The 72089-nt window shown below is 32.9% G+C and overlaps 1 protein-coding gene and 1 long non-coding RNA gene across 2 annotated transcripts; both read right to left on the bottom strand.

Annotated features, from left to right (window-relative positions):
* Positions 1-44302: 44302 nt before the first annotated feature.
* Positions 44303-51685, bottom strand: LOC123542884 (uncharacterized). Its single transcript, XR_008368713.1, has 3 exons — positions 51551-51685; positions 50539-50634; positions 44303-45647 (listed from the first exon to the last, which is right to left on the bottom strand). It is a non-coding gene; the product is annotated as an uncharacterized LOC123542884 (long non-coding RNA).
* A 16557-nt stretch (positions 51686-68242) lies between these two features.
* On the bottom strand, positions 68243-70561 carry LOC123541991 (CD209 antigen-like protein E). The gene is made up of 3 exons (XM_053531281.1): positions 70541-70561; positions 69771-69855; positions 68243-68475 (listed from the first exon to the last, which is right to left on the bottom strand). The coding sequence occupies exons 1-3, from the start codon at positions 70559-70561 to the stop codon at positions 68243-68245; spliced, it is 339 nt and encodes a 112-aa protein (XP_053387256.1).
* Between the last annotated feature and the right edge of the window lie 1528 nt (positions 70562-72089).

The raw sequence follows: 72089 nt of genomic DNA, 5'->3' as shown, positions 1-72089 counted from the left end.
TAATTTCTTGTTAAGATAATTTCCTTTATCTAACTAATGCAATCAGTTTGATCATACAGATGCTTCTCAGTTTAAATGTCACAAATATATGTCAAAGGTCGCAGTAAGTGCTATGAAATATAAATAAACATGATCATATTGCCTACTGAAATGATACATAACCTTGCATATAAAAGGGTATTGTGTATCAACTACAAAAATGCTTACTTTTATTGATAAACCATTTAATCACGTTAATCTTTGAAAGAACAGAAAAAATGCCAATGAATTGTTCCTTTCTGTTTTCAGAAGAGTAATGTATATTATTTCATTCTATAATTAAAAATCGTCATGTATCCGAATAAGGCTTTAACACAAATAAACGCATACTCAAGATTCAGGATATAGGCTTGTTTATTTATGTAAGCTATATAAACTTGAATTTCAATGTACAATTTGTTGTCTAACCTTCTATTGCATTTACCGGAAGATATTTCGAAGAAAGTGGCACGTACAAAATCGTTCACTGGCAAGAGCTTTGTTGGCTTAATATAAAAAAGGGTATAAACTGGTATAGACAGTTTCCTGCACATTGTATCTCTACTTATCATGTGCAATCAAATGTCAACTTGATACCTTGAATAATTTTTCACTTATGTTCAGGACAAGCATAATTTAATATGATTAAAGAATGTGGTTTGTTGGTGTACAAGTCCTTAAATTGTTCTCTTAAGAAACAATTCCTTAAACCATTTCTTGGAAAATCGTTTAAAATGTATTAAAAGGGGGTCATTTAAAAGTGACAAACTATAGACCTATAAGAGTTATGTTTTCTTTTTCAGTAAGTGTATCTATCCCTGTATGCAGTTTATACAAACTTCTTTTCCAATTTTTAATGTTCATGACAAATAAATTTGATAAAGGGAGATAATTGGAAAAAGTATACTCGGTGGCAACACTTCTTCTCAACGTACCTTGTAATAATGTGAAAAAGTTCCACAAAATCCCTTAGATATTTTTGGAGTTATCATAACACAAATATCAATTAAGGGTAGGCTATTTTAAAGAAAGCAATGATAAGTTATGGTTCTTGTACACAAGAACGTCTCTTAATGTCTGATTGAATCAAATCTCTTCAGCACTTTAAGAGCTATAGACTGGGCAACTCAATTAGATGAAATAAGATAAGTCGAAAAGGTTCTTGTACACAGCAATTTCCCTTACTTTCACCCATGTCTTTGTATGCAGTTTCCTTCGCACGTTTACACCAAATGCCACTAAGGATGATCAAAGTAGATGGTTGGTAAAATCAAATAATATATTGTTACCAATGTTATCCGTCTAGGGGCATTTTTCACCAACCGCATGCTAATACAGCATTTTCTTTTCAATGTAGCTGTGTGGGCCATATGTATATAAATTATAACTATATATATGAAATAATTCATGTAAAGGTATGTGCTTTGCTTTAGATTTCTCTGGAAATCTGTAATTGCTAAATTCTTTCAAATGTTAATATCTGCATTTTAAAGAACGAATGTAATTTTATTTTCATATTGGTAAGAAAAATGAAATAAAAATGTGATTAAATGATATTATAATAATATCATATTTAAGGATAGTAATTAATAAACAAATGAAATGCAAGATATTTATATAGTACTAACGAATAAAACAACAGTGTAAGTTAATAACAGTGTTGGTCAATGCAGATCTACACTGCATATTAACGTATTGCAATCATAACAACGCTGTGTTACCTATATATACAATAAAGTTGTGACTTGCGTCTGTGTTCATATTCTGAAAATGTAATATTGTTAATAGCTTTATATATATATATATGTTCGTAAGCTGATGAAAAACACATTTATTATACTATATGATATAAAAGGGAAGTAATTACATCTACAAACAAAAAGGAAACTTAATTTGGGTGCATGTGACCTTGACCTTTACACATGTCATATTGTTTATAATGGTGAATATTTAAGTGGCGTCGGTGGAATATACCAACAAAAATTGTAAGCAAATATATGTAATATGTAAGGGTGATGTCGGCTGTATGTGAGAGTCGCTAAAACATGTACAATGTACTTGTAAACTCATGATTACAGAACAGTATTTAGTATTGTCAAATGATTCGTTTATGTGAAGTTAGCAGAATAGCAGCATAGGGCAATGAGTTCATATAAAATTTCGGAACTATTTAACTGCGTTCCTATATAAAAACACATCTAGGTTATCGGTATATAACACAACAGTTACTTGTTTTGATATAAAAGTTTTAAAAAAGGTAAAGTTTCTTGTTTAAAGTGGGTAGTGGACAAAGGTCCCCACCTGTAATGGTTGGAACAAGTCTAGGCCGATAGTGTTGGTGGAAAAAGTATCAGTACTGAAAGTTAGACTGGCTCCAGTCCCTATGTTTGTTCTTATTTACATATATAGGCCTATATATAAGTTTATTCATTAAGAGGGAAGTAACTCCTGTAGGTTGTTTCTACATTGACATTTTTTATTGCCCCTGGCTCCGAACATAGGGACTGGTGAAAGTTGGCTTACAGTGTCTCACAAATTTGTGAGACAAATTCCCATTAATTTCTTTTAGTGATAGTCAGTTGCTATCACTGTGACATGTTATCTAAGGGTTTCATGTGCTAACCATCATTTAATGAGCCGCAGCTAATTTACCGATTTATGGCAGCCCTCAGTTTGTAATGGCTTATCAGACAACAGGAATGTGCTTTCAAACAAAAGAGATACATATTTATCAGAGGATTTTTTAAATAGATCATTATAAACTAAACTTTAAATGGAGAAATGGGTTTAAAATATGAACAAATAAGCCCAAACTATGAACCTGTTGTAAAAGGATATTTAAAAGTAAATGAGTTTTTATTTTGGCAGTGGCAAAAGCTTAACTATTTGCATTTGATCTGTTTCCATAATGACAGCACACAATTGGTACCATTATTGTTGTGTCACCTCTTGTGGCTCTTATGAAAAGCCAAGAAGTGACTTAAAAAACGGTGTATTTACTGGATATATACGAAGGAAAAGTGAAATACAATATAACAGTTAAATGAAGGCAAATCCGATATAATTTTTATTAGTCCAGAGTCATTGCTTGGTGAACACAGATCTTTGCTAATTAATATTTCAAAGAACAGGGCCCTGAAAGCAATCAGCACACTTCATAAAGAAGTAGTAAGTGCAAGACTTGAATGAAATTATTTATATCATTTAGTCATGGTTTTTTTTCAAGAGAAAGTTTAGCTAAATTGAATAATTAATAGGAAAAGGATAGTCAGAAAGAAACATCAAAGAACATTTTAATTGTACTCTCTAGTAACTAGTACAATATGAATTGACAGCAGTAAATTAAAACAATTTAATGATTTAAGCAAATGGGTCTTACATGTAAACAGAGTATAATCATAATAGTTATCTTGTTAAATACTTTTACAACAAGAGTTTTCCGTAAGACAGCCAATGCTCGACTATTCGAATCGTTGTCACAGAAGCAGGAATATTAATCTTATGTTGAAATAACAATAAAGTTTCAACCAAAACTTTAACCAGAAGTTTTCTAAGACCAAAAATGGGCATAATTTTCCCAAAATACAAGTCAGAGTTATGGGACTCAATGCAATCAACTAGTTTTATAACCCCGAAGACACATGTGAAGATTCAATTTGATATCTGCATTTGTTTTGCAGACGCAAAACTTTAACCAGTATTTTTCTAAGTCCAAAAGGGGGCATAATTTGCCAAAAACGCATGTCAAAGTTATTCGACTTGACCCAGTGAGGTTGGTAATTGATCTAGAAAAAGAAAAAAAAATAAATTTCAAATCTTTATGCCTTTAAGTAATATAGCTATATATTTCCACATGTATGTACTTGCATGCAAAACTTTAACCAGGATTTTCTAAGTCCAAAATGGGGCATAATTTGGCCAAAATTCAAGTCAGAGTTATTAGACGTGATTCTATCAACTAGTTTTATAACCGCGAAGACATATGTGAAGTTTCATTTTAGTATCCTTCTGCATTAGTTGTGGTGATAGTAACTTGCTTGCAAAACTTTAACCAGAATTTACTTAAACCAGAATTTTCTGAGTTCAAAAAGGGGCATGATTTGCCAGAAATACATGTCAGAGTTATGGGACTTGACCTAGTGAGGTTGGTAATTGACCAAGAAAAGAAAAAATAAGTTTCAAAGTTATGTGTTTTTTAAGTCCAAGAGGAAGCATAATTTGGCCAAATTTGCATGTCAGTGTTATGGGACTTGATGTTATCACCTAGTAACCCTGAAGACAACCTTCACTTTCTGGATATAACTTTAGTACAATATAAGATAAAGACTTGAAACTTAATTGTATCTTTATCATCATCATCTGCATGTGTGGTAGCCATAACTCAGATTTGTATTTTTGACCTTTGACAAACTTCGTTTCCTGGACACAACTTTGGCACTATATAGAATAATGACTTGAAACTCAAAATATATCTTTAAACTCAAATCTGTGTTCTTGACAGAATTATGCCCCTAAGTGTATCTTCCTTTTAGAGTAGGGGTCTCTTATTGAGACATATTTTACTGTCAAATCGCCGAATAGTGGAGCATGCTGTCAAATACGGACAGCTCTTGTTATTTCCATTATTTGTTTAGTTAAATATCTTCTGAACTTTCCAATGTATGCCCCATATAAATGTACATTTAAAAAAAAAATATATGCACGTAGTCGAGTCATACGTAGCGATTTAACTGTGGTGTAAAGCTTTTTAGCACAATTTCTACAGCAAATTTCGCTGTGGTCATCTTCCGAAATATTAATACCCAAACTTGCTCAATTATGTACCACAAGTCTGTTTTTTCTTGACCATGAAACAAGCGCTGTCTTTCTTTTCTGTTTCTTTTCATTTCTGCACATAGTATACATTTGAACTTTTTTGATGCAAGGGTTAATTTTACCATAACACTTTCTTTAGGTGGAGTTTCCAGTTAACAATTAATAAAACCTAAAATTCATAAGAAAAATATTGAGTTTATGTTAATTCTAATTAATTATCCATATACAATATTTACTATTAAACTGTCGAATCATGAATGGGCTCAATATCATACATTTCCAGAAAGTAAAAACATCTTGGATGTTTTCTCAAATGACCCTTATCAAATTGGTAAGGAGAACTTGTCATTAGGTAGGATAGTTAATTGCCTTGCAATTGACAGGGTTCTCAGTAGTTAACAGTTTACAGGGGTAATCTTGGGTTACATTGGCCAACTTTCACCAGGCTGTATGGTTCAGCCATCAGATAAAATGTGCTATTTTAGAGGCTTAAGATTTTCTTATTTTGCCTGCAGTATTTATATAAAAAATTACCATGCAGCCAGGGAGCCAGGCTACTGAACAGTAGTCAGGATATCAGCCGCGACCTTGAATCGAACCCGGACCGCTTGAATTGTAATCCAGCCTGCTAACCACTGCGCCACTCATTCTACATCAATAGGGAGTTTTAACGAACAAAGGACATAATCAAATTAAGTAACGTATGTACAAATAAGCTGCGTGTGGCGAAAGAATGCACTTTAAAGCAATTTACATAACGAATTATTAAAAAATCATTTAGAGATGCTTGTTAACTAAGCACTGAAACTTAATGCTCATTGTGCAACTTTGAAAAGTTTGTCAATCTTAAGTTTTATAATGTAACGTAGATTTTGGTGAAATAAATGGTACGCTAAACAAAACATGATATACTAATACTCAGTGGTAGACAATCATTGCTCAAAGTGTAATAAATTGTGGGAGGGAGCATTTTATTCATTAAAATTATATAAAAGCGACTTGTTATAAGAAGTAATAAATATAAAAAGAAATCGAATTATACCTGTGTTATGCAGTACTTTTTTTTCAAAAGTTAATAGTAGTATCGGTACATACGTCATCATGAAAACATGCTAAAATAAAACAAGAGCACCGCCTTGCGGGCGCAGATGTTCATTTGTGTTTTGTCTCTGTGTAATAGAAATATTGTCATAGCTATGATAGTTTAAATCCAAAAGGGGTCGTAATTCTTGCAAAAAGATCCAAAAAAACAATGTATAGTTACTGTACTTGCTGAATAACTACTCCAAGTTTTTACCGTTAATGAGAAAAGTTGACCTAAACACAAAATTTAAGCAAGAAATCTGATATTTTCTAAGTCCAAAAGGGGTCATAATTCTTGCAAAAAGCAGAATGGAGTTATGTTTCTTGCTTTACGGAGTCAGCTTTTGCTGGTTAATAAGTGTTGCAAATTTTGGAGCAATAGCTTTGATAGTTTAGGAGAAAAGCTGACCTAAAAACAAAACTAAACCAAAAAATCTGATATTTTCTAAGTCCAAAAGGGGCCATAATTCTTGCAAAAAGCAGGATAGGTTTATGTTTTTCATTTTACAGAGTCAGCTTTTGGTGGTTAACAAGTGCTGCAAGTTTTAAAGTTATAGCTTTGATAGTTAAGGAGAGAAACTGACCTACACACAAAACTAAACCAAAAAATCTAATATTTTCTAAGTCCAAAAGGGGCCATAATTCTTGCAAAAAGCAGGATAGGTTTATGTTTTTCACTTTACAGAGTCAGCTTTTTGGTGGTTAACAAGTGCTGCAAGTTTTAAAGTTATAGCTTTGATAGTTAAGGAGAGAAACTGACCTACACACAAAACTTCGACAAGAAATCAGATATTTTCTATGTCCAAAAGGGGCCATAATTCTTGCAAAAATGTAGAATGGAGTTATGTTTCTTGTTATACAGTGTCAGCTTTTAATGGTTAACAAGTGCTGCAAGTTTTAAAGTTAAAGCTTTGATAGTTAAGGAGAGAAACTGACCTACACACAAAACTTCGACAAGAAATCAGATATTTTCTATGTCCAAAAGGGGCCATAATTCTTGCAAAAATGTAGAATGGAGTTATGTTTCTTGTTATACAGTGTCAGCTTTTAATGGTTAACAAGTTTTACAAGTTTTAAAGCAATAGCTTTGATAGTTTAGGGAAATATTGACTTAAATATTAAACTTAAATAAGAAACCTGATATTTTTTAGTTCAAAAGGGGCCATAATTCTTGCAAAAAGCAGAATGGAGTTATGTTTCTTTCTGTATAGAGTCAGCTATTGATGGTGAACAAGTTTTGCAAGTTTTAAAGTAATAGTGTTTATAGTTTAGGAGAAAAGTTGACCTAAACATAAAGCTTTACCAGGCAACGATGACGCCGACGCCGATGACGACCAAGTGATAACAATAATTTTCAAAAAAAAAAAAAAAAAAAAAAAAAAATACGAGCGAAAAAGGAACCCCATACTCTATAACAATGCTTATGATATCTGTGTTAAATTATATAAAAATATGCAGAGAAAGGGAATATACAACTGTCAAAGATCATATATTGCGCTGTACATGATATATATTGATGATGACGTTTGTCAATGAGCTGAGATGTGCTTTAGCAAGTACATAATACGGTAAATATTAATCTTTATGTCTATTGATTGTGACCATCCGCTTTTCTATATACTTAAACAATTACTTAAGCAAGTAGGGTACCACAGCCTTTTGACAAAAGTTTTGTAACGATCAACTGATGCCAGTAACGTAAGTACTATTTAGACCACTGAATAGAAAGTAATGTCATTTAGTGCAACGATATGGTTCAGACAACTAAATTCTATAAAGGGAGATAATTAAAAAAAACTAGCGAAATATACTCATGATTTTATACACTTCAGTTTGTTTTAATGGTCTTTATCGTTGTGTGAAATTTCAACAAAAATGATATGTTAAATTTAGAGTTATTCTTTGGAAAAGAAATGTTATATTTTAGTTTAATAAAGGGAGATAATTTCAAAAGTAAGCTAGGTAAGTTTATTGAACTTATACAAGGCACTTTTCCTAAATGTCCTTAATGTTTGTATGAAGTTTGAATAAATTCCATTCATCACTTTTGGATAACATATTAATAGTGTCTATAGATGACATTGTCTCAACGTAAATAGATACAGTGCATGACCTTTGATCCTAATTTCAGACACTGTTTCTATTTGTCATGTTCTGTTTTAGCTTTGCATCAATTCTAAATTACTAGAAAATATTTTCGTAATATATTTAGAGTACAATTTTCCAGAAAAATTGCCAGTACATAGTCATTGAAATAAAAGCTACACAAAGAAACTGCAAATTCAGAAATTCATAGCATGACCTTTTGACCCCTCTAATTTACATAAAACATGTTATAGTTTTTGGAGACAGCTATCGAAGTAACCAGTAAGGTTCAATCTTCAACAAATATGTTGTCCTCGGGCATTAACATGCCGGCCCTCATAAAATGATTTCCAGAGCACTTTTGCCAATAAAACCACCTGACTAATTATTATTATCTAAAAAAACTAGGGCTTCTGAGCACAACTATTTACGTTATTATGTCTATAAGATTAGTACTATTATATCCTTGAAATATTCGTATATGTATATGCATAAAGAGACAAACAATGAAAAATTGTGTTAAGTACCCGAAAAAAGCTACGCACACTTCATAACGACTAAATCTGAATCTAAAAAATATATAGATAAACAGGAAACTAAATGTAAATACACTTAAAAGAAATTCATCATAATACATGCCAAAGTCACCAAATAACCGCCGGGATAAAAAAAATAAAATAGCGAAAATTAAATGGGAACAATGTGGGATGCTGCTGTAGCAACAGAAAATGACATGTAGATGAATTTACACCTTACATGTTCCATAGTAACGGAAATAAAATTTCGGGCATGCGTACTCTACAACTGGCAAAACGCGCATGCATACTTTACAAAAAGTTGACAAAAGCACACGTCGCATTAAGCTTACATGATGATATCATTCAAAGTTCAAATTTAGAAATGTTATTTTGAGATCTGTGTAATGCTATAACAAGAAGAATTTTCAAGCTAGTCTTTTATCAATTGTCTGGCCTCCTGTAATTGTAAGAGAAAATGTGAATGATGCATGGAACATGTTTAAACAGTTGTTTTATCTGTGATAGACAGTATTGCACCTGTGAAGCAAACTAGAATCAAGCAAAGAGCAAGCAATAAATGAAAGAGATTACAGAAGCATTTCATATATATAAATGTGAGGAAATTTTTTAACTCTTTTAAGATCTTAAACAATAAAGTACATCATCTAGTTCACAATGCTAACAATGATTATTTTACAAATAGTATTGAACATAAAAAAAGGATTCTAAATCTTTATGGATAAATCTTAAAAGTCTTGGTTTGCCTTCTAAGGAAGGATCTCCTGATTCCAGTTCAAACATACTATAAGTATTGATGACAACGTTTGGGTTGAAAAGAAACTAACTGCTGAATCTTTCAGTAGTCTGTATACTACTGAAGCATGTGACTTTGTTGAACAGCTTCTCAAATGTGTACACAAGTATGGCTGTAATTTTGTTTACAATTTCTATGAAAAGAAAGGAGAGTTTTCTCATAGTTATTCTTTCCTTTTTTCTTCTTGAATATTTAAACTCTCTGAATACACACAAAGTAACTGACTTAGATGGTATACCTTCTCGCTTTATTAAAGATGGGTCACTTATTAATGTTTTCCTCTAACTCATATTATAAATCTGTCACTTATTTAGGGTATTTTGCCAGACGATCTCAAGTCTGCTAGAGTTGTTCCCCTTTTTAAAATGAATGATTAAGTGTCAGTTGGCAACTACAGATCGGTTTCTGTTTTAAATATTGTGTCCAAAATTCTTGGTCTATGACTAAGTTGAAACTTATTTCAAAGACAACGACTTGCTGTATACATTTCAATTTGGGGTGATAAATGTCTAATCCACCTTATGAACTACGCACGCATACACGCACACACACGCACACGCGCACGCACGCACGCGGGACATTAATTAAATTCGCATAAGCTTAAGATTTCCCGTGTGCACGTCTCGTCATTCCATTCCCATTTTCCATTCTCGTTGAATAAATCGACACAGTCTTGGTTATTATAGTTATTCGGCTGGCCTGGGCCCCAATAGGTAAATGTGTTAGAAAAAGTAGGTCCATCTATCCAGACAAATGTATTTTCCGCCATGGTATCTGATGCTCCAATCCATACACGCATATCTCCAATGTCAGCTGAAAGGCGATTAGGATACAATTTAAGGTATTTAAACTGCACGGACATGATATCTTATTATTTAAGCAATAAGGAAACAATTGCAGACATTTTAGCATATTTTCCAAATCATGTACAATATACCCATATTCATTAAAATCATTTTTAAAACATAGGGTGCATATAGTTTCATACAATATTTCTTTAGACAATTATGATAAAGTATGTCTAAATTTATAAATGTTGCCATAGCAATCGTCTAACAAAATACAATGGCATGTATATTCTTCATATTGCCATCATAATATACCTATCAAAAGTTCCAACACATTCTGGTACGGTGTTCCGGCAGGACAGCGCTTGCTCTCTATGAACCTAAGTGCGAATGTACCACAGTACGATTGCGAAGTGTGACACTATGATGGTAACACTACGAATGATGTAGCGCAACAAGGTGACACTACGATGGTGGAGCGCAACAGAATGATGGCAAAGACAGATAGTACGATGGATAGTCACAATCGTACTGTCATGTTTCGCCATTACACTGACGTATTATCGCCGCTGTACTCTCGCACTTCGCCATCACACTGTCGCACATCTCAATCGTACCTTTTCGCTTCGTGTTCATATGAAGCAGGCGCTGGCACTAACGGAACACTGTACTCTGGATGTTGTTGACAATCTTATATAACTCTATAGTACATTTATCAAATGTCCTACACGTTTAGAATATATCTTGTTGATATAACATTAAAAATTCAACAACATCTAGTATTGCAAAGACATCATTTCATTTATCGTACGATCTATACTTATTTGTAAATTATAAGAGAAATAAACGTACTTGTAATGATTTTATAAAACGCGCAAAATCATTAATAAGATACAAAGATGATGATATTGACTTTTACTGGTAAATGGTCAAATAACAAACAAGATTTATATATGTTTCCAATAAATGACAGGATAAAGAGTTAATTTTGTTTTTGTCATGGTTTTTTTTGTCTTGTCTTATAGACGGATTTACAACGCTATTGGTTGCCATGATAATTTACCAGATGTTTTATCTTAATGCGCAAGCGCTCTTTAAGTGAATTTATATTGTTTTTGTTTTTGTCAAATTTTCCTGTCTTATAACGAAAGCCGGTCGTTTCTAAATTCTAGAGATGTTTAGTGAAAAACAGTAGAACAGATAATTTAAAAATGAAACATAGCATCATTCGATTTTGTTGAATTCATAATAATAGTGTTTACAGCATATTATTCTATTCTAAGATTTCAAAAAGGAACCTTAGTAGTTCAAAAAAGAAACAAATATTGTGCTTTAAGTATCGCACGATCTTTTGTGTTCGGCGGAGAAAGTAAAGACAAAATGAAATGCTAAACACATTGCCTTCTATTAATGTACCAGGTTTTAGGAAAATATCCAATGTACTTCTAAAGTTATCACATGAAACGCCCTTTGAAACTACCGGACAGACAAACAAACAAACGATCGGTCGCACAAATTAAAATAACATGCATATTCTCCAAATTGCTTTCTCTCTATATACATGGTTTGTTGTAAAAATCTAAAACGTTTAAAGTCATCGCAGGATCCGCGTTTTGTACGTTATTTCGGCCCGTCCCGACGGATCAGTATTACAATAATATTCTTGTTTAAAGTAATGAAATAGGCCGTAGCTTTCGAATCACATGGAGGCTGGTTTCACCTGTCATTGCAAATGCACAAGCAATCTGAGAACCAGCGTTTACAATATATAAACCAAAAGGAACGTTTCCTAAAGGAATGTTTTTTTCCCCGTTTGCGACTTTTCTCGATGGTATACTCAGATAACGCAAAGTTGACTTCAGTGAGTATACACTGGTTATTAATGAAGCTGATGAATTTAGGACAATTTACTTTGACCAGATAGCGGTAATGCATGTTTGCTCCCTATTATCATTCGGGATAGGTTGGTTTCCTCGGCCTTCTGTGTTGCAAAATGCCAGTGACCATCTGACCACTCGCAAACAAAGATTTACTTACTTTGCAAGTACTGTCTTCTATGGTTTTGTTATGTACACAAAAATGTGTACATACAAACAACCTTGACAGAATTATATTGAAACTATCAAAATAAAAATACTGATAAACGTACCTTGATTAAGGAGTTCGTACACAAACATTTGTTCATGAAGAGATTTGATCGTAGCAAGTTGTCCTCCGAGTACAGTGCAATGATCCTGTGGAATAAAAAAATCTGATTTATTTTCTTAATCTATATATCGATCTACCTGTTGATCTGCCTTTCCGTCCGTCCGTCATTATCTAAATATAAATGTTTTCGCAGAGCATAAGTAACCCTGATCTTTGGTCCGCTTGAAACAGAACTAAATTCTTAACGTTCTAGTACATGTGTAGTATTTGTCCTCTCAAAGTGTATAAGACTCTCCTTCCAACACTGTTATGAACATATTAGGCCGATGCAATGTTAACCTTTACCCTGCTTAATTTCTAAAATTGAGGGGTGAATCATTCAGTTTTGGCAGTATTATTAAAGAAGTGTTCACTGAAAATTTACTGCCTGAGTAGCAACCAGTGCAGAAAATGATCAGTCTGTACGGCTGATCTTTACTTGCACTGATCGCAAAGCCAAAATCACTTTCTGCAAGACTAAAGGTTAACTGAAACGAGAATATTATAACTAACATTTTGGGACCATTCAAACTGGCCAAAATCACTATCTGCAAACAGACTTAAGGTTAACTGAAACGAAAATATTATAACTTACATTTTGGGACCATTTAGACTGAGTTCCAAATCATTATTTATTTTTTGCTTGGCTGCCTTATATACAAAAGATGTTGCTACAGATTTTATCGTAATATCAATACAAGTCTCAAATAAAAAGCGAACACAAATTACCTTAGCCTCGTTCCAGTTCATTGTTTCTTCTATTAAATGGTACTCTGAAAATGAAAAGTAGCAACACGATGAAAAGCATACAGAATAGTATAAAATCTCTATGGATCGCTGCGAGAAAAGTATTGATAAATGCAAGTACAGAAAGCTTAACAAAATTAAAAAGTGAGAAAGATAAACCAAATTGAAAAAGTTAGAAACCTAACAAGGAAGTCTCGAATTCGCCACAGTACAGAGCAATGATATATAAAATTAGAGAGCTAAACCAAACGGAAGAAATGAATGTCTCGAATCCGCGACAGGACAGAGCTATAAGTACAGAAAGCTAAACCAATCTGTAACTATGAGAATTTTACCAAATCAGGATATACCGAATTCGTGACAAGACAGAGCTATGATATATAAGTATAGAAAGCTAACCTAGACGGAAAATATGAGAAAACTAATCAGGATGTCCCGAATTCGCGAAAAGGCATATCTATGACATATAAGTATAGAAAGCTAAACCAAACTGAAAAAGTGAAAACCGAATTCGCGACAGGATAGATCTATGATGCATAGAAAGATAAACCAAACTGAAAAAGTGTAAATCTTCTCAGGATGTCTCGAATTTGCGACAGGACAGAGCTTAGACGTCGCTTGTGTGGCGTATGGCATGGAATAAAGATAAAAAAAGATGCAGAAATAATACTGTGCGTATATGTCTTATTATTATCAGTTGTTGTTGTTATTTCAGTGTTATCTCTTGTAGTCCTACACAGGCAGAAATATAAAGTCCTGATAGTCACGCACACAGATATCTAAGGTCCTCATAGTATTTCGCAGGCAGACATGTAAGGTCTTTTATCGCCCAAGACAGGCAGGCGTGTAAAGTACTTATAGTCTTACATAGGCAGGCGTGTCATGTCCTTATAATCCTACACAGACAGACATGTGCGGTACTTATAGTCCTACACAGACGGACCTGGAGGACCTTTTAATCCTACACAGGCAGACATGTTCGGTTCTTATAGTCCTACACAAACAGACATGTGAGGTACTTATAGTCATACTTAGGCAGACATGTGAGGTCCTTATAGTCCTACACAAACAGACATGTGAGGTACTTATAGTCTTACACAGGCAGGCACGTAGTTTTCAGTATTTGTATAAATATCTCAACAGCGTCAGACATTAGGATTTCTTTCTTTCTCGTATCTTGTTTTGACTTCCTTCGGTCGTAATAGAAAATCTTTTTCCATGATAACAACCGGAAAATGCCGAAATTGAATACGAAGAATACGTAATCGAAATGAAAATTCCTGATAAAAATGCATATTGTTACCATTGTTAATAGTTGCAATGGAAATTATTAAGCTAAACTGTACTTTAAAAATACTGTCATGTATTCTCTCTTAAGAAATAGGTCAAATGGAAGTATTTACGTTTTGTATTATCGAAAGCATCAACATAACAGGAAATTTTCTTTTAAGGATTATAATTTGACAGCAAATATGCAAGAGTGTTTTCGTTAATTGTAAAAGTTGTCACTCGGGGTTATTAGTCAAACCGTCCACTTGTGAAATTTCAGAAAGTATCAAATTAATCTCATTAATATTGTATAACATCAGAATATTGACGCCAACTATTTCACTATATCATACGATTTTAGATAGCTCACAGTATTTAATTCTAATTTCAGATTTACAGCTTGGTACGTGCATTACAAAAAGTGCGACAAATGTGAATATATTTTGGACTCATCGGTTTTCAGATACCATTGTACATGTATATGATTTTGTGCTTAAAGGTATTATTATATGTAACAATTTATATTTCAGAAAAAAACTTGCTATATTGCTATTCTCATGATCACCAAATTTATTTTGCTTTCTAAATTGAGTAAAAATGCTAGGTAGGCCGGAGGGTGTCGCTGGTCTCGAGCCTTGGGCCCCCTCCCCTCCAACGACGGAGCATGCTTTATGCCCCGCTCGTAGCACACCTGACTTTGGCTTCTTTTAAGAAATATTCTATATCGAAAATTTTTCACTTTTCTTTTAACAATACGTCTTTCTTGTAAAAATAGTATAAATGATATTAATTTTGAAACAACATACACATAACACGTACAACAAGATTTTACAGTATTTAGTTTAGTTTAGTTTGAACATATTTTATTTCAGTAATACATGAAACATTTACAAACATTAATTAAGGAATTGGACAGGAAGCTTTGTCAGCTTATGGTTGTCCTCTCCTTAATTTTACCGTATTTTATACACGAATTGGAAAACAAGCTAGTAGGTAGCTTATATAAACTCCTTTCAAAAATGCAAATTACAAATCTATTTCATGAAGATCTTATTTGTATTGATTAAAAATTCAATTATAAAAGATTTGATTAACGAGAAGATGTGTTTTATTTCGGGGAAAATGTACGTAAAAAGAATGTAAACAAATATTCTTTAAATGACAAGTCTAAAAATAAAAGTTTGAAACTTGTCGTTCCTTCGACGAACATACTCTAGTAATTCTTAGAGTATTAACAATCGAAACTGCTATTTGGTCTATCTATCATACCAGACGTTCAAAGGCGCTTTGCATAGTAAAGCAAAATAACAAAATACACATTGAGGGGTGAATGCGAAATAGTTCTAAGTGCATATAAATAAAGAAGCCTGACATTTTTAAACGTCGCAGTAAGATAAAGGAATTTTACACTGGATTGGTATAAATAGTAGATATTTTGATTTTGTACGCCGTATACCAGTATTAATAGCCGCCAGTTTCTTTTTGCCACGCCGGTATTTGGCAAATTCAGCCCATATTTATACGCGCTTTACAAAAATGAAAATTGCCTTAAATTGTCACATTAACATCTACATCTACATCTTTCACCCAACCGTCGATTTCCGACTATCACTGGGCGGCGCTGTCAGAGAAACAGTTGTTTAAGAAATGATATGTTACAATGTTAAAAGAAAAAAAGCTAAAAAAGACAGTATGCTACAGTTAAAATGGGACAGTGTCAACAGAATTATATACTGACCACCGCCAGCCTCTCTCTAAAGATACTGAGACTGGGGCTAGATTTAACATAAGTAGGTAGGGAGTTCCAGAGTCGGATGGTCCTTGGGAAGTAGGAGTTAGAAAAGTTCTGAGTGTGAGACATGGGGATTAAGTAATTTAGGTTTCTAGTTGGAATAAGATGAGATTGGTCGACTGCAACTGTCTGGGTCCTTATTTTATAAAACATTACTAATGAATTGTGTAACCTTCTATATTGGAGTGTATTCCATTCTAAAGTTTTCAGCATTTGTGTAACACTACTGGTGTAACTGTAGTCGTACATGACGTACCTAGCAGCTGATCTTTGGACATTTTCAACTTTGCTAGTGAGGGTTTTTTGCCAAGGATGCCAGACGCTTGAACAGTACTCAAGTTGAGGGCGGACATAGGTGTTATAGGCAGCAATTTGGACCTTTTTATTGACAGTTTTGACATTTCGTTGTATGAAGCGAAGAGTGGAAGTTGCTTTAGCCCACCTATTTTAAAGTTAGTATGTTTTGATATAATATCATTACTAGTTTTTTGTAAATAAGTACGAGAAAATTGAATTTGCCATGGCATTTACTTTTTCATTTTTATTAAAAAAAGATTTTAACTATTTCCAAACGTATGTATAGGTAGAAATATGATGTTCCACTTTAATTTCTTAGTTTTTTTAATTTTGCCATGGTAAGATTTTGCCATGGCAATTTTATCCAATAGTAATTACTTTCCTAAATGTTACTATGTTGAAGACGTTTGATAATGTAAGCTATTATAAATTGAGTATTTATGGATTGTAATAAGCTATAATAGCAATAGGAAGTAAGAAACTACTCCTTGCCACTGAAAATCAATAAGCAATCTATAAAGCAAGATTTTGCGCTTGTCAATTTAAATGTGTCCTTGTATTTCATAATCACTAAAATTAAAAAACTTCCTTTAAAAAATTCGGAAAAGAAAATTGCCATGGCAAAATTGCTATAGGAATTTTGCCATGGCAAAATTGACATGGCAGAATCTTGCCATGGCAAAATAAAAAACACCAAGAAATTAATATGGAACATCATATTTCTACCTATACATACGTTTGGAAATAGTTAAAATCATTTTTTAAGAAAAATGAAAAAAAAATTGCCATGGCAAAATGAAGAATTTTCTTGCCATGGCAAATATTTTGCCATGGCAAAGGACAGTTTAGCCATGACAAAATCGGTTTAGCCATGGCAAATTCAATTTTCTCGTGCTTATTTACAAAAAAATAGTAATGATATTATATCAAAACATACAAACTTTAAAAAAGGTGGTTTAATGTAACAATTTAAGGCAATTTTCATTTTTGTAAAGCGCGTATAAATATGGGCTGAATTTGCCAAATACCGGCGTGGCAAAAAGAAACCGGCGGCTATTTATTACAATTTTAATCTTTTCGTAAATGAAAAAAGGCATAATACGTTATGGATTCTGTATTAGAAATGGCAAGAGACAATCTAACCTTAATAAAACTGTTCAAATAAATTAAAAATGCTGCAGTTAGAAATATCAAAGGTCTCACCCTTGCGTCTGTAAAATGTAGTACCATTACGTGCGGGTGCGCTGACGTTCGTGTAGAATGCACAGCCGATGCATCTCTTTTCCATTTGATGGTAGAAAACTCCAAAACATGCCGGTGACGCGGAACACATTGATACACACATAATTCTGTTTTCTATGTCTCTAGCATTAAAGACAGTCTGGTTAGAAGAGCAGGTGTAGCCATCAAACAACCGATACTTTGTAAACTTAATATTCCCGATCGCGAAAACATCATTTGATATATCATATAAGAATATCAAGGAAAGACCGAAACATGTACGCCACATCGTCGCCATAACTGTTCAGAATAGCGCACAGCCGTAAAAAACAGTCGTGTTCTTACAGAACGAACAGGTATGGAACGCTCTAGCTGTCGTAGGTCGTGACGTTTCATGTTACAGGCCGGATCCTGTGCCAGACCGAGGGCGCCCGTGCCTCCTTAGTTGTTACCTAAGCACATCAAAGATGCAGCCAACTTTCTTTGCCAAAAAATATTTTCTCAAAACTTAGACCCAAAAACGCATCAGAGGCCACCTTTTCATACCTATAATTTCAAAATTTCCCACGCGAGAACCACGCTGATTCAACTATAATGACGGGGTACCCCAATATATCAAAATTATGACCAAAATTGTACCTGAGGCCACCATTTCATACCTATATTTGAAACTTTTCTAGGAGAACCCCAGGAACCCCCTAAATTGAGGAGGTTACCTCCTAGATTTCATCAAAATTTATTCCAGAAAACGCACCTGAGGCCACTATTGAATACCTGTATTTAGAAACAATCCAGGGGATGAGCCCCCTGACACCTAGAATGCAGGAGTACCTCACAAGTACCCGAGTACCTTAAAATGAAGACTCAAACCTGAGGCCACCATTTCATTCCTGTATATAAATGTATTCCTGGGGCAGAATCCCTGACACCCTCCTCCAACAGGGGCGGAGGCCCTACACCTGCACATGTCCCATGTCGGCGCTTTGCACCTCGCTGGTAACGTTTTCGTTCTAACCTGTTAAACTGGTGCCCCCACCTCCTCCCCAAAATCAAAGAATTCAGGACCCGGGCTTAATTTTATCATGTCAAAGCGTGATATTAACTAATCAAAACAATGTCTAATTATGTCAAAAAGCTAGGTTATTATAATTATCACAATTATGTATGATCTTCAAAATGTGGTAGTAACTTCTCATGACAGTGTCTAATTATATTGATATGCTATGCTATTATGTCAAAGTGTGATGCAAATTTGTCACATTTGTGTCTTTTTATGCTAACTAGGCAGGTTATCATGTCAACGTGTATTGCTAACTTGTCAAAACAATGTCTTATCATGTCAAAAAGCTAGTATTATTTGATCTAGTCTAGCTTTTTAAAGTAATAACACAATGTGTGTGGACAAGAACACACGGCACTTTGGCATCATAACATAGTTTTTGACATAAGAAGTCACCATCGGACAAGTTAATATTACACCTAGACAACATAGCTTATATTATAATAAGACACAGACTTAACAAGTTAACACCACAGGTAGAGAAGATTACATACCAGTTAACATACTAAGACACTTTTTTGACAAGTTAACACCACACGTACTTTGACATTACAACATAATTTCTTAAAACAATAAGACACTGTATTGGCAAGTTTAAACTACACTCTGATAGCACGAAATGTCCTAACCTAAGTCAGCTGCGGCATTCCATAAACAGATGTGGTTGCGCGCATGCACGTTGAGTTCTTTATTGCTTCGCATAATAAGTAATAATCCCACTGGGTGGTTACTGATGTAACTATCAAATCTATAAACCTTGCTTTTGGAAGCAAGTCTTATTACATTTGTCTGTTTGGAATACGGTTTAATATCAAACGTACTTTAACGTAGTTTGATATTAGAAAAGCATTATAGATTATGCAGTGTGTGTATTGATAATGCGTGCATTGCTGAATGTCCATGATGCGTATTTTGTTCTTTTGTTCATTTTTGTATAGATGTTTTTACACAAGTTATTGGCTGCTATGCTAATCCGCCGATGTTTCGATTTTATCGCGCATGCGCTCTTTACGTGTGGCAGGAAAAAATCTCAGCGGTAAGAAAACCTACTTAAAATTATCATTATATTATGAAATGTTTTGCCATTATAAAGATAATTTCAATCAATTAATTTATTATACAGTAAACTTTGATTAAAGACATGTATGTTAATTAATCATATCTTACCTGAAAAGCCTGCTTTATTTTTATTTTCGTCAGAAAAGAACAAGCATATCCAGTCTTCCATACATCATACAATATAAAACTTGTTCCTTACATTTAAAAATTTCATTTTTTTCATTATGTCTATTTTTCCCACAACAAATAGTTGTTATATATACTTTTCTACGCCTTAAATGACATCTACATACTTTCGGCTCCATGCCACTGAAGTTGCTGTTTTAGGTGATATACCGGAAATCATTGCGTAACTATTATATTATATTATACCAGATTTGTTGAGCGCCCTTTTCATATGTAATATACGTTCAAAGGCGCTTATACGTTCAAAGGCGCTTATGCAATTGACATGATAAAACATAGGTCACCTGGGCAATCAAGACCGTAATTTTTATTTCGAGAGTGTCCCCTAATTAGAGCGGACCATAAAAGTTACTGAAGCAAATAAGATGGCTTTGATGTGATATACATTAATGCCTTCGGTCATCAATGCCTTTAAAAGAACGCACTCATATTAATATATCACGTGGCGGAGCTGTTTTGTGACTCAAAAATAAACATTTCACGTGATATCTAGTATTTCAAAATCTATAAGAATATACTTTGGAACTTTAATGGACATTGCCTTGTAAAACGATGAAAGTGTAGTTACAAAAACCTAAAATCGTAAGATATCAATCAAATCAATGACTATAACTACACACTGAAGGAAAATACCTGATATATATCTCTAATTGTTTTATTTCTTATGTTTACATGCTGGATCATTTTCATATCGAAAATGTATCGCGCATGAAGTCATTATTCGTGATTTAAAAGAATAATTATGATAAACTTTCCGCAATGAATAGAACAGATAAAGTATGTAAGTGTATAACACCCCTCCCCGCTACCCGCCTCCTCTCTATTAAATCTGACCGCTGCATTCACCATTCGAACCATTTTGATAAGGTCAAAATAAAAAAACCCAAAACATTCAAATTCAAAGAAACAATTAAAATGAAAAATAACAATTTTAAGATGATTATTTATTTTATTTATTATAATTTATTTTATTTATTTATTCATTTGTTTTGAATGCTGAATAAATTGATTCCCTTTTGAAATCTTCAACTTCGACTTTTAATTATATTTCAAGTATCATGTAAGCTTATTTCGACACGTGATAAGTTATGGGATATCACGTTAGGAAATTAAACAAAATCTTTGTTATTACTTTATCAATTCAGGGAAAGTATCATTTTTTCCATTTTTCTTAATCTAAATTTGGCGAGATCAAAATTGCCGAATGAATAGGTAGTCCATTAATCGAAAATCATCAATGATAATGCAAATTAGTTAAAGCTGTCGGTTTGCAAAGATCATATATTTTCCTTTGTCATTTGGTGGATATTTGCTATAAAACAAACTCATTATTTATTGAATAGTTCAGAGTACAATATATTTCTAACGTAATTTATATTGTGCAGTCATGTCTTTTTGCCTTACGCCGAGTGCGCATGCGTGAAAATTGTTTCCCGTTCCTAAGCAAATAACTCTGTGTAAAATGGTCTATAGATATGTAGCCCTGTTATGACAACAACTGCGCAGTACAGCGCGATTATCAATAAACAAGCCTTTAGATGAGATATACCAAAAATAAAATTTAATCTATTAAAAAGTACATTGAGGACAACACAGGTAGCACAAGAATTAATTATTTCTACCCGGACAAAGTATAGCCACTCCACTCACAATATCCGTCTGCAAACCCTTGAAAGCTTTTAATATAGATCGAAACTTCTGTCAGCAAAAGAATAAGGCCGTGTTAATGAATTTCAGCTTTAAGTTAGCATTGTTTCGGGAAAATCACTTAAATTCTGTAAATAGTAATCACGACGTGATAGACAATAGTCTCTTTATTTTTAGGATTATTTAAGTGCAAGTTACAAGGCGCACGCTATTCTGTTATTTCTTTTAAACATTTCAAACCGGTAAAATTCTTCCGGAAAATATTTCAGCTTTGAAACATCGTTAAAAGTTTTCGTCAATTTTAAATGCATTTGTTGCACTGGCGCTAGTAGTCTCGTTTTAATGAGTTAAATGCTTTTATACCATATAAATGTCATATTTTGGAACATGCTTATTGTGAATATGACAAGTTTTGCTACATTATTTTTTACATGTATCACATACCTGGAAACTCATTTCAAGATTTTGTATTGTATTGCACACATGATATATTAAATAATATTGAAACCAATCAAAACTTAGTATTAGTATATTACTATGAATATTACTTCATACTAAGTTTGGCTACCGACCAGATAATCATTTTCAATTTTTAAAACATATGAAAGATATGAAAATGAATATATCTAATACGCCGTCACTCATTAAGGTAGAATGCGCCTAATTAGAAGTTGTTAGGTTCCGTTTCGAATTTTGTTTAATATAAAATTCAGCATATTCCTCATACATATAGAATGCGTAATTTACTTTTTTGATATATCTGTAACTTTTTTCTCTACAAACCTTCAAACACGACTATTGACTAGTTTTGATGAACCATAATTTCACTTCCGTCGGACTGTTTTGCTTAAATAGTTCTGTTCAGTCAACATGTATTGATTTGCTTGTTTGTCATCATATTTTCATTTACAAATGTCTTTAAAATGGTGTATAATTTGTGGAGATCTTTTTAACGTTGAAATCGATATTTACGTTAAAGTGACGTCAGAGCGACAAATATGACGTTTAGTTTTGAATAAAAAGTTTGAATTAATCTTTTCTCATGTAAAACCCAAACGATAGACTTTGAAAAAAACTAACATGATCATAAAAGCTTTATTTTCTGTCGATTGAAGGAATAAAATTATGGGGGTCACCGAATTCATTTTCGCGTAAAATTACGTTACGCTACCCCTATCCCCAATAACAACATAGCTTAGTTTAACTGTCTTTCCGATATATCTCTTTTCAAATCTTAGTCTTTTACATCCACATTCATCAGTTGTTCACTACAGGCGTGAAACAAATCATGGAACGTGAGAAAGAGAGTTTTCCTTTCAAAAGAGGTCCTTATAACTGTAAAATTGGCGACTTCATTGAGAAATGGTTTCAATGCAGAATGTAAATTACATACGCAAAAACGACAACTTTGCTTAAAATACTGATCATGTTAATTTTGAAAGTCGCTTTAAATATACTTTCTATATGATAAAGCTTTGTTTGTTTTTCAAATATTTCTTATTCGTACCAATAAACACGTTTTCCGTTGTAAAACACTGCTAACATGAAGAATATTTGCACATGCAATTGTGTTTATTGTTCGGAGTTTTCACACTTGAAACACAAACAGAAAGCATCATTACTGTACAATATCATTGATCAATATTATACAACAGATTCAAATATTCTAAAAGTTGCGATGTATGACTCTTGACTCAACCGCCCCTCCAAGGTAGTAAAGGTTGTTTGTATCTTGTTTTTCTTAATATTATCCAAACCCTCCCTAAGTAGGCACACACGCACGCACGCACATTCCAAGGTCTTACATTTTTACTATTTCGTTTCTTACTTCACCACCCTAGTAACATCTGACCATAAGATAAGTTGCCATTGGCTTACCCGGTTAATTACCCGCTCCACGCATACGTTCGCATAATTTGATAGCGAAATTTAGTTTTTACGGGTCAGAGTTATTTTTTCATTATTTTGAAATTGATACAACAGACGCTATTTGAAAAAAAAGTCATAACTTAAAAAAGTTCAGTATTCATTATATAAGAGTGGTTTCGTTGAGTTACAGAGAGTGTCAGTCACAAGCGCTGCTTTCTTTCTTTCTTTCTTTTACCCCATCCGCTTAGCTTAGAAGGAGCGCAGATCTATGGATCGAGAGTTCGGTCCCCGGGTAGGGCATGACGATTTGTCCGAAATCACTTGTCCTCCATCTCTGATTTATGTGGTGAAGATAAAAGTTATTTGTCGGGAATACAGAACCCAGTAACACTGGTTAGGTTAACTACAATAGTAGCGTAGAAAAACAGAGTTAAAAAATATTCTTTCTTTTTTATGTCATGTCTTTACTCGTATTTTTTATGTTTCTAATATTAGGAAACAGTTTGTATGGAATATGTTTCTATTATGCGTCTATGAATACAAGGATTACATGTGTACGGAGAGCTAAAACCTCTTTGCAATGGAATGGTCTTCCTCCACCATCAAAGCTGGAAGGTCGCCATATGACTATAACTCTGTCGGTGCGACATTAAACCCAACAAAATAAAAATACTAAAAAACAAATCTTTGCAAAGGATGGTGTTTCTATCTAGCCAAGTTGCTAAATAAATTAACCTTTTCAGAGCAACAGCCTCCTTACAACAAATATGCTGTTTTCCCGCGGTTATGAGGAGGATTCAATTTATTCGAAATCGGTGTGTCCGACTACACTCCAAACAATCGAAATATTTCCAAAACGTAAAATTTGTAATAAAGTTAGATAAAATAACTTTTACTCGAACATGATGCCATAATTACGTAAAGGCTTTCTAAATTTTAAAAAGTTGTATTAGCACTTTTGTCCGAGTTATGTGTTATGTTAAAATGAATATACGTTTTACTTTGTTTCGTACTGTGCCGAGGTTGGCCAGATTCTGTTTACTCCAGTATTATTTTCTGAAGACTGGTTGTTGTTTGAATCTGCTTCATTAAGAATACACCTGTATAACTAATAAGATATTTATGGCATGCATTTATAATGTAGGCCTATATTTGTTTGCCTCAGTTCTATTAGATGCATAAAATTCTTTATGTAACAATTTTGTACGCAAAGATACATGTAATACGTCACGGAAATAACTGCATGTGATGGAATTCTATACTGGTACTTGTTAACATTAAAAGGTTGAGATAATTCAAATAAAATATTTTCACAATATTCTGTCGTTTATTTTTTAATTTACTTTTGTAAATGTTAACAATTTAATGTGCATCGATACATGAGATTCCATGTACATTTGTATTATCATTAACTTGCGAGATAAATCATTTCACTTGTAACGTTGAATGGAATCGTTAATAGTTGTAAAGGCCTCTTTTGATTAAGTTCTAGTTAAATAGGTTAAAGACAAGTGTGTCTTGATCACGAAAATCAGACAATCCATTTAATTAAGCATTTTATATCTGGGGTAGGAGTAGAGTAATGTAATTCAGCGCAAAGCGTAACGGGGTGTTGATATTGTCGCATTCTCATATATCAAATATAATATAAACATTAAAATCTGAGTTCTATACAGAAATTATTTCGCTAATGTAACGGAGTTTAAAGGCTATTTTGATTTAATTTTAATAGAAAAAAAATAAAATAGTACAGTTTATCCTAAAAGGAGGAGATACATGAAAAAAAGCTCAATTGCGCTATTTTGTGATTTGGCGGGGTGGGGGAGGGGTAGAGTAACGTAATATTACGCGAAAATAAATTCGGTGACTCATCATTTTATTCCTTCAATTGACAGAAAATAAAGTTTTCATGATCATGTTAGATTTTTATCAAATTCTATCGTTTGGGTTTTACATGAGACAAGATTAACGCAAACTTTTCATTTAAAACTAAACGTCATATTTGTCGCTCTGACGACTTTAACTTAAATATCGACTTCAGAGTTAAAATGATCTCCACAAATTAACACCATTTCAAAGACATTTTTAAATGAAATTCTAATGAGAAACAGGCAAATCGATACTTGTTGACTGAACAGAACGATTTAAGAAAACAGTCGGACGGACGTGAAATTATGATTCATCAAAAATGGACGTCAATGGTCGTGTTTGAAGGTTTGTGGAGAAAAAAAGTTACAGAAATATCAAAAAACTAAAATACGCATTCTATGAGGAATATGCTGAATTTTTTATTAAACAAAATTTCGAAACGGAACCCAAGAACTTCAAACTAGGCGCATTCCACGTTACATGATATCATAAAATTGATTGAGTAATATCGGAAAATCAATCAGTCTGGTGCCACTATCTTGAAGGTACCTTAAGTCCTATGATGGTCGTAAAGGGTTCGTAAGATATTCGTAGTAGATATTTCCTCTATCTCCGCGTTATTTACGACACTTCGTAAATGGCCTCGTAAGTTGAGGCTGAAAAATCCACCCCTTAGCGTTCTCGTAGCGTATAAAAACTTACATTTTTTCGACCTATCTGAAGATGACTCTGTTTGTTTCTTACTGTACTAAGCGAAAACTGGTGGAAATATATTTATTAAAGTTGTCATTCCATCCGATCGTGTCGACGAACATGAATTTATTTCATTTAGTGCATTAAGTCTGTTTCTGTTATATAGATGAAAACGCACAGGTTTTAGTGTTCCCACAACAGAGCGGATTGGGCATATAGATTTGGTCTTGTCCGTGTTTGTCCATGCGTCCGTCCTTGCGTATGTCCGTCGGAATTTTGTGACGCGCCTAACTTTGATATGAATTGATGAACCCTTGCATGAGTCTTTATCATGATATGAACTTGCGCACCTCCTTTTTTTCGTCTGGTCTACCCCCTATGTCAAGAGTTATGGCCCCTGAAATAGTCAAAAATGCCCATTTCATCTTGTGACGCGCCTCGTTCCAAAAGTGCTTCATATAAATTGATGAAACCTTGCACGAGTCTTTATCATAACTTTATCTTTGCTCACCTTCTATTCTTTCGACTGGCTCCGCCCCCTATTTCCAGAGTTATGACCCCTGAAAGAGTCGAAATGCCCATTTTTACATTGTGACGCGCTTAGCTCAGAAAAGTATTTGGTATAAATTGATGAAAACTTGGCTTTTACTACAGTTACTGCTGTATATATTTGCTGGCGGATGCTATTCATCAAATGGTGCTGAAAAAACGTAAACATTATAAAGCTTTAGAGCAGTACGAAACACGTTGCGTTTATATCACAAATTTAGTTGAACATTCCTATCATAGAATAACTTGAATCCCCTGAACTGTAATAACTGGTGAGACTGAATTATGTTTCCGTTACTGTTTTCTGAACTGACCCACAACAAAAGGAATTGCATTGTGCAAGACTATATAAGTACATATTTAGTTACAAATAACCAAATTCTGCACGAACAACATGAATTTATTTTTTGACGGTACATATTTCACAATAAGAGTCGCCTCCTGAGAAAGTTATATGATTAAAAACAGACTTAAACGTCTACTAGTATACAGATTAAAGATATATTGATTTTTTTTATATTGAACGCTACACGCACATCCCCGCGCAGCTAGCATAATATGTAGAACATACAGGATTTTAAAGTCGGTTCCATTACCGGGCGAGGCGTTCATGTTCTCAGTGATGATTGGCTAGAGACTCATTCAATCTCCATCTATAATATATGATGGGGGAGCTGTCAGGCATTTAGGGAGAACAGACTTCAGACTTGTAAGGAACATGGAATACTAATGCAGTAAACTGACTAATTTTATCACAGAAAAAAGGTCTGAAACTCTACTTTCTCATCACATCCCCGCGCAGCTAGCATAATATGTAGAACATACAGGATTTTAAAGTCGGTTCCAATACCGGGCGAGGCGTTCATGTTCTCAGTGATGATTGGCTAGAGACTCATTCAATCTCCATCTATGATATATGATGGGGGAGCTGTCAGGCATTTGGGAAGAACAGACTTCAGGCTTGTAAGGAACATGGAATACTAATGCAGTAAACTGACTAATTTTATCACAGAAAAAGGCCTGAAACTCTACTTTCTCATCAAAAGTTTGACCTCGTTTATTGCAAACTTCAACAGTATTTATTGCCTTATTGGTACAGTAGATTGTTTTGAAAATACTCCTGCGCAGATGTTGGGTATTTTAAGGCAAAGTCGATACAGTTCAAAAGTTGTTTATTAGAAAGGTTCTTTGAATGGAAATAAATGTGAAATTTGTTCTTTAAATGCCTTAGAAAAATACCGTACATTCCTTACAAAACTTGGTATATGTGACCAAAAGTTTAAGATGAGCCACTATAGAAGTCATCGCTGAATAAATATTAGACATTTTGTTGTTTTCACTTTATTAAGATAAAAGGGTCTGATGAAAGTTAATACTTTTTAGTAGACATTATACCGTTGCAAGGGATAAAATTCACTTAATGTGGACATATTTCCCATGATGTTTAGCAATACTCAGCTTGTGGGCTATCAGATAAACGTGCAGTTGGTCGAAAATGACGTCATTAAATGGATTATCCATGACTTACGATTTCGTAACTAACTACCAATACCTTAAGTTACGAGCGCTTTACGAGAGCGGGGGTTAAGAGGTGTTTGGAAGAACGTTAGCTGAATAACGCTACCTTAGTCTTACCTTAGGTTTATCGCAAATCATATCTTAACTTACGATACGAATAACTTTTCGAGATAGTGGCCCTTAATCTATTTTATAATATCTTTAACTCTGTTTAATGATACCTGAAATTAATTTGATGGTTACCGTATCAAAACACATCTATGGATATCATTAATATAATCATAGATATTGTTAAATTGAACTAAATCGAATTGTACATATCTAAATACAAACAAATTTATGATATCTTTAAATGCATTTTATTGTAGAAAAAAATAATCAGTGATATCACATAATGGTTTTATGATGTCAACGATGAATTTGAAATTAAAAAAAAGTCCGCAAATTGAATAAAACTAGCCTAAGAAAAATAGGTGATGCAAAAATGAATTTATAAGACAAATGTAAAAATGTAATTATAGAACAGCACCCCATAGATATCCTACATTGATTTTGGACGATTAATAATATACTTAATGATATTAATAAATAATTTGAATTTATCTTAAAATTGTTAAGATTTGTAAGCCAAATCGATGAACTAGTGGATATCAATAACCATTTTCAGCCATGTTTTCCTAAGCAGGCGTGCATATGTTTTACAGGACAGTAAATCTTTAGTTTAAATCGATGCCTTCTCCTTGTTTCTCGTATAATTTGTAACGGAGTTTCAGATGTACATCAACTTAAGTCCGATGGTGTTAGTCCAAGTGGTTAAATAGCCGAACATCTGAACGATGGAAAGTTGTTATTCGGACGACCAGAAAGCATTATTGTTTTTGTTTCTCACATATCCATTAAAAATGATGATAAAACTTTCTACCGAACTTCATCATTTATTTTGTGGGGAGGGGGTGGGGGTGTTACGGTGCACCAAACACAGTATAGGTTATATGGCGCCAAACAGGACATTCTTCCAAGTAGTAATGAATAGGGCGTAATGCTGCTACCTGGCGTCATGATTGATGTTTGTCCGCTCGTAAATCATTGTTTATTGTATAATCTATAGTACCTTACTGCCTGTTTTGTGCAAATAATCGAGACATGTATGAAGTTATGAAATGGCATTTATTCTAAAGCATTAATATTTTACTTAAAAAGTCTCGAATCAATCTGACAATATCACCACTACATACCTCTCACTCTCTCTCTCTCTCTCCTACACCAACTGTTATTGCTTTGTTCATTTTAAATTAGAATTTTCGGAGAATAAGGACGTTTGTAGCACCTTGGCTTTGAATATTCTGCTTAAGTACTTTTAGTGCACTTTACAATGAAAAATTACCCATTTGATAAGAGGAATTATACTCAGATCTTAAGAGTGTAATTTCACAAGCCTTAAAACTAAACACAAACATTCACTGTAAGGACTGTTCGAAAACACTACATTAAAAATATGCAAATGGCACTTTTCCCATATACACAGCTTTAATATTACAATATTTTAAAACATTACTCCGAAAGAACGATTTTCTCCACAAACATTGCAAGATTTATTAACAGTGTTTCAATATTTTGACATAAGCAATTAATACTTACGAAAGGTATGATAAGTAAAATTGCTTGAAATTCATTTTTTTCTAATTAAATATTGTGTGACTGGCATTGTGTGACTGGCATTGTGTTTCTATACTTGAAATTAACTGCGCGTTCATTTGGAATTCAATCTTTAATTCTCAGTAGGTGAGAGCGTTGGTCTACGGATCGCGGGGTCGCGAGTTCGATCCTCTGGCGGGGCGTATGTTCTCCGTGACTATTTGATAAACGACATTGTGTCCGAAATCATTAGTCCTCCACCTCTGATAATTCATGTGGGGAAGTTGGCAGTTACTTGCGGAGAACAGGTTTGTACTGGTACAGAATCCAGGAACACTGGTTAGGTTAACTGCCCGCCGTTACATGACTGAAATACTGTTGAAAAAACGGCGTTAAACCCAAAACAAACAAATCTATCTTTAATTCCTGCAATGCACTTTTTACTTTGTTTATTGATTTCAACTACATGTAATTCATCTCATTTATCAGCAGAACTATATTTAATATAATGCAGTATTAAGTGAAACACAATGCCAGTCCGTCACAGAGTGTAACGTAACACACCACGAGTCTGAACGTTTTTGATGTTTATTTACACAGTAGAATATTTCGTACATATCTTTCATAATTCATTTTGTAACTTCTTAAGTCTGATCTTAACAAGTGTCATATCTAAAACCTAACTTAATCTTAATATCTATGAGACCCATTTCCTAGGTCTCAGTCCAGTCGGACTGTCCTAAGCCCTTCTGACTCCGAGATATCTAAAACAGCAATATATAGCAATTTTCTAACATCCGTTATATGCACTGTCTGACAATTTGACGTATAAAACGTGTGGGCTTGATATATTAAACAATTACAAAATGCATCATATATCAACTTGACAGGATGTACTTGTTGCATGTCCGCTAATGTACTTCTGACCTTATTTGACAAGTTAAACAAATAAAATAATCTTTGATTATTTTACAAGAGTCTATCAATAATTCCTATAAATGAAATACACTGCTCCTGTTTTAACTCTGATTTGTGAAATTTAATGTTCATGCATTTGTCATTGCATGTTTAATCATTCTGTTTGAAATTAACTGCTCATATATCAGTCACACAATCTTTAATTAGGAAAATGCACTGCTCATTGATCAGTCAAAATATTTAAAACCGAACAAGTAAAAAGCACTGTCTATTCATCAGTCATTCTATTTTCAATTATGAAATGCACTCGTCATCTATATCCCTTCAACTTATGTTCACTGCTGAAACAACAGTTATAGTATCGTTAATCATTGTATTAAACCCCACTCCCTCCCCGAAAAAGTAATAAATTAAAAACTAACGAATAGAAACAACATTTAAGTTCAAATTTTGCTAAAACTTGCTCTACAAATAACAGCTTGTAAGTATTGCAGTAAGACTAGAGTAGTTGTCTCCCTTATTATTACTCTGAATATACTGCATTCCTCGAAAACTCCACACATTATCATTAATGGCCTTTTTTATGTAAACTTATTTTTTCATAATTTGTTTTTTAAAAACAACTAACATCTATGATAATGTATATCTAACCTACTTTTATTCTTAATTTAGATCTAATTAGCTATATCTATAAATCCACTCTTGCTTATTTACACGCATAAGAATTGAGCTATGTATTTCGATTTATCCTTTTTTACATTATTCTGTATATATGTATCAGCGTAATTGTAACAAATGAGATTTCCTGTATTATAAAACAAACACCTTACTTTTATTACTACATATTCACGATGCTTGACTCACTATTTAACATTGATTTACATAACTTGCGTTAAATCTTGTTTATATACATATGATACATTGTATACCAGTTTAAATTATTGTTTACGGTCAAATTGTTATCGGGCCACCGAAGACAGAATCCGTATTGTCTTTGAATCATTTTGAAATACAATTTGATGCCCTTTACCCCCGCTTCACGTCCCAATCTCGCAAATGTGGCTAGAACTCTGCAGAAAAGCACACCGCGTCGTAATAACAACGGATGCGATGGTACTCTCTGACCCGGATACCCTGCATGTGCGCTTACTACCGTGGCCATTCATATGTGGAAGGAACATAATATGTTTTATTACAGTTATGTACTTACCATTTCCCATCATAATTAACTTCGTTGCATATATTGATCACTTGTTGTTTACATTAAAGACGGTCCATGTTTGGAGACAAAGTAATTTATATTCTATGGTGTTCGTTACCTTTATGTAATTGCTATTTTGATACGTAAGATTTAATTACACTGTACTTGCGAAGAGAATCGCAGTGCACTACCTTCACATATTTTGAGCATCGTAAATACGAATAACTAACACCCAAAGGGGATTTGTTTTTCCAGAACTTTCCATAATGAACCTGAAGGAAAACAAACTTTACGTAGTCTAATTACAAAGACACATTATAAATTTATGCATACATCTTCCATAATAAACCTATTACATGTATATAACGAATGACAACCCAGACAATGTGTACTCGACAATTCGTGTACGAGTTGCCTCCATTTAATACCTAATTTGGCCATAATAGCCCTGTCATTTGAAACAACCGGATATTCAAACATTGCAAAGTAAAGTAAAAGGTAGGAAATAAACAAGTTTATCTTAAAAATGTTTTTTTTATTCATACTTTTCAGTTCATTGTAAAAATGTATCACAACTACATTAACCTGTCCCCGAGTTGATGCTTAAGGTATTATGCCCCTAATAGTAATGTTTAAAACATGGCATTTGCTTGGTATATTCTTACAGTTGACCATGCTTCTCACTTTGTTGCAAATTTTTAAAAACTTTTACCGTGCCGTTTTTTATAAATTTTGTGTAATTTATGGTATTTCCTTAAACTCAAGTAGAGACATATTTCAAGCTGGCGGCCTGTATCCAAAATGTTTGCAGAGATTTCATTATACAATTATTTTTTATGAAGGAATCATCAAACTATTGGTAAACAATTATAAAACTAAAAAACATAAGTGTCAGTATCATTTTTCTAGGATGCCTCAAGTAATCAGATTTAATGAGACAGAATTCTATCTTCAACATTAAAAAACTGAGGTCGAATCCTGCGGGTCTGTTTTCAATTTTGCTCACTTCATTCAAAAATAACTATGGGGCAGAAGTAAATCTTACCTGAATTTCTTCCACAATATGTAATCTAAAGAACGAAGGCAAAATAGAGAACTTTTACCGCACGTAACTCAGTATTTTTAAAGATGTCTAACTCTAACCCTTCTATTTCAGGGGTAAATTTACTTTGAACAGCAAGAAATTGCTTATCAAATGAATATTTTCCATTTTTGTACAATAAATCAATATCAAGTCTTGAAAGAAGTATGAACTTACTAGAAAAAAAAGAAAAATAAGAAAAAAAGATTTGGTCCCAATGGGGCTTGAACCTACGCACCCCTGAAAATCGCAGTCAAAGTAGGTTTATGGTAGAAATTGAATACTCTTCAAAGGGGAGATACTCTATTATGGGCCTAATACCTTAATTCTGAAATAAAAAAGAACCGGAAAAACATCTATAGAATATTATTGCCTCAAAATGACGTCACAGCATTACGTGTCAATGATCAGGATAAATAAAAAAGGCTAAGCTTTTATCTTGAAAAAACTTAAACTGGAGCATTTTACTGCTATTTTATTCACGAATCTTGAGTATTGACCAATCGCTTGCAGTAATATTATACTGTTATTGAAATACAATGCAGAATTAAAAAAACGAAAAAGAATAAGACTTTAATTCAATTGATTTGCCCGTAGATTTGGTGGCGTATCAACACATAATATGGTTGTTGATAACTGATTTAATTGGGAAAATAGGCGTATGCAAAGTTGATAATCAAATACATTAGACAGTTCTAGGATCTCAGTGAATGCAGAAAACATTACAAAAAACTTCTTCGATAGGGCTACTGTTTTATTAATTTATCATTAAGTAGTTTTCGTAATCCAGATTTGGTTTACATTTAATAGTAGTTTACAAACAATTCTACAAGACGGTCAATGAAACTCTTTATGTGCATGTTGACTGTTTATATGTTGGGTTATGGGTTACGGCTATTTTATCCAACTTGGTTATAAAACATTCTATTGAGCGGGTTTAATCCAACTGTTTTTGAGGCACACCGTAAGTTTTGTGTTCAACCCTTTTACAGCTAAATACATCACTTTCTATTTTGACGGAGCAAAAGGAAGAAACGACCATAAGCACGGAAACTGAGAAATGTTGATATCCGACGTCTGGCCTCTTTTGTCAGAAACGTAATGGTGTTTCTCTCGATGGCTTTCTCACGTGAAAGTATTGCACACCCTTAACGAGGTTTATCGTCTTGCATTTAAGTTACTTATGCCTTTAACGAGGAATTGATTAACAAATGGTGGTTGTAAGATAGGATCGAACGTTCTAACAACGCGTATGATAAACGTTCGGTACGCAATTCATACGCCTTTAGGGTCAATGATATCACATATAGTGGAAGAATCGGGATTAAATGTCTCATGATGTGATCATTAACATGAATCTTAATCCACTGAGGCAAATTCTGACGATCCTAAATCCTTAAAGCAGTTTAGACATACGTAACCACTTAATGTACAAAATTATTTTTGAAAATAAGACATACACTCCCTGATTAACTTAAACTACGAATTTTAACACAACCCTATTTATTTTCCTATTTAATGTAGACTGTTGAAATTGTATGTTACTTTACAACAATACATTTCATTTTCTGATGTAACAATTATTAGGTCATAGCGTTAAACAGCAAAGCAACAAATGTGAAGATGAGATATACTGTATTTTTTGAAATAGACCAATCAACTTGTACGGATATAACTTTAATCTTATTTTCCTCGCGCGCCATAATCATAATGACTCAGGGCAACCAGAACGTAGCACGTCCCAACGTTGACGTCATGAAGCAATGCCAATATGGCGGATAAGATGGTGCTGAATCATTTTTAGATCGATTGTCAAATACTGATGGCATTGTTGATGAAATAAGGAATACAAATAATGCTTATCACTTTGTGGAAAATATTTAAAATGAGAACACCAAGATCAATACGAATTTAAAGTATGATAATTATAATGAAAAGGAAAAATACACGACTAGTGTGTATCATCTAGCCATAGTTTCATACTGGCCCTCGGGCAATGATGACATCCGGTGTGCTATTATGGTAAGAAGGCACAATCAGCTCGTATATTAACCTCTTAATAATGAAATTCAGAACACTCCTCCAAACTTTAGGATTTAAAAAAAACAACACTCCTACCAACTTCATAATGAAAATCACAACACCCCACTTTATAATGAACTTTATTTTTAAAGCAATAAGTATGATATATAACATTGACATTGTTTAAATAGTTCATATGTTGTTTCTTTATCAGATTTTAACAGCATTAGATACCAAATATAATTATAATATTTTCACGAATGTTTGCTAATACCAATCTAAATTGCTATAATCGGTGTTAAAGTTTTTTGTATCGATTAATCGATTTGGAAAATTGTGCTTACCAAAATCCTAGAATAATAGTTTCGTCATGGTCATGCAAAGGGATCGCATTTGGACTGTAAATTTTTAAGTGTACATGTATAGTTTTCATGAATATGTCAAGACTCATGGTCAAGGAAAGGAGATAATGTGCATTATATCGTTTACATATATAAAGTTTATAAGATATGATTTATTAAAATGCTACGCTTCTAACATTGTGGGAGTGGTAATATCATAGGGGAAGTGATCAATATAAGAACACATTTTAAATAGAGAAATTGATATTATACGATGAAGAATATCAATAATATAATGTCAGATTTCAATAGCGAACAATAAAAAGCAAAAGCAAAAATAGAAGTTGAAAAACCTTGCTTCTAATTTACAATTATATGACGCGTTATTTTTGTCGTGTACTACCCAAGTATCTAGGTTTGTATGTACTCGGTTTTGATTGGACGAGTTCGCAGGACGCGCGAGGATCACGGAATCTACGTGTACAGATTATGAATGGAGGCTACTACGGAGATGTGTTTACCGGACATTGTAATAAAAAGGTATGTTCGAAAGTACATTTTCCTTATACTGATATTAAAATGGATTAAGATTTTGGAATGTGTGGACTTACAGGAAGGTACTTTATTCTCTTTCTTAACTGATATAAAGCGAACAAGAATTCGGAATGCCGAACTTACACTGGTTAGTTAAATCTTATTAAATCCATTTGTTACATCATGGACACAGTTTAAGAATGGTATGTGTACAAATATGAAATTACTGGAATTCTCGCATTACATTTTTAACAATTAAGCATAAATTATGAATATTCATTTTTGCACGTCATCATGTTCTTTGTATTTCGGGATATTTAGTCTATGGGAAAATCGACGAGGGATATATTTATTCCAAAGAGTTTTAATGAAAGGACAAATTAACAGGTAATGCATTTCATCCCCAATATCGTTAAGTCGGCATCGTAGGAACATTCGCTCCTCATGTGTAACATAAGCTTGTCACCAGCGCCCGGTTCCAACCGGAAATCGATTGTTTCCTGTTCTGAAATGCAGGAGACTTAGTCGGAACGAGCAAGGCAACGATAACAAATAGTTTTCCATCAGAAGGCTTTCTTTAGATAAACTATAACATTTGCCTTTTGATGATCCATTTAGAGAAGGTGACCACTGCTGGTTAAATTGGTCTGTTAGAACCCTTTTAACAAACATATCAACATCTTTGCAATTCATTGTCGCAAGATTAAGCGAATAACAGGAATAGCCCGTATTGTCTGGAATGCTCTTAAAGGCAAAGAAAATCTCCTATATAATTGCCCCCCCCCCCCCCCCCCAAATACCAGACTTTTTAATCCCCAATATACAAGATCCTGTCTGGTCCAGTCTGATAAGAGTCCATAAAACCCCTGTAGACTTGACATGTAGCCTAATTATTGTCAGAGAATCATCAATTTTATTGCCTACAGGTAAATTGGTTATTTCCTGTGTTTTGCATTTTAAAATGCTGTTGTTTTTTTTAGTCTTTTTTCAGTATGTACACAAAATTATTTTAATTGATAACTTAAGATACTAATTTTGATTGCTCAGTCATGTTGAGTAATGTCCTGGCCAATTAAATTATAACTCTTATAACAAAGCATTTCTCACTATAAAATAATTATTTAAAACTTAATAAGAGAAATTACAAGTTTGTTTATTCAATGACTATGATCTTTTTATCAAAAGTAACAAAATAAAAACGAAAAAAAAAAAAAAGATAATTGCTGGATTTTATTAGATATTAAAGAAGCGTTCAGTTGCATTTTTAATAGATAAAGAAGGTATATAGACAGAAGGATGTTATATATTAAAAATGCTTAATTCCTCTTGTGTTGTCTAAATAATGTTAACTTTCTTTTATGTATAATAAAATCCAGCAATAAAGATATATCATTGTTAAAAATACACAATAATTTATTATTTCTAAAAGCTATGTGTCTGAATGCATTTTTTTTTATATTTTTGATAATAAAAAACAGCAATAATGAGATGTAATTGTTAAAAAACTTACTTTATTAAAAATATGATAGAACACTGTTGTATCTTATCACTTTGTTTATTTAGCCCTAATTCAATCAAGCTTTCTAAACTCGTTATAAAGGTGAGAACTGATTTGCTATAAAGGTGAGAAATATCACCTGCAATTTATTTACTGCACAGTAGCTATACAGTAGCTTATTATGATAAACAGAAGCAAGTCTACCAATGGTCCTGACTTGTGTATTAGCCCTTATCGCCAATACGCAGACCTTATCATCTCCATAGGCCACATACCAGGTATACCAGAATCAGTGTCTTTAATACAAGATGACCATTTAAAAGCGTTTGCAGACTGTATCATGGTCTGATAACAAATATATGCAATTTTAGAATGGTTGAATTTGATTATTTTATTCCAAAACTTGATCATTCTTGCTTTAATGATAATTTCAATGGGGTATCGTCCAAATTCTGCATATAGCATATACCTAGGGGAACTGCACCTACATTTCCCTATCTTACGTAAGAAAATACAATAGACAATTTTTATCATGTCTAGATAACTATAGCCTAACACTTGGCATCCGTAAGTTAGTATGGTAGAGATGGTGTGATCCAACAGTTTTAACTGAAGATCCGCGTGAAGATCAAGATTATTTGTTCTTGAAAAAATTTCACACATTGTCTTATTGGCTTGTGAAACAATATCCTTTTGGCATATTAAAAAAAGCGATAATGCGAACAGAACTCCTAGATATTTATATGTTTTTACGACTTCAACTGGTTGTCCACCTAACATAAAATTATAATACCGTGGCTTATTAATTCCGAATTTCAAAGCAATAATTGTGAACTTTGAAAAGTTTATATTAAGCTTTCAAGCGCGGCAGTACAAAGCTAAATCATCTAGACTATTTTAGGTGGGGAGCCAATAAGGTCTACCATGCATCCCCCCTAGACTTTTTTTCATAGGTACCAAGTTGTTCGGCACGACCAACTCTATTAAAACAAAAAATGTTCCCATGCAAAAACTCTTTCGAACTATATATGATTTCACTGTTTCTATGGCAACCGTTCATTTTTTTTTGAAAGGACAACCATATAGATGATAATCAGTCATATCTTGGTCAGTTTGGGTGATAAAACAAAATACAATGGTATCAAAATTAAGCTAAGACATTGGCCTTAAAATAGCAGTATTTTTATGTTAATTAACTGATTTGCATATTCATGAATATTAATGAGAATGTTACAAAATGACAAAATTTTATAAGAAAATAATATTTTCTAAGTTTTAAGTCAATTTAAATGTACCAAACAGTTTTGATCTGTTCTGAAAGTCTCTCAGTGTTTTCTTAAATAGTATTTTTAACACTGATGGTCATTTTTTTACTCCAAAATAGGAACGTTTAGCTAATTTGCATAAAATTAACTACTACCACAACCAAAGTCTCAAGAAACAATATGCCACTAAAATTTAATAAAATGATATTATCAATAAAATAACAATTATATGAGCTATGTTGTTTGGAAATGTAGATTAAACACCTTTACGAAGGAAAAATCTGTATGTAACATACTTTACACATGTTACGTTACCACTTCAATAACCTTGTTTAATTACATCAAATATTTAGAAAATATAGATAGACAGTCTTGATCTGGTCTTAATATCTCTCAGTGTTTTCTAGAATAGTATTTCATTACTTTGAAGGTAAATAATTTTTTCTACATTAGGTATTTTAGCTAATTTTCATAAATTAATCTATGCTAAAACAGACATCTCTTGCAACAAGATATAACTAAAACTGAACAACATGATGAAATAAACTGTAATCAATAAACTTGTGTTATTTGAGATATATCTTATGAAAATATAGTATAAATACTTATTTGAAGGAGGCAACTGTTTGTTACATACTTTACACATGTTACGTTACCATTCCATGAATCTTGTTTTATTGTATCGTTATTTTCTCAGAAAATAGTAGAGGAATATTTATTTATCCTATTATTTTTTAAATACTCTTACAAAAAAGTATAGGTCCATACTTCTCAAGCAATTAGAATTTTTCCATAACTGCGCTTTAAAATACTTTATCAGTGTATTTTGCTGTATTTACAAATAAGTAGGAAGAAGTTTGAATCATTTTATCAATATTATGATATCATTGATTTGATAAAACTTTAAAGTATTAATTCTAACATTCTTTCTTTACTTTTGTTAAACAAGAAAACACCTGAAACATTCATTGCAAATTCAGATTAATTATACTAAAATCTGTTTCTTAATTACGATATTCTTTATTTGCTGGTTTCAATATTGTTGTCAATAATTACATTTTACATTGATTATGTATTTTATGTATATATTCTGTATAATTAATTATGTATAAATCCCTGCTAACATTCATAAATTGATAATAGGGTTACAATTTGGGGCTGTCATTCATAAACAAATGTTTTTATGATGGAATATTTATCGTGTTTTGTGTGATTGTGAAATGTATCTATGCAGTTTTTTGCATGAGAAACAAAGCATTTTGTTTTTGAGTTTGACAAAAACATGTATTGTATTGAGATACTTATGGGCTTATTAATAAATAATTCACTGTTGAAAAGCAGCACTGAACAAAAATTAAAAGACAAAATAAAATATTCAGGTACTTGAAGTAATCTTTACTAATAGATTTAAACTTTATGAAATTGCACAAAGCTGTCAAGAATGTGAACAATATTAAATTTTTGAAAACCAAAATTGTTAAGAAAACAATTACATAATGCTATAACTTCTAGGAAGATACCGAGTGCCTTCTGAACGACACTTCAGAGCTGCTGATAACATTTTGCTATAGACTTTACGGAGATCCTTTAGAAGTTTAGAACGCAACCAAGTAAATAAATAGCAAACTTAGTTGGATCAAGTCTGTTTATGAGAGGTAACGAAGTGTGAAACACGTCTTACGCCTCCCTCCCCCAACGCACCGGCTTAAGAGGAATTATGTTTCAGTAAATATGGTCCAAAATGGCCAGAAAATCTAACAGCACTGAAACCGTGTACGAGGAGACTTTTTATAAACATCACATGGCACTTAAATGATTTTTTCTGATAGCAAATATTATTTTTAAGATGATTCTTTGGAAGCGTAACAACACAACCAAGCAAAATAACAGCTGATTTGACTTGATTGTGTCTGTTCGTTAGATGTAGTAAAATGTGAAATTGCGCTCGCACCCTAGTACTAGTTTAAACAGCGTACTGTAATAGCAAAATTGTATGGGTTAGTTAAAATCTGAATCTAAAATTTGATGAAAATATCAACTGCATACAATTTGATAGCAGTGTTACGAGAAACTCACAGTCGGCACGTCTTGATTAAGATGTGACTTGCGATATTTTACCTTTAATGTTACCTAATATTGCATTTTTCCTCTCTTGTTGGTTAGCTGTTATGAATAATATGTTGATTTATAAGATATTATTTATAAAATAGAAAGCAACTGACAAAAGATCATAGGCTGTCAAAGATCACTTTATTCTTATGAATGACATTTGATTACACTTTGATTCTAAAGCAATTTGTATCGTGCTCTCGAGTTTCTTGCTACAGTTTGAACTTTTGAAAAAGACGGATCATCCCTTTGTTATAACCTTTGATTTGTAACTCAATTGATAATCAAACTGTATTTGTTATGATTGATACATAGCTTCTCTTAGTAGTGTCTCTCTAAATGTTCCGGTATATCCAAGAATATTCCATCACATAATACAATTTTGTCCTTGTCTGTACAATTTCAAATATTAAAAAAAAATATTTTGTACATTCTGTCATTCTTGTAAATGTTTCAAAAAGACAACAATAAGTTTCTTTTTTTTCATATCTATAAAGTTTTAAGTACTTCTTATATCTTGATTTGGTATCACTAAAACAGTTTTGTCAACCTTATAAAAGTTTTAAATCTAAAATGTTTACTTATATACCTGCCTATTTTCTTTTGTTTGTTGGTTTTGTTTAGCACCGCTTTGCATTAGAAATTCAGTCATGTAATGTTGAGCAGTAAACCTAACAAGTGCCCCTGGATTCTGTACCGGGACTACTCAGTTCTCTTAAGGCAAGTGCTAAGTTATCCGCATTATACAGGTGTAAGTCTATTGACTTTAGACACAATATCTGTATTGAATCGTCATGGAGAGCAAGGGCCTCATCTAGATATTTGATTTAAGACCCTATGATTCGTCCTATCGAGCTAGGGTTGACTTTGTATATGCTATTTCTAAAATTAAAAAAAAACAAAACTTTTTATAAAACTTGATTTTTACTCACAGGACCACTGCACATATTACCTGTATGCTCATAATACTTTGAACACACAGATGGAATATATTGTATGTTTTATTGAATTTCCATCTAAAATTATAGATACACGGATGTTGCAATATATATTTTAGGCAATTTCTGAAATAACAGAGGAAAACCTTCTTAAAACTTACCACTAACAGTTTAAAAAATCAGTATGTGACAATTTGGGCTTCAATTTCTTCTTAAATATCTTTTTATGGTAGTGGTAACGTATTTTAAAGTGTATTACGGAAAAAATCGCACTGTCTGACAAATAAAGAAGCATGTTGTATTATTATATTACAAAATAAGTAATAGTAATTATGTTTCTGACATATTTTCTAAAAATTTGATGCAATGCAACAAGGTTGTTGAAATGGTAACGTAACATGTGTAATGTATGTTAAATTTTTATGCTGCCTTCAATAAATGTTAAAGCGATGTCTTCAAATAATATAGACCACATAAAAATTGTTATTTCATTAAAAACAATTAATTATATCATTTTATTTAGTTTTAGTGGTACATCCAGTGTTTTTTTGTTTTTTTTTTCTTTGAGGGGGGGTTGGGGGGGGGGGGGGGGGGGAGGGTGCGGATGCATGGTAGACCTTATTGCTTATTGGTCCCGTACTATTTTGGAACTCGTTTTCGTTGTCGCTAATGACAATAGTATCATCTGCGTAAAAAGTAAAACCAGTAGTTGTAAAAATACGACTGCGTTGTCAACTTCAGCATTTAGTTTTATTCATGCATTTTTCGTAGATAAAAATTCTTCTAAATCATTTAAGTACAATCAAAACATGACAGGAGACAAATCCTCGCCCTGTCGAACCCCGCAATGACTTTCAAATATCTAATAAAACAAGGACATGTGATTATGTCAATAAGGTTACTATTATATACACTTGAAATATTCATTGAATCATATGAATGAAGAGACAAACAAAGTAATTAAACATGTGTTAAGTACACTGAAACAGCGAAAGAGTAATGTGTGAAATATATGATAAATTATCAGTGCAGTTCAAAGAAAGATGAATATATATAAGAGCAAGAATGACTAATGTACATTATATTTAACGGAATTTATAATTTAAAAGGCAAAACAAAATGTAGTTCAAGAACAAATGATATTCACTATCACTCTAACCCTTGTTTTTATGGATATTTCATAACATGGTCTGACAGAAGCTACAACGAGTCACATTAAGTTAACATGATCACATCATTCAAAGATTAAATTTAAAAGTGTTATAATTTATAAAGAGTCGAAGTGCATAGTTCATGTCCGTTCATGGACCTAACAATTAAAACACTTTAAACTTAAAGATTTTTGATAAGATTACAGATCAATTCGATGTAAGTGTACAACCACTTTCTTCCCTATTGAATAAGATTCCCCCTGCTAAATATGACCAAGGACGACACAGACCTGCTCCTAAATTTGTATATTTTAACTGTATCAAAATGAACACTGTATTTCGTTTCAATTGATAATAATTATCACCCCCACCCCCCTACCAAAAAAAAAAAAACTTTTTAAATGGATGACTTTTTATAGGTGACAATAACAAAGGGAAATGTTGACCTCAGTCAAGTTAGCCCGTGGGATTTTTTTGAGGTCGCGTGGGGATGAGGGAGCGCTGCGTAGGTATAGTTCTACACTCACATTCTTTGCTTATTATTAGATATTAGTCTTTATCTTTTGTGGAATTCAAATTTCAATAATGCTATAACTTGACCGTCGTTGATTTCTGATCACGTTTAATGTTCTATAGTGAAACAATTATATGAAACCAAGACATTTGATAAATTTGATATTTAAGTAAAGAAAGTAGTAGACTGAGCTTTTGGAACTATCATTATAAAAGGCGCAGGTGTACCAAATTCCATGAATTAAATTAGAATTATTTTCAGTATGAACTTTTTGAAATTATATTTCAATCAAACTTGTCGTGTGATGATTTTATATTAGATTGAAGACACTGATAATGGTATGCGAGGAATGTTACCTATGGGGATGATAAAGTCTGCGTATTGGCGGTAACGGCCAGTAGACAAGACTGGACTATTGATAGACTAGCTTCTGTTTATCATAATAAGCCACTGTACAGCTAATGTACAGGGTATAGGTTGCATGTGATATTTCTCACAGTTATAGCAAACCAGTTCTCACCTTTATAACGAGTTTAGTTTTTGTACAAATAAAATTCATTTGTTCATATTTCGCTTTTATTTATTAAAACTGCAACTGACCACTTCTTTAATTTCTAATAAAATCCAGCAATTATCTATTGTTTTGGTTTTATTTTGTTACTTAGATAAAAAAATCACATAATTAAAGAAAAATATACTTGCCATTTCTCCTATTCAGTTTTAAATTATGATTATTTTATTTTTTTATTAAATAGTTATAATAAAGGTGAGAGTTTTTTTTAAAATGTTGCTGTAAGAGTTATAATTACACAATTATCTGTACATATCAATACAATTTATGATCCTTTGACATGGACTACATGTCAAGTCTACAGGGATTTTATGAACACTTATCAGACCGGACCAGACAGGATACTGTTTATTGGGGATTAAGATGTCTGACATTTTTTTGGTGTGTTTGTGTGTGTGTAGTGGGAGGGCGGGGAGGGGGGGGGGGGGGGGGGGGTCAGTAAGTCTGCATCAAAGCCAGATATATTACTATTATTATTTATCTATTTAAATACATAACGTATTTCAGTCTCATGTTTATATTCTGAAATACAGTTATATTATTAAAATAACCGGTAAAACTCGATAAAATATACCGTGTGCAGAAAGCAACAACTGTGAATTAATAGCATAATTACAGCTATAAATATAATTCCAAAAAATGCAGATCATAGTCTTCCCCTCCTCCCCAGACCCCAATCAGAGGGGAGATTGTATCCGCCTCCGTCATATTTCGAATGGAAACTTTATAATTTGGGAAGGTTTTTGACTCCATAAAGGATGAAACTTCAATCCCGCCGAAAATCCTTACTTTCTGAAATTTTAACATCCGTGTCAGGAAATGAAATAGCTACTTCAACTGCCCTTCATTAAACATTTCATTATAATCGACCTTAAAATAAAATTTTCCGGGAAGCTAAAAGTGGCACGTTATAATTTCTGTCAGTTCATATTATGAAAAATCCATAAAAGCGTAAGCTTTAAATTGATGGATATTTTTTTTGCTTTGCTCTGTGTGACCATCTTCTTGGGCATTTTTTTTATATTTTTTTCCCCAGATGAAAGTCAATGTGACTGATGAATGACCAATAATTCATTGTCGCTTATTTTGTTATTTGCTTATTGCAAAAGATTACACATATTTTCATTGTCCTACATGGGCAATGTATTACAATAATGACTCATATAGACCAGACTGATTGAAATACGATTGAATACAACATAGTTAACATTATGAAGTTATGTCTTTTTTACCAACATGAAATTCAAACGGTATTTATTGATTTCATGCTTTTTACCAACCGTAGAGCGCTCATATTGCACTTCCGTTACTTATTATAAGTGTAATTCATCTGCATCTCAAACAGTGATTTTCTTCTGAATAAAATCTTTACTTATGATATATTATAACTTTTCTGATTGGGATTGAAATCGTTGATTGTTCCAACAAATATAAGTCAATCGAATATATTAAAATGATGGACAGAAGGACAGCATTTGGCTAAAATTCAATCAAAGATGTTTACAGTACTGTAGTAATTCTATTTTACACAGTTTTTGCATTTTTTCACAAAAAGGATAGAGTCTAGAGATGTAACTAATGCGTCTTTAACTTGCGCTGGGGATATAGAGCTTAGATAGCACCTGTCTGTACTTGTATTGAGATCGCAGCTTACACAGTCTGGTTCTCGTAAGCAGTAGTCTATGCAGCTTTTCTCTGTGTGATCATCTTCTTTGGCGACCTCATAATCTCCGTCGATGTAATATCCTGGAATGCTTACAAATTCCTGACTATATTCTGTGCATGCTGAAAATAATGATGCAATTTAATTTTAAGATATTTGCTGAAAGATTAATACTGTCAAATATGATCTGAGAAAAAATATTTACAAAACATGAGACACATATATTAAAACACCCTAAAAAAGAACAACCAATTTGAAAACGAAGTCAAGTATTTTTCCAAATCTACAGATTTGTTTTGTTGATAATTCAGCAAATGTTTTGTACTCAGATAAAACAATCACTATTTTTAATACTTTCAGAAAGACGATTATACAGAAAGAGTTATAATTTTGTAACATTCCAAACTTCTTATACAATATGTATATAATCAGTGTGTGTCGCTGATCGATAGGAAGGAAAATAAAAACGTAACGATATGTAAGATGTCAACAAAGTCTGTGAAAAGATCCTTTCTAAACATAAGAAGCAAATTAGCAATATAATTTCAGAATCGGTTTCATTGAGTCTATTTATACGAATTAAGTGATGAAATGTGCAACACCTCTTAAAGCACCCTAGCACCGGCTTAAGCGGAATTCAATTTTTGTAAAGATGTATTTACTCCATGACCCATAATCATTTTACTAAAGATACAGAATGAAAATGAATAGAACAACAGTATCAGAAACAAAAGAAAAAAAAAAGAAAAAAATCCCTCACACTTATATAAGACTAAAACGTATAAATTACTAGTTGAATACATCTGCGGATGTCTCTAAATTGCTTTTTGTACTTTTAGCATGTGTAAATGTTGAGTTCCGCTCAACCCGGGGCTAGAGGACGTGGACGGTAGCATGCATTTCCAATACCGTCCATGAACAGGCTCAATAAAACTGGGCCTGCAACATTTTCGTTTTTGCCGTGTTGAGCGACCTGCGAAGTTTCTATTTTGTTCTATCTGTAAACCTACGCTTTCAATTATATACAGTATTTGACAAAACAAAATGAAATAATCAGGTTGTCCAACACTAAAACTGAAAATGTTGTAGGCTCGGTTTGATTAGGTCTGTTTCCGGACGGTAGTGGAAATTGTGTGGCAGACAAAAGGATAATCGAACTCGTTTGATCGCTTTATCAGGTTTACCAGCTAAAGGCTGTTTATATTTCAAGCTGTAAAAGTAAACATTGTTCACTGAAAAAAGCAACAACTTATGTTGTCGTAGTAACTAAAAATTAAGATGTAGTATGCTGATAAAATGGCTGCCCTTGATCTTTTAAGAGGGTATAAATAAGATATCTCTATGACATATACTTCCAAAATATTTGCTGGATCCAATTCTTTGCTAAATCTATTTGTTACCTGGATAAAATCTTTGATACTGCAAGTAATGAAAAATAGAATTCTCCAAATTGCCTACCATGGATAAACATATATTTCAGGAAAGTACTCATTTGTATATTTAAGTGTTATTTGATGTTCGATCTTATGTGACTGACATGAAAGACAAACAGACGTGCAGACGGTCAAATAGAGAATATAGTAAAACTAACATTCTGAAAGACTGATGAAAAATTGCGCTAACCCAAAACAAACAAAAAAACTTTCTGAACTTAAATTGAAACGAAACGTCGTAGAAATGTTTATCAATGTAAGGATTCTACTGATGGAGATAAACTTTTCAGAGATGAGTCTGATATACATATGCCCAGAAAGAAAACAACATAATACTGTATCTATCTTAGCTTTTCATTATTGTAAATATTCACCTGTGTACTTTATAAACATATGCATTGTTATTATGTAAATGTAAGCACATAAGAGTGTATCGGGTGTGTATTATAGATTTTAAAGTAGCTATTGAACAGTAGATGGACATGAGTTTCAAATATTTTGAGATTATCAATATCTTAGTCCATTACCCCCATATATCGATGTGAGTAATGTTCACTACTTTTGTGTTGATAAAATATTTCGAGACTTTGTGATTGAAATTACACGCAGATTGACTAATTGAAAAAAGCTTATGCGATACAAACGTTGCGGTTTGGTCAAGTGGACGCTAATTACAAGCAAGGAAAATGCGTATTCTTCTAACAAAAAAAAAAAAAAAGAGAAATATCACATTCGGTATATATCGCATGTTACCGTAGAGGGATCGATCCCGACTAAAGTCGCTTCGCAAAGAAAATCGGAAGGATTGTTTCCTTATTAGAATAACCTTTTTCATCAATTGAATTGAATGTAGCCCATCAGTACCTTTCATGTAAAGGCAGGTTGAAGTATTTATCTAAACCTGACTTGGTAAAATAAAGAGGTATTGGTAGGACTTCTCGTAGGATACACTTTCTATGACTGTCTGACAGACTGACGGACAACCAGACGTCAAGGGGTTGGCTTAGTGGCAAAATATAAGTGACATCCGGTGAAACATTAGTACAGGGCTAATGATAAGACATTATGCAATTTAGTCTCCATTTACATTTATGGCTTCACAACTATAAGCTGAGTGTTGTATGGTCCTTTTTCAATTTCTATTACTTCGTACTTCGCTGGCTGATTGTAAGATCTAGAAGACAGATAGACAATAAAACCCTATTTTCAAAATAATGTAACTGAAAAAAATGAATAAACATTTAAATAAACAATAATGAGAAAAACTATTTTTGATAAAACCTAACTATTTGTTTCTCTACAAATTTTTCTCGAAATGCATAGAATAAAATGGAAAGATCTAGCATATTAGTGAAAAGTTTGGTCCTTGATCACATGCTTTCTTTGTATATATTGATTGGCTACTTTGACAATTACCAGTTAGTATATCGATGTACTTTATTTGTTCTTTGCAAATATATAGTATACACGTATAGTACATTATCCTGACTGATAGATAATCACAGCAGACCAGATGGTTAAACTGGAAATAGATGATCAGGTTTGCTTCCAGTAATCACTGGGTAATAACACATATGAAACGATATTCTTAATAACCTGACAATAAGCTACCTGCTATGACAACCAACCGCTACGAGCATCCCCCTTTAATGGTATTTCTATATTCCGTTCCTTTTGCCCTTAAAGAGGGCCAATCTCCCTACCCCGTTTGATGAAATTATTGAGAGAATTAAACAATAATGCTATTGACCAAGTTTGATACATATTCGTCAAGCGGTACATGAAAAGTCGTTTAAAAGTGATTTTTGTTTTAGCCCTAGAGGTCCCTTAAATGGGTTGACTGCCGCGATTGGAACAAACGTAGAAGAATATTCAGCACTAAGTTTGATAAAGATCCATCAAGCGGTTCATGAAGAAGTCATTAAATGGTATTTATATCTTTAGCTGTAGCAGCCCCTAAATAAGTCAAGTGTCCAAACTGGAACATACTTTGAGACGACTTAATAATGATGTTACAGACAAAGTTTGATTTAGCTCTATCAATCGATTCATGAAAATTTGATTAAAGTCTTTTTATTTCACTTTAAACATCTGGTGGGCCCTAAAAGGGGCAAATATACCAACTATGACCAGTAGTTTCAAATGAGAAGACGTTAATGTGAAAATACGGACGCAGAAAAATGACTGACAATGGATGATGGATGCCCGACCATCCGCCGAAACTAAAAGCACTCCATGTCGAAGAGAGGTAACATGTAGGAGTAGAGTCCCCAGAAGCACTGAGCAAACGCATGCAAATCAAAACAATGCAAAGCAGCCCCTAGAAATTAAAAACGACAGTGGGAAAAAGCTGAGTGCTTCAAGGTATAGTTAAGTTTATATATAACTGATTAGAAATGACGAAAGGGACTGTTAAAGGGACTCTGCGTTAAAAAGAGGTAGATAACTTTGTTTATGGGGACGGGACGAGTGACATACAGGGTTGCAGAAGAAAGAAATACAACCATTATTCGAGTCAACATAATAGACATATTTTATAGGCATAGGAAATAAAGATCAATATTATTGCACCTTTTACTAATCCTACCAGGTGTTTTGTATTACAAAAGTGCTTCTATTGTGACATTTTGATACAAGCAAAACTGTATTATCTGCACTATCATTTATTAACAGGTACTTCATTTTATTACTGGTTTGTTAAAAGTTAATTTCGTACCATATGTAAGTTGACAGAATCATTGTAACCATGTTTTGAGGGGTAAATCAAACACAAATGAATAAATCCTAAATGTTTTTATTGTGCAAAAACGTATGATATTGTGTATAAAACAGTTTTCATTTTCCACTCAATTGTGTAATTGCAAGGGAAGTAAACTAATAGATATCTCTGCTTACAAGTACTAGCCAAAGGTAAGAGTTGTCATTCTTTGTGGATCACAACTTTAAATAAAAAATTAAAACTTCTGTTATTGATATTAACAAAACTATAATGATTTCTTCACATTTGTGAAATCATTTTTAGTTATTTCAAGGACTTGGAAATCAATATCTAGACTTTATTTTATGTATTACTATCATTGAAAATTTTAGGGTCTGTCTCTATATTTTATATATTAGGTACGCATGCATTTATCTTTTAGGAGATTGTGTTTCTACGTTGAGGATTTTCGGTATAGAGAGGTAATATTTAACCAATAGAACCTGACACCGAACCCAGGCAGATTTTTTTCTTATTAAGATGTTGTTTTTCGTGTATATTTTGTTCAGGAGTTCAAGTTAAGTTGGATTCACTGTTAAGTATGTGAACTATTTTAACAACTTTCGTGAAATATTAATAAAATCTGGAAAGTAAATCCCTCGGAAGCAACGAGAACAAGACAAACAGTGAAAATTGCAGACTCGGTTTGACTGAGTCTGTTCATTAACAGTAATGGAAAATGCAACACTGCCCGCGCCCTCTTAGCACCGGCTTAAGCAGTATTCAATCTTCAAAACCTAATGTGTTAAAATCAATGATCCCGAAGGACCAGAAAATAAAACAACACTGAGATAATGTCATAAACAAAAAATAATATCTTACAGCATAATGCTTCGTCCATACTGTCACTACACTCATAATTGCAGTCGCATTCCTTCGCCCGGGTGCCATTGCTACATTGGTAATCTTTTTCTGAATCTAAACGTAAATGTTCAATTATTTATTTAGTCTAGCCTCAGCTCATTTCCTTCAAAATGGACAGAAACAGCACATCAGCACGTGCATGTGTACTTGATGCATTCATATATATAGTATATATGTTATGAATAAATATAACGCATAAATGTTTGATACTGAAATACCTTTCACAGGTACAATTCTGTAAATTTTAGTTACTTGTTTAAATGTCACACATAAATGTTCAGTTCTGCAACGGATAACTCTATATTTAGCAGTTGTATCATTGTGGTATATATTATTGTATTTTGGACTAAAAAACCCACACAAAAGTATTTAACAATAATAAGACCCCTGTAACTATTGTATAAATAATGCTGTAATACATTCTTAATGCATTAGGAGTAGGTGACAAACAAAAGTTATATTTCACGAGATCATTCAAGCCATTAGTTGTTTATTCTTGTAGTTAAGCGTTGGTGCATAGTGCTAAGGAGATAAAAATAAAATAAAATGAATAAGACCAAGGACGAAGCCCATATCTTATGTGTCTTTCTTCAATGCATCATTGCATGCATCGTCGGTTTACAGTTGTAGCTATTTTATTTGAAACAAGGCGTTCCTCTTATAAGAATGTGTCAATATGAATCATAAGGCCGGGGGAAAATGTTATCTTTATAATTTGGCTAACGTCGTTATCTAGTGGATAAGATGCCGGCCGCTCCGTCAAGGGGTCGTGGGTTCGAGCCTCACTGGGGTCACAACCATGACTTCTCATATGACACCGGTACTGGTTTTGAAGAAAGTGGACTCGAGAGTGGTTTCAAAAGCTTGAAGCTTTCATCACTAACGGGCTAAAATAAGTTAGTATAAACTAACGTGATATTTAGATGGGTCACGTTCTTTTTAAAAATATATGTCTTTAAAATGAACTTACAATAGCATCTCTTTACCGGAACTTTGGCTTTGTCTTCTTTGCAAACATACCCATCTTCACATGGCTGACGATAAATAGAATATGTTTGAGATGATTGCAACTGCAGATACCGACTCTATAGAAACGTATCATAGAACGGAAAATCATAATCAACCCTAGAAAATATCTTGTCTTGATTCCGCTTCATTTTCAACATTTCTGATATATTTTCGCTTTCCTAAAGGTAGTGAGTTGTGTCGTAGTGTGAGTTATGTTTCTGGTTATAGAGTTCTATTACATTGAATGTCTTCACAAACGCGTTAGAGAAATTTTGATTTGATAAGAAAATATAAACTTTGTTGGAAAATTTGCAATAACAATCTGCTGAGTATATATATATATATAATTACCCTACAGTAAATTTTATGTTTGTAAACAAATGAAAAAGACAACAATAACACTCAAGTCTTATTTCAATGTCCTATTCAGAACACATTCGCGGGCAATTTACAGCCATAATTCAATAGTATTTATGTATATGTATCAAATACATCACTTATAATTACTTCTGTTTGTTTTTCAGTTAACTTCTTTATAGTCCTTTGACCCAGCTAAGAACATTTTGCCTTGTCGCTAGTGTTAGACTACGTGGGCGATACTTCGTTTTGATAAGCATCCTTACTTTATATGTTATATATTTCTCCAGTTCTAGTGGAAAGATAGCTTCTTTGTTCAGTTGCAAAATCAGCTAGCCATAACGTATGTCACTTAAAATTAGTTAATGGATTTTTAATTTGTACATAAAAAAAATCAAATCAAAGTATAGATTGCCCGTGAAAATAGTTTACTGGGCGCATGTTTGAAACAATATCTTGCCTGACCGTAAATAGATAAAGAGCTATTTTTATCCTAAAATATCTGAACATAGTATAACTAAACGTATTTTCTTAAACACAATGTATTTATTTCTGCTAACAGCGTTCCTTTTTGTGGGCAGCGAAGCGTGACCACAGATTTATCATACCACAAATTTACAATCGAAATGCTTATCCGAAACCGAAGAACAAGTAGTTCCATGTCCTCCATAAATTTTACGTAATTCAAATCTGTTTAACTTTCAGAAAGCTTCTAAGATTTCAACTTTATCAAAAAATGCATTGCTTAAGTACAAATTTGCCGTAATCTATATTTTATAACAAAAACAACGCGTATGAAAATGAGCATGCTTGCTTTGATCACATGACCAAAACAATTCTTCATCACGTGACCAAAATAAACTATAAATAACCTACGAAAATATAGTATAGTACTTCAGCACCATCCGCGTACATCTATAATCGGTATTAAAACCAAGTTGCGTCTTTTGTGAACGTTTTAAATTAAAACTTAGTTCCTGCTAGAAAAGTTTATCGAAATTTTATTATCATAACAACACCAAAGAGCTTGTTTTGGTCACATGATCAGAAAACATCTAACTAGCACGGCGTGCGTTCTATTTTCGGATAAAATTGCATCCAAGCATCCGTTGAACTCTGTAGCATAGAAATGGGTTTATGGAAAGATATATTGCATGAAATCAACAGAAGAGGTGTTAGCCTATTTATTTTTCATAGAGAAAGATACGATCATTTCATAATATTTACGTAGATAATTGTTTTTTGCACGACTTAGGAAAATAATTGCAGCCTGAGGGGGCGAAAAATTCGTACCTGTTTCCCGAAAATACGATCGTATGCACTTTAATTTGATTTAAAATTACATTCCAGCTGGTGTTTGTGATTGACATATCATTAAAGAGTATAATTAATTCGAAAGAAACATTATTTTTAACAAATTCGCCCTTTTAATCGCCGGTAGATTTGCGGTGTTTTTGCCCCCAAATATTCACGTTCTGGCGTACGATTTCTTCTCGGATAATTATGCAACAGCGGGATTTGGAAAACTGCAATGAAATAATTTGAGATCATTCAAACAAAGTTGGAAAAATTCCAGTTTTTAATATTTGAATTTGAACAATAAAATTAGTAAAAAGATCCTCTGGATGCATAGAAAGGAATGCAGCCAAGAAGAACAATAGCAGCTAGACTCGGTTTGATTGAGTCTGTTCATGAGAGGTAATGAAATGTGCCCCTAGTGCCAGCTTAAGCAGAACTTTATTACACATATGTTGAATGGACTTCATGATCCCAAAGGACCAGAAAATATAACAACACTAAAACATGTATATTGGCATGATTATGAGGCATATCATATTATAGCCGAAAATTGACTAAATGCAACCCGAAGATCATGATGTGTGCTGATATTGGGGATAGTAGTAGTTGTTTTGGTTGTTTTAAAATTGAATGAAACATTTAATTTCATTGAAAATATTCTTTTATGGTTGTTTTTTATCTATGTAATTTATGTATAATATATTCATAGCCTGCTTTTACCAAGATGAGATCTCATTTGGAAAAAAAAATCATCTGTCAACGTCACAGGGGCCTGAACATGGAAAACCCGTTTCTGATCAATAACTTGAGGACCACTTGACCTAGAATGTTGAAACTTCATAGGATGATTGGACATGTAGAGTAGATGACCCCTATTGATTTTTGAATCACTTGATCAAAAGTTAAGGTCATATGAAAACAGTTTCCAACCAATAACTTTAGAATCATTTGAGACAGAACATTCAATCACGATGATAGGAATTACAAAGTCGATGACCCTTAATGTTCTGGGGTCACTTGACTTAAGGGAAAGGTCACAGAGGCAAGAAGATGGAAAAACTCTTTCTGGATCACTAACTTGAGAATCACTTGACCAAGAACGTTGAACTTTATAGGATGATTGGACCTGCAGAGTAGGTGACCCCTGTAGATTTTGGACTCACTCGATCAAAGATCAAGGTCACAGGGGCCTGAACATGGAACACGGTTTACTTGAGAACCATTTGATTCAGAATTTTGTAACCTCATAGGGTGATTGGACATGCCAAGTAGATGATCTCTATTGCAGCCAAACATTAGTGTCTCTTTTTCTTTCGCTCCTATCCTCTATTGACTTCTTGCCTAGTACGAATATGCATTGGGGAACTAGGGAGACATGGGCATCTTCTAATTTGAAATTTAATTGTCCTCATTCGAAGGAGGAGGGGTATATTGTAAATATTAATGTTTGATAATGGATGTTGGTCGGTCTGTAGACAAATCAGTTTCCGGATGATAACTGGAGAACGCTTGGGCCTAGGATCATGAGATCGGGAGATTTGTCATGACCAGCAAATGACCCCTATTGGTTTTGAGTTCAGTAGGTCAAAGGTCAGTATTACATTGACAATAGAACTTGTTTGCTAGAAAACTAGATTGTGCTTTGGTCTAAGATTACATTTGATACGGAGGTCATTTAAGACTGGTAAATGACCCATGATTATTGATTTAAGATCAATACGTTAATTGTCCAGTACGCATTGACCAAATAATTTCTGTTCCTTGTCAGTTAAGTCATGCAAGTGTTCTACAAGCTCTTGTTATAACTAGAATCTCCAAATAACACATAATTATCAATTAGTCGATGAACCTTTGCTCACATTTACTGTTATTCCCATTCCAATAAGCTTGATTTTTGTATCGTTATTTTCCCTGAAAAAATAGGGGAATATTTAGTTATTGAATATACTCATAACAAAATAGTATAGGTGCATACTTTTCAAGCAATTAGATTTTTTCAATAACGGCACTTTAAAATACGTTACCATTGTATTTTGCTGTATTGAGAAATGTGTAGGAACAAATTTGAATAATTGTTATCAATATTATGAAATCATTGGTTTGTTAAAAGTTTTAAGTATTAATTCTAACATTCTTTCTTTACTTATGTCAACCAAGAAATCAGCTGAAACATTCATTACACATTCAGTGTTCCTTTTTCATTTTGAACTGATGCACCTATCAATTTAATTATACTAATATAAGTTTCTTAATTCATTCTCTATAGGCAAGTGCTAAGACTGACTTCAGACACTATATCTCTATTGAATCGTCTTGGAAAGCAAAAGCCTCATCCAGATACCTGACTCAAGACCCTATAATTTTTCCTATCGAGCCAGGGTTGGTTTTTGTATAATTATGTTCTTTTAATGCTACTCTTTCTAAAATAAAAAAAGTACTTCTTATAAAACTTGATTTTTACTGAAAGGAAGACACCACATATCAGATGTATGATCATAATATTATGAACCCTGACGGCTAGTCAAAAGAAAGGAAAGCAAACTGAGGGAAACCTCGGAAACCTCGGTGATACTTCAATTGATAAATCTGTTGACTCTTCAGTGAGTAATTCTCCAACACCTAAAGCTTCACCTCTCCCCCCTGTCGAAACTCAGTCGAAACTCGACAAACATTTAAAACCTCTAGACAAGCAACCAGAAGAAAGTTCTGATACATGTAGTATGGCCGAGATGATGAAAAATCTCTCAGAAAAACTTAATAAATTAGCATCTCAAGAGTATATCGAAACAAAGTTTAAACAAATGATCACGGAAGAAGTCTTAAGCAAGAAGCTAGACGATTTCCAGAAAGTCATTAAAAAAGAGGTGAAAAAAGAGCTCGAGAAGATTAACACTCAAGTAGGGGAATTGAAATCCAGACTAGAGACGTCGGAACAAGCAGTGGAAAGCCTGAAGAATATAGTTTCTGATATGGAAATTTCTATGGAAAAAATGAGTGACGCTAATGTCAATATTATGAGCGAGAATAAGAAAATACGTGAACAGCTTCAAGAACGTGAAACTATCCTGCGAAAACAGTCAGAGCAACTCAATGGCTTGGAGCAATATACACGCAGAAATTCAATTCGAATCTATGGTATTGAGGATACGGACATGAAGGAGACACCTCTAGAAACAACCAAGAAGGTTGTGAAGTTGGTTAAAGAGAAACTTAATATTAAGATTTCAATTGCAGATGTAGATATTTCACACAGAATGGGAAGATTTTCTAAGGATGGTAATAGACCAGTTATCTGTAAATTTCTGTCTCGGCATGCCAAACAAGATGTTGTTAAAGCACGAAAGCTTCTTAAAGGGTCTCATATCATTATTAGAGAAGACCTAACGTTGCAAAACGCTAAATTATTGGAAAAAACAAGCACGTCAGATCTTGTTCAAACTGCATGGTCTGACGAGGGAAAAATAATTGCCTTGCTGAAAGACGGTAGAAAGATCGTGGTCGATTCAACCACTGACATCAGACGATTTTCAACTCATGAACATTCAGGGCGTTAGCTGAAAGAAATGAACAGTAAAAACTGACATATATACATTTTTGTCTTGACATGTGCTCCTCCACGTGTCTTTGTTTTTGTTTATACTTTAAATTATGCATGACATGTAAATATCCGGGTAATCCTGGTTTTTAATTGGTCCATACCATTACTACGGTATCACGTGTGGTCTTTCGTTATGTTACGAGAATCATGTAACCTCGCTTTCAATCTAAAATGGCAGCGCCCATGTATTGGTAACAATTGCACAATATCATGCAGTTTTGAGTATTTTCATTTACGGTACGTTATTTGTTCTTATTATTCTGCAGTTGAGCTATTTAGAACAGGTCAAACAAATGAAAAGACATTGCCTTGCACTAATATAAATCTGTATAAATAAGCTATGTTTAGAAACAGCGAGGACTGTTCAATTTGTAAACATCAACTCTATATTTAGATTTCATTACAGATTTAAATCATTATAGTTTTCTAGGATTGGTAAGTGTTACAAAATAAGTGCCATGGGCAACCTGTAACTAACAGTAATACTTGATAGAAATGAACAGTTTCTTTTTTTTTTGTTTTGTTTTGTTAAGTTTACTGCACCCCTACCACCAGGGTATCATCTTTCATATATATATGCAAGTGATGTACAGTACTGTTAAGAATGGTTGGCCTTTTTAGCCTGTTTGGCAGCTTTAGCTTCTTTAGCCAGATGTGAGGGCTTCTACATGCGGCAGCTCTTAAGACTTAATACAATCATTATCATTTTTCCATGTTTTATTACTACTACACTCTACTTATGTCAAATCTCTATTTATGTCAAAGAATGCGGTCCTTTGTGGTAAATTTTGCTGTTTCAGATGTAGGCCTATGTCCATGGTAGAAAGATTATGTCAAGCTCTAGAAGGAAATTTTTCATGGCTACTGCTTGTAAACTGTATGTAAAAAGACATTTTGAAGAAGTTCCAAGGTATGCTTTATAGAAGTTATAGTTCATTTCTAGTTTTTCCTTGAACTATCTTATTATGTTATATTGAATACATGATCCTCATCTCAAACTGTTAACGCCTTGTTCAGTTTAAAGAGGGGACCAATCCAACTGTAGTTTTAGAACCTATACTTGTAAACTTTGTTATTGTTTTTTTTTTTCTTATTAAATTTTGATATGTATTAAAAAAAAAAATAACAAATAATAAAATATGAATGGGTTCATAGTACCTGTCATGTAAGTTAAGCTCCACTATCTCTTCAACAGATATTTCTTTTTGCTTTTTCTTGAATGGAAAGTCTACACATCAAATCATACCATTCTGTTGGTGGACTGGTTAGGGGTTCTTTGTTTTCAACAGCAAAATTTCTTTCATTTCAGCCATTCAGTTGCTCATAGACAAATGTTAGTAAAATGTTGCTAGAGACATTGTCTTTATAAAAAATGCAAATGAATAAATCTAATATTATTTCGTTTATTTCAATGAATGTACAAGGTTTGGGCGACAAAGGTAAAAGGAAAGATGTTATTAATTTGTTAAAAAGTAAAAAGTATGATATATGTATGCTCCAGGATACACATTTCACTCAAGCAGAGGAAAAGTACATTAGATCACAATGGGGATATGAGAGTTATTTTAGCTGTTATAATAGTCAATCTAGAGGTGTGGTTATCTTTGTGAATAACACTTTTGAATTTAAATTACTGGGTATAGAAAAAGATAATGATGGAAATCTGCTGATTTTAAATTGTAAAATCTGTGATAAACAAATAACCCTGATTAATATATATGGTCCAAATCGAGACTGTCCAACATTTTATGAAAGTTTATATGAGAAAATGTCTAAATATGAAGATAATAGTCTCTTCATTCTTTCGGGTGATTTTAACTTGATTTTAAATCAAGATATGGATGCATATAACTACAAAAATCTAAATAACCCCAATGCTCGAAATATAGTTCTTAAAATTATGGCAGATTTTAATTTGATTGATTGCTGGAGAGAAAATAATATAGAGAAAAAAGAGTATACATGGTTTAGAAGAAACCCTATAAAAAAAGGCAAGATTAGATTTTTTTCTTATATCCGATCGACTGTACACCGAAATTGAGAGGACAAAAATTTTGACAGGTTATCGCACAGATCACTCTTTAATTTATATCTCGTTAGAGTTTGGCAAGTTCCAAAAGGGTGTATCATATTGGAAGTTTAATAATTCATTATTAAAAGACTCTGTGTACGTAAATGAAGTGAAAACAACTATAAGAGAAATTAAATCTCAATATGCTACAGATATACCAAATAGATATAATAATGAAATAAATGAAGTTCCCCTTCAAGACATTAAGTTTAGTATAAATGACCAATTATTTTTTTAATGTTTACTTCTTGCTATAAGAGGTAGAACGATTTTGTATTCATCCCACAAAAAGAAGGAAGAATTGGACAAAGAGAACAGATTACTTAAAGAGATTGAATTATTGGAAAAACAGCAAATGATAGATTTTAATAATATTGATATAAAAAAACAAGAACTTGTCGAATTAAGAAAGAAAAAAATGGCAGGTGTCTTTGTTCGCTCAAAAGCAAAATGGATTCAGGAAGGAGAAAAACCCACTAGTTACTTTTGTAATCTTGAAAACAGAAACTATATCTCTAAATTTATGTGCTCACTCACTACAGAAGCTGGTAAATGCCTGATTTCTCAACAAGAAATTCTAAATGAAACTAAACTCCATTATGAAAAGTTATATAAAGTAAAAGAAACTGAGGATGTAACATTAAACGACCTTTTCACAAATATAGAAGTACCTAGATTAACCCAAAATGAAAAAGACTCAATTGAAGGGGATATTTCATATACTGAAATGCTAAATAGCCTTAAAAGGATGAAAAATAATACTAGCCCAGGTAATGACGGCTTTACTGTAGAGTTTTTTAAATTTTTTTGGAATGATATTGGAATGTTCCTGGTTAGATCTGTGAATCATGCCTTTTCAACAGGAGAACTCTCAGTGACCCAAAAACAAGGAGTAATAACTTGTATTCCTACAGGAAATAAAGATAAAACTTTACTGAAAAATTGGAGACCTATATCACTCTTAAATGTCTCTTATAAATTAGCCTCATCCTCAATAGCATTTAGAATAAAAAATACTTTGAATAATATCATAAATGAAGACCAAACTGGATTCATACCAGGAAGACTTATGGCTACAAATATAAGATTACTTTATGACATTTTGCTTCATACTGAAAAATATGATGTTCCGGGATTGTTATTATTGATTGATTTTGCTGCAGCTTTCGATACCGTTTCATGGAAATTTATGTTTGAAGTATTAGAATATTTTAATTTTGGTCCTACAATTAGAAGGTGGATTAAGCTTTTTACACCAATATTGAATCATGTGTAATTGTTAATGGACATATGTCTGAGTGGTTCTTCTTGCAGAGAGGTTGTCGTCAAGGAGATGCTTTGTCGCCCTATCTTTTCATTCTATGTGCAGAAATTTTAGCTATCCTTATAAGGAATAATCCAAAAATAAAAGGAATAAAAATTAATGGTTCAGAAAATTTAATTTCACAATATGCAGATGACACAAGTCTTACACTTAATGGATCTAAAGAGTCCCTTTTTAATACAATGTTAGTTTTAAAATTCTATGGAAAGATATCAGGCCTTAATATTAATACTGATAAAACAAAAGTCATATGGTTTGGTTCTCGGAGAAACAGTCAACTGGTAATGTGCCCTGAGTTCAATCTCTCTTGGGGAAGTAATGAGTTCACACTATTGGGGGTAAAATTTTCCATAAATCTTAATGAGTTATGAGTTAATTTAAACTATAATGATACAATTGAAGAAATCAAAACTTTACTGTCAAGCTGGTCAAAAAGAGTTATCTCACCTATGGGTAAACTAGTAGTTATTAAGAGCCTAGCCTTAGCAAAACTTAACCATTTGATATTAGGGATTCCAAACCCCTCACAAGAAAAAATTACTCTTTTACAAAATATGTTTTATAAATTTTTATGGAATAATGGCAATGATAAAGTTAAAAGAAACATAATTTCTCAAGAATATAGATTTGGAGGACTCAAAATGATTGACCTGAAAAGTTTCATGCATAGTTTAAAAGCAACATGGCTTAGAAGACTTCTAACAATGAATAATAAATTTAGTAATTTAGTAGAATTTATTTGTCCTGCTTTAAAATATATTTACATAAATGGAACAGATTTTACCAAAAGACTTTTACATCAAGATTTAAACCCTTTTTGGAAAGATGTGATACATAGTTATCACATTCTCTTGTGTAAGGTAATCCCTACCACTGGAAAAGCATACGCCTTAATAAATTTATGGAACAATCCAGATATAAAGGCTGGAGGCTCTATTTTTTTTTTATAAAAGATGGCAGACAGCTGGTGTTATTTTTATAGGTGATCTACTTAATGCACAAGATGAGTTTTACACATATAGAGAATTTTGCAATACTTTTAATGCTAGAACAAACTTTCTTGAGTATAATGGCCTTATCGCATCAATTAGACATTTTTTGGAAAGTAAGGGTGTTCATAATATAAGAAAAACTTGCAATCCAGTCATGCCTACCTGTCTGTCAATTATTACAAAAGACAGTAAAGGATGTAAAAATATTTACAAATATTTTAGATCAAAAGAGGAGTTTCCAAAATCACTGCAAAAATGGAAAGCTGATTTTTATAACAATATAGGTATTGTGCTTGATGAAATAAAATATGACAGAGTTTTCAGGATTACCAAAGACTCTAAACTCCACTGGCTGCAGTATAGAATTAATCATAGGATATTAGCTACAAACCATCTATTGAAAAAAATGAACATTTCTCAGGATGAGACATGTAGCTTCTGTAAAAATGAGCAAGAAACTTTAATTCATCTTTTTTGGAAATGTGATGTAATCAAACAATTCTGGTCACAATTATTGACATATATAAATAGTAGTTGTAATACAAACATAGTAGAATTGAGTGCCTCAGATATATTATTTGGCAGTGATAAATATGACAGAATAATGAATATGCTCCTTCTTTCAGCCAAGCAGTTTTTATACTACAATAGAGTTAAGGGTCAAATACCATTATTAGAAGTGTTCAAACGACAAATAGTTTTGTTTTACCAGACCGAAAAATATACGGCCTCTCAAGTACTAAACTTGACAAAATTTCAAACAGACTGGGAAAAATATAAAAATTTAGTAGAATAAACGTACTGTATTATAAGTAAAATTTATCTTACAGCAACTGTTAAACATTGATTGTGTTTAACCTCCAATTACCATGCTGAAGTTAGATTAGGTTGGTCCATCTTGATTTTTAGAGCAGTTCATAGCAAAATCTAAGGACCATCACGATAAAAATGCAATTTTAGCAGCCCGAGGTGCAGATCCTGATCAGGCTGCACTGAGGCGCAGAACGGCCTGGCTCTGCACCGATGGCACTCCTTTATAATTCAGTTTAAAGAAGTTAAAGGTTGATTTACATTGATAATAAAAGGAAAATGATATCTTTGAGCAACTGTTATAGGCAAATAGTTTTGGATTTTTCTCTTGCTGACACTTAGTTGAGTTTTTTGTCTTTTGTTTTGTCTTTTGTGTGTATAAGTAACCCTCTGGACAGTCCACAGGCAGAGTGTCTTTTCTTAGAAAATCATCAATATAATACAATATACTATATATATATGTATAAGTATAAACAGGGTTCCGACTTCCACTTTGTCTCTTATTTTTAAACTGTTTCATAAAATACTCGATTCTACATGCAATGACTATATAGTTGCTTGGGATACCCACTTTTAAACCTTTTTTCTTTCTTGGTTCCCTGTAGACACTGAATAAGGAAGTAAGACAGTTTGGTTCGCACTTAGGCCTTTTTGTACTTTTTTCTTTCTTTTTTCGTGGCAGAGGCCCTTTTTCCCTTTTTTTTCTCTGTTTGGGACCTCTTGTTCTCTAATGAGAGGCTTATAGACTAAGAGAAATAATAAGACTGGCTTAAAATTACATAATGACATACATTTTGGTCTGTTTTATGAAAAATAAATAAGCTGCTTGATAATACCTCTCTCTCTATTAAAAAATCCCCTGTTTCTAGGATTGAAAATTTTTAGAACTATTTTGTAAGATTAAACCTTTTGAACAAGGCATTAAATATATTGATTAACATGTGAACTAGGTATTGTAGTTAAACTGATTTATAAATCATTGTGAACTAGGTATTGAATAGTTTGATAACATTGTTACTACACTAAGTATATACTATGCTCTGATATTTGTTTAACTTATATCTATGTTTATATTATGTCTGTAAGATGTGATGCGGGATGGGTCCCCGACCCCATCACATCATGGACGGGGATAATAAATGGGCCCCCTGTGGGCTGAAATTAAAAAAAAATAATATTATGAACCCACAGATAGAAAGTATTGTATGCTTTATTGAAATTCCATCTAAAATTATAGTAACATGTATGGTGCAATGTATATTTTAGGCAATTTCTGGAATAACAGAAGAAAACCTTTCTAAAACTTACCACTTACATTTAGAATAATTCGGCATATATCAATTTGGGCTTCAATTTCTTCTTCTTAAACATCTTTTTAAAAAGCAATAATAGTGGTAACGTATATTAAATGGTGTTACGGAAAAAATATCACTGTCTGACATGTAAAGAAGCATTTTGTATTATTATATTACAAAATAAGGAATATTTCTAAATAATTGATGGAATACAACAAGGTTGTTGAAATGGTAATGTAACATTTGTTACCTATGTTACATTTTTATTCTTCCTTCAATAAAGTGTTAACTCTATGTCTGCAATCATTACATACCACATAAAAATTGTTATTTCATTGATAACAATTAATTACATCATTTTATTCAGTTTTAGCGGTCTCTGAATTTTATTCGTTGTTTTTGAGACTGGTTCATTTTATGCAAATAAGCTGAGCACATCCAGTTTTGAGTAAAAAAAAATAACATAAGAGTAACAAAATAATATATTAAAACACCGAGAGACTTTAAGACCAAATCAAAAGTTGTTTAGAACATTTAAATTGACTTGAAACTTAGGAAATGCTAATTTTAACAAAATTTGTCATTGTAACATATGTAAATGAATAAATGTAAAAATGCAGATATTTAAAGGCCAATGTCTTAGCTCCATTTTGACACCATTTTTTTATTGTTTTATCACAAAAACTGACCAAGATATTACTACTTACCATTTATATGGCTGTCTTTTTCTAAAATGAACGGTTGCCATGGAAATAGTGAAATCATATCTAGTTCAAAAGAGTTGATTCATGGGAACATTTTTTTTACTTTGAAAGGGTTTGTCTTGCCGAACAATTTGGTACCTATGAAAAAAGTCGGGAGTGGGGGGAGGAGGAGGTGGAGTGGGAGGGGGAGGGTTTGTGCATTGTAGGCCTTGTTCCCCGTACTAAGATTCTCGCTCGTGATGAAATAATGCACGGAGGGGCACATGGGGTCTTCCTCCACCATCAAACCATCAAAGCTGAAATGTCGCCATATGACCAAAAATTGTTTGGAACCGACATTAAATCCAACAAATAAATAAATAAATATATCATAAGAAGATTCAATAGGCATGTGTCTAAAAAAGCATGTATCTAGACTATTGTATGGTTTACACTTTAATTCAACAGTATTTTGAAGTGCAACGGATTCAGTATTGGATTCAATCTTAGAACATTTGTTTTCAAGTAATTAGACAAGAGTCATATATAGGCGAACTGAGATAAGGTAGCGGCAAAGTTATTTGAAGAAATAAAACGCAGTAATGTAATAAAAAGAGTATAAGAGTATTAGCTCTGCATTTCACAGATATTACGTACGCTTAATTTCAAAATTCACAAACGAAAACATTTACTTACCATAACAATAACTTTATCATAACCCATCATTTTTATAAAATGTATACAAGTATTCCAATTTAACAAGTATGGCCTTCGTTTCGGTGGTAATGTAATCCTACTGATGGGTAAGTGACAGTCAGTATCTTGCCTAGAAATAAATCGAATAAGAAAACGTTTTACAAAGACACATAATATGTGGATCATGAAAGAGGCAAATCTATTCACCACGTCAAATATGAATTTATAGTTATGCTTGATTAACTTTTAATGTTGCAACATTTATGTTTTTGCCAACAATTTTATCTAAATTAAGCTTTCTACTAACAACATGTCTGTTCCCCTAAAGTTTTTGTTTTACTATTCAAAACTACGCTACAAAATATATACAACGTGTTTATATTTATAAAATACTCGTTACGTTTACGCTTAAATGTACTTCTATTTGTGATATGTGTATAGAATGTCTAACTTAACAAATAAAGCAATATATATATGATACAGATGTTAAATTTAATAGTTTTTGTGTTTCTTTTTTTTTTTATTTAAACACATTTATTTATCAAGAATGCATGACATATAACGTCCATACGTATAACATCTATACATCTAAACATCTAAATTGCTTTTTGTACTTTTAGAATGTGTAAATTTTGAGTTATGCTCAACCCGGGGCTAGAGGGCGTGGACGGTGGCATGTATTTCCACTACCGTCCATGAACAGGCTCAATCAAACAGAGCCTGCAACATTTTCGTTTTTGTTGTGTTGAGCGACCTGTGGATTTCCACTTTTTCTATTTTATTATCAAAATCTATAAAAGTCATCAAGGTCAAGTGGAATTGGGCAGGGTTGTGGCGGGGATAGCAAATTTTTGACCTAGGGACCGGGATCTTGCGTAGACACTCCGTCTCATAATATAATGGTGAACATTCATGCCAAGTTACATCAAAATCATACCATGCATGAAGAAGAAAATTGCAGACTCAGTTTAATTGAGTCTGTTCATGAGCAATAATGGAAAGTGCAACACTGTCCACGACCCCTAGCACTTGCTTAAGCAGTATTCAATTTTCAAATCTAAATGAGTTGAAATCAATGATCCCGAAGGACCAGAAAATATAACAACACTTAAATCTTGTCAATTTTAAATTAATTCCAAGTATATGTACTAACATTTACATTGTTCAAATGTAGAATGTATCCTACAGAGTTATCTTTATTTAGACGGTATAAAAGTATACAAATATCAAAACCGATCGGTACGAACTACATATTTGCATCATAAGAGCTAAAACGTCATTTATTTAGATAGATACCACAAACGTTTCATAATAAGCTCAAATAATTTCTCTACGGGTAAAACTAAGTTTACACATTTTTTATCTTAACAGACTTTTGTTTAGCATCATGCAATGAGAAAAAGTTTACTTTTTAAAGCTTTGATCAGGTATTGCATTTCTATTAAGGAACATGAGCATTAAATTTAGCATTAAAACTTACAGACAATTTGTAGAATCATAAATGGGAATTTTACATCATTCGGTTCATATTGTGTTAAGTGCAATATTTGCTTAATTTTGAAATTTGAATAGAACTTAGAAACGACTTTGGTTAAAAGAAGGACCATCGCACAACATTGCGAACGTCTTAGCCTAATTTATTTAAACGTTTTCTTGAATGAAATGTTAAAAACATTAGGTAAGCTGTATTTCAGGTTTGTGTCAGATTTAGCGGCAAAGATTTTGCTAAGTTTTTTTTCACTGCCAGTTTGAACTGAAATAAAGCATTTAAAATTAAACAAAACAGATATTAGAGCAGATTAATGAAAATCTTGCGTACGTTCTCACAAAATATGGTAGAACTTCGGAGAGATTGTATTGGAAAAGAAATACAATTCTGAGCTCGTTGCAATGAGAATAAAAATTCTTGAAAAAGCTCTAATGAAAAACGATTTGAAATAATAATATTCAGGCTAATCAATTGTGTCTGAAGCGTACAAGCAAATTATCAAATACACAATGGGAAAATATATGTTAATTATGTTAAACTTTTTTTCAAAATGTTTATTGTAACTTCATAATGTATTCACAAATATGTCATAGGCCTCTTAATCACACATTTTCTCTAGCCTTCCATAAGCCTAGGGTTTGTCCATTCATTCAGTTGTTCAAAAAAGGAAACAGATCAACGAATTTTGAACTGTTGTGTTTTGTTGGACTTAGCCCCAGTCAACAAGTGACCTTGTCTGTTTTATTCAAAAGAATTTTCATTAATAAGTGAACAAAATCGCCATAGATAGTCTTCAATAGGTTAACATAACAACTGTTATGTTTTTGGCGTTCTAAACATGAACAAAATACGTGTATTCTTACAAAGCCTCGTTTTCATATTTCATATTTTTGTACAATGTGTGCATAAGACAAAATATTGTGCCGTCTTCGCAGTATGCTCCAGAAATTCGGTGTAGCGTTTTAATAGTCGCCTATTCATGTCTATAATAAATGCGATATTATAAAATGACAAGTACAAAAAGTTGCAAAGCTGAACACCTCATCCTTGCAACATGGTCGGTGATGTTAAAAATAACTTACTGATGTTCTTTGGGCATAAACCCCTTATTTGAATTCATGTTTTTTACATGAAAATAATTTCCGAAAACTCGGATTTAATAACAAAATAATAAAAAGTAAATAATTAGATAAAGATTATCGACCTACCTACCCTATTTCTTTTGAGCATGTTACCAGAAACAAACAACTTTTACAGCTACAGTACTTGTGAATATCAAATTTCCTACACGTTTAGAAAACCTCTTGAAGATAAAACGTTAAAATGTCAACAAAATCGAATGGTGCAAAGACATCTTTTCATTTATTTAACGAACTCTATCTGTTTTTCCAACGTCACAAAATATACATAAAAGTAATATTTTTGTAAAACGCGCTAATAGCATTTACGAAAAATGTTCCCAATGTATGACAGGTTAAAAAATTTATTTTTCTGTTTACAACATATTAATTTTAATGTATAGAAAACTTCTATAATGTACCTTTAGTAGTTCTGAAGAAGTAAGAGATATTGTTAACTAAATATATTGACTGATATGAAAGAGATATACAGTATATTGCTATCTGCTTGAAAACTGCTCAATGCATCTTGGATTATTTCCCTTTGATATTTAGTAATTAAAGCCTATGTTTGTAACAAATAGTTTAAATGGTTAAAGAGAAAAAATCGTCAAAATTTGAAACTCGATTAAAGCCATGGCTGCTGCCACTGATAAGAAATTATCAAAGATTGTCTAAGCAATGTTTTCTGTCTGTTGAAATCTGATAAACTGGATGCAGAACCATATTACAATGTCAAAATCAAAGTTCACGTTTCAAGTTTGGTGGAATAGGCAGCAGTAAAATTAAAGAAAAAGACGTTAACTGTGGAACCTTGTATACAAGGGCTCCTAAAATTTCTTTCACCTCGAAACACGCATAAGCGCACGCATGCATGCACACACACAAATACGCGCACGTTCTCAAGCACACTCGCAGGTCGTCAAATAAATTCACATAAGCTGAAGATTTCGTATGTGCACGTCTCGTCATTCCATTCCCATTTTCCATTCACTTTAAATAAATCGACACAGTCTTGATTATTATAGTTATTTGGCTGGCCTGGGCTCCAGTAGGTAAATGTTTCAGAAAAAGTAGTTCCATCTATCCAGACAAATGTATTCTCTGCCATGATATCTGATGCTCCAATCCATACACGTATATCTCCAATGTCAGCTGAAAGGCAAGTAGGATACAATTTTAGGTTTTTACACTGCACGGACATAATATTTGGTTATATAAACAACAAGGTAACAATAGTAGGTATTTAAGCATGTTTTCTAAATCATGTACAATATACCCATATGCATAACAATCATTTTAGACAATTATGATAAAGTATGTCTTAATTTATATATGTTGAACAATCGCGTAACAAAATTCAATGGCATGTATATTCCTCATATTGCCATCCTGCTATACTATTAAAACGTTCCAATACATCCTGGTAAGCTATTACAGTAGGACAGCACTTGTTCTCAATGAACGGAAGCGCGAATATACGCCGGTACGATTGCGAAGCATGACAGTATTATGGTGACACTTCGATGATGTGTGCGCACGGCAGTAAAATGTCGAAGTCATAATATAGTGTTTACAGCATACCATATTTTAAAGATCTAAAAAACTTTCTGAAATATATTGTCAATTATGCGGGCATTTGAAGTTCCTAAATACAATGACTAGCATATTTTCTACATTGCCCTCTATCTTTAGATAAGGATTAATAAGAAACAGATCTCGTACTTTTAAACTTTCTTTGGAACTCAAATGCCGATATACAAACAGACGAACGGACTTATAAATCAAAATAACATGCATATTCTCCGAATTGCATTCTTTCTTTATACATGGTTAGTTGTAAAAATCTAAAACGTTTAAAGTCATCGCGTGATCCGCGTTTTGTAAGTTATCCCGGCCCGTCTCGACGGATCGGTATTACAATAGGATTTTTGTTTAAAGCAACGAAATAGGCCGTAGCTTTCGAATCACATGGTGGTTGGTTCTAATTTGCTTTCTGTTCGAGCAATTGCAAATGCATAAGCAATCCGAGAACCAGCTTTTATAATATACAAACCCAAAGGAACGTTTCCTAAATGAAAGTTTTTTTTTTCTTTTTGCGACTCTTCTCGATGGTATACTATCAGAAAACGCAAAGTTGACTTCAGTGAGTATACACTGGTTATTAATAAAGCTGATGAATTTAGGACTATTTACTTTGATCAGATAGCGGTAATGCATGTTTGCTCCCTATTATCATTCGGGATAGGTTGGTTTCCTCGGCCTACTGTGTTGCAACAATAAAACACAGACAACGACCATCTGACCACTCGTAAACAAAGATCTTCTTATTTTGCAAGTGCTGTCTTCTATGGTTTTGTTATGAACACAAAAAAAAAAAACGTGTACATACAAACAACCTTGACAGAATTATATTGAAACTATCAATATAATAATACTAATAAACGTACCCTGATTAAGGAGTTCGTACACAAACATTTGTTCATGAAGAGATTTAATCGTAGCAAGTTGTCCTCCGAGTACAGCGCAATGATCCTGTGTAATAAAAAGTTCTATTTTTTTTTTAAATCTATATATCGACATACCTGTTGATCTGCTTTTCCGTCCGTCCGTCCGTCATTATCTAAATATAAATGTTTCCACAGAGCATAAGTAACCCTGATCTCGGGTCCGCTTGAAACAGAACTGAATTCTTAACGTTCTAGTACATATATAGTATTTGTCCTCTTGAAGTGTATAAGACTCTCCTTCCTACACTGTTATGAACATATTAGGCCGATGCAACGTTAACCTTTACCCTGCTTGATTTCTAAAATTGACTGATTCATCATTCAATTTTGGCAGTATTATTCAAAGAAGTGTTCACTGAAAAATTACTGACTGAGTAGCAACCACTGCACACAATGATCAGTCTGTACGGCTGATCTTTACTTGCACTGATCTCAAAGCTAAAATCACTTTCTGCAAGCAGGCTAAAGGTTAACTGAAACGAGAATATTATAACTAACATTTTGGGACCATTCAAACTGGTCAAAATCACTTTCTGCAAACAGACTTAAGGTTAACTGAAACGAAAATATTATAACTAACATTTTGGGACGATTTAGACTGAGTTCTAAATCATTACTATTATTCTTTTTTTTTGCTTGGCTGCTTTATATACAAAAGATGTTATCATAATATCAAAACAAGTCTCAAATAAAAAGGGAACACAAATTACCTGTGCCTCGTTCCAGTTCATTGTTTCTTTTATTAGATGGTACTCTGAAAACGAAAAGTAGCAACACGATGAAAAGCATACAGAATAGTATAAAATCTCTGGATCGCTGCGAGAAAAGTATTGATAAATACAAGTACAGAAAGCTTAACAAATTTAAAAGTGAGAAAGATAAACCAAATTGAAAAAGTTAGAAACCTAACAAGGAAGTCTCGAATTCGCCACAGTACAGAGCAATGATATATAGAATTAGAAAGCTAAACCAAACGGAAGAAATGAATGTCTCGAATCCGCGACAGGTCAGAGCTATAAGTACAGAAAGCTAATCCAAACTGTAAGTATGAGAATTTTACCAAATCAGGATATACCGAATTCGTGACAAGACAGAGCTATGATATATAAGTATAGAAAGCTAACCCAAACGGAAAATATGAGAAAACTAATCAGGATGTCCCGAATTCGCGACAAGCCATATCTATGACATATAAGTATAGAAAGCTAAACCAAACTGAAAAAGTGAAAACCGAATTTGCGACAGGAAAGATCAATGATGTATATAAAGATAAACCAAACTGAAAAAAGTGTAAACCTTCTCAGGATGTCTCGAATTTGCGACAGGACAGAGCTTAGACGTCGCTTGTGTGGCGTATGGCATGGAATAAAGACACAAAAAAGATGCAGAAATAATACTGTGCGTATATTTCTTATTATTATCAGTTGTTGTTGCTATTTCAGTGTTATCTCTTGTAGTCGTACACAGGCAGAAATATAAAGTCCTGATAGTCACGCACACAGATATGTAAGGTCCTCATAGTATTTCGCAGGCAGACATGCAAGGTCTTTATCGCCCCAGACAGGCCGGCATGTAAAGTACTTATAGTCCTACACTGGCAGGCGTGTCATGTCCTTATAATCTTATACAGACAGACATGCGTGAGATCTTTTTAATCCTACACAGGCAGACATGTTCGGTCCTTATAGTCATACATAGGCAGACATGTAAGGTCTTTATAGTCCTACACAACAGACATGTGAGGTACTGTAAGTCTTACACAGGCAGGCACGTACTTTTCAGTATTTGTATAAATATCTCAACAGCGTCAGACATTAGGATTTTTTTTCTCGTATCTTGTTTGGACTTCTTTCGGTCGTAATAGAAAATCTTTTTCCATGATAACAACCGGAAAATGCCGAAATTGAATACGAAGAATACGAAATAAAAATGCCTGATAAAAATGCATATTGTTACCATTGTTAATAGTTGCAATGGAAATTATTAAGCTAAACTGTACTTTAAAAATACTGTCATGTATTCTCCCTTAAGAAACAGGTCAAATGAAAGTATTTACGTTTTGAATTATCGAAAGCATCAACAAAACTAAACATTTTCTTTTAAGGAAATAATCGGGATTATAATTTGACAGCAAATATGCAAGAGCGTTTTCGTTAACTGTAAAAAGTGTCACTCGGGGTTATTAGTGAAACTGTCCATTTGTAAAATTTCAGAAAGTATCAAAATAATTTCATTAATATTCTTTAATATCAGAGTATT

Source organism: Mercenaria mercenaria, chromosome 19, assembly GCF_021730395.1.
Source record: "Mercenaria mercenaria strain notata chromosome 19, MADL_Memer_1, whole genome shotgun sequence".
Lineage (NCBI taxonomy): Eukaryota > Metazoa > Mollusca > Bivalvia > Venerida > Veneridae > Mercenaria > Mercenaria mercenaria.
Note: the sequence above shows the minus strand (reverse complement) of the source record. Positions and strands in the feature narration are given on the sequence as shown.

Coding starts and splice junctions, on each gene's coding strand:
- LOC123541991 (XM_053531281.1), bottom strand. CDS start 70,561: ATGAACTGGAACGAGGCACAG. Junction 69,856..70,540: donor TGAACTGGAACGAGGCACAG/GTAATTTGTGTT, acceptor TTTATTACACAG/GATCATTGCGCTGTACTCGG. Junction 68,476..69,770: donor GTACGAACTCCTTAATCAGG/GTACGTTTATTA, acceptor CTTGCCTTTCAG/CTGACATTGGAGATATACGT.